We start from the raw sequence: 71,848 nt of genomic DNA on the forward strand, positions 1-71,848 counted from the left end.
TCCATCTTCGGTTTATTATCCTTTCGGAAATAAGAATGGTCTTAAGAGCATAGTCCCTTCAATTATTTATGTCTCTTTAGAATAAATAATATTTTAAGATCATGGTCCCTTTTTCGGTAAAATAAAGATGATCTTAAATATATATTCTTCTTCAATTCTTGGAGAAGTTAGATGTTAGAATGGTAGTAATACCATATTTGAGTGGTCATAGCACCATAGTTGGAGAAGTTAAAATTAGAATGGTAGTAACACCGTATTTGAGTGGTCATAGTACCATAGTTGGAGAAGTTAAAATTAGAATGGTGGTAACACCTTACTTGAGTGGTCTCAACACCATAATAGAATGGTAACAATACCATATTGGTTTCAGTATTAAAGAGTGGTCTTAGTACCATATTAGAGGGTGTTATTTCTTGAACGATTATTTACAGTGCAGTACTTAATCGAACTGGTGAACTGGGCTGTTTTATCATGGAGGCACACGGTTGTTAGCCTACCTTGCACAATTTCGGGTAGTGCCATGATTTGTCTTAAAGAAAGCGACCTGATCGTGACTCAACCCGGTAGGATTTCAAGAAGACTTAACATGGTAATATCTTCGGTGGTGATTTCGATTTTTATGAAAAAGGGTACGTTTCTGAACCCGAAATACAACATGTTCTATGGAGTAATTTGGCGCCTTTAGACAAAAAAACGAGGTAGATAATGTCGGCGGCGATACTAAGGAACACAATGAGGACAAAGATTAATATGATGAGCTAATGGAAGCAGCAAAAACAATGTCGGTTCTGGCAGTGTTTCTAGCGAGTGTATTGTTTGTAGTGGAGAGCATTCTCTAAAAGTTTCGACGAGCATTCTCAGATACCTGTAAGTTTTGTAACTTGCCCCCATCTTTTAGGGAAACTGGTGGCAAGTTACAAAATTTTAACGCGTCTGAGAATGCTCGTAGGAACCTTCTGATAATGCTCGCCGCTATAAACAATACAATCGCCTATTGGAATCAAAATTGCTGCTCCTTATGCTGGCTCATCGGATTAATCTTCGTCCTTATCACATTCCTTAGTTTTGCCGTAGACATTCCCTATATTGTTTTGCGACCTAAGGAGCCGAAATACTTTGTAGATGACATCAACATCAAAGGAATTATAAACATAACATTGTTGTCATTCAAGGTGGCGATCTCCCTGGAGTTCGACGTCTTTGTAAGGACCAATAACCCCAACGATGAGATCTGAATCTGTTATGAGAAAGATAGCTCCACTGAAATCTTCTATAACATGTGAAGGTGATTAAGACGGTGTTAAAAGGTAACTTAAGAGAGGATCGAAGAGCGTTGGCGAAGACACAGATTAAACGGAAAGTGTGTTGATCGTTAAGCTGAGTAAGCCTCTGAAAATAAAATTAGTGTCCGTTATAATGTGGAAGATTACCGTTAAGGTTGACTATGATTAGACTGTGGATAAACTAACGATGAAGGCTAATTGTTTCTAAAAAGTGTTATTTTAGAGTGGATCTTTGGTAATAATAGAAATGATTTTTTTTTAGAGTGCATTATATTTTCTATTGTGGTCACCTACAGATTCACATCCAGGATTTCTAAATTCTACTTCCACTAATAAAATTATGGGAAGATATTGCCAGTGAAAATTAAAATAAGGATGGTCATTCTCACTATTGCCAGTGTATGAAAATGCAGCAAAGTTGAAGTGCTGAGGAATTAAATTAAAGAAAACTCTACATGCTCAACAACTATGTTTTGAAGTCAAAGGGTTGCGGCAAAAATGAATCAAGGTAATGGGGTGTTGCTACATGGTTAATATGTTTCTCTTGTTAATTTGATGTATATTTGAATAGCCTTCTGTTATATAAGAAGTAATTGGTGATGAGAGTATGTGAAATACAACCAATGTAGCACAGACACCAGGTGTATGTATGTGTCATTGTATCCTGACAACACCGGCATATATTTTATATCAATTTTAAAAAAAAATATTGGTGTTAGATGTGTCAATGTCATGTACGAGGTTTCCGTGTTTGTGCTTCATGGACTAGAACTGAACTTTGAATTGCAACGTTGGGGGTTTTAAGAGCATGTTTGGCCCTGCTTATTTTCCACTTATCTTTTACTTCTAAGGAAAAGTGGGGCCAAACACAATTTTAATAAAGCTCTTAATAAAAGAAGTGACTTTTTTGCAAAGAAGGAAATGCAACAAAAGTGACTTTGAAAATAAGATAAAAAAATGAACTTTGGGAGCAACTTTTCGGAGGTATATCTGCTTTTCCTCCTTCGATTCCCGCACTGGCCACTATATTTTTATTTTATTATTATTTCTGGCAAATTGGCGCCACACTGTTTTTCATTTTTGAGGAAAGCGCCAAAACTGTCCAACCCTAATATATATACATTTTCGATTTCTACTTTCTTCTACACCTTTCCTTGTGGCCGCCGCTGACAGGTGCAGGCAGGTACATCATATTTCTTTATATTTTATTCTTTTGATTCCAATTAATCTTGCTTATTTTTTGTCCTTTTGTTATTTTCTTTATCCCTTTATATGATATGCACATCATTCATGTTTTATACTTTTGTTCAATGATCAGATTTTGACTTTTTATTCTTTAGTAACCAACTCATGTTTTATTCTTTATAGTAATAATCTATTACTCTTGTTACAAGCTTCTTCTATATTTCAGTTTTCCTTTTGTTCATTAATCCTGTCATTTAATTCTATATGATCATACGGATATATACCTTGTTTGCTTACCTATCGATCTCCTTCGATCTTTTATTGTTAGAATGATCAAAGAATATTGATAGAATGATAGTATAACTTTGAAGTGATTGAAAAGAGAAAAAAAACGTAAGAATAAAAAAACAAATGACATTTATGCAATATTTGAGCAACTTTAATTTATATTTATTTTCATTTGGTAATGTCGTTGTTTTGAAATTGTTTACAGATGTCATCTAATCATATCAATGAGCAGCATTCAAGAAAAGTTAAAAAAAGAAAATGCATGTTTTATAAAATATGTTATGGGGCAGCGATGATTGCATATGACTATCATATGAAATACTTAATGAAGCAAGGTAATAGATTTCTTTATTCTCATGGATGGAATTGGGTTCGAGAAACTCTTAACACCCCAGGTGAAAGTTATAATATGTTTAGAATGGAAACTCATGCTGTATTGAAACTTGAAAAGTTATTAGAAAGTAAGGGATGGTTACACCCATCAAATGAAATGACATCCTTGGAGGCCCTTGTTATGTTTCTTTGGAGTTGTGCGCATAGCGAGACTAATAGAAACATTCAAAATAAATTTGGAAAATCAGGAGAGACCGTTAGTAGGAAGTTTAGTGAAGTTTTAGAAAGTTTATGTTTGCTAGCAAAAGAAATTGTGAGGCCTCATGATTTTAACTTTACAGAAATTCCGTCCAAAATCAAGGATGATAAAAGGTACTGGCCTTATTTTGAAGGATGTATCGGTGCTATAGATGGAACACATATTCCTGCCATTGTTCCCACTAAAGATCAAATTCGTTATATTGGCAGAAAAGGATATCCAACACAAAATGTCATGTTAGTCTGTAATTTAGACATGTTATTCACTTTTATTGTTGTTGGTTGGCCTGGTACTGCACATGACACACGTATTCTTACATCAGTCCTTGAAGAAATGAAAAATGTGTTCCCTCATCCTCCTGAAGGTACGATTAATATTTTTTTTTATAAATAAAATTTGTGATTTATATAATTCTGACAATAACTTTTATGCATAAATTAACAATGATTTATTTATTTTTTAAATATTTCTAGGAAAGTATTACCTAGTTGATGCAGGATATCCAAACATGAAAGGATATTTATCACCATACAAAGGTGAAAGATATCACATTCCTGATTTTAGAGATGGCAGTCAAGCACAAGGTATTCATGAAGTATTCAATCATGCACATTCATCACTTAGAAATGTCATTGAAAGAACAATTGGTGTTTGGAAGAAAAGATGGCATATTTTATGTGATATGAGACCATTTCCACTAATCAAACAAGAAAAGATCATAGTTGCAACAACAGCACTTCATAACTTCATTCGATTATGTGGCGTTCAAGATGAGGAATTCAACAAATTGGATCAAATTCCTGGATATATGCCTGAACGTGAAGAAGAAAGAAACATTACTGAAGATTCCAGTTCATACAATTTAAGAGTGCAAGATGGGAGCTACATGGATAGAGCTAGAAATCAAATAGCCACTAAGTTGTTGGAAAACAAAAATCGTTCAAGTTTATGAAGTGTTATGTTTCTAATGTTGAATTAATTTCAAACTCTTTCAATTTAATTTACAATAATGTTTTATATAAGAATTTATAAATTTTCATCTGCTCTAAAAAAAAATCAGTACTTTACAAAATTTAAATGTTTATAAAAAAATGCCTTTTATTTTATTGACGATAATTTGTAATAAAATCTCAAAACTCTTTTAAAAATATTTTACCAAACATATTTTAACTTAAAAGTGCAAATTAAGTTGGAAAAAACAACAAATACCAAACAACTTCAACTTCAACTTCAAAGTTTTAATTTTCAACTTTATTCTAAAAGTAACTTTTATACCTCTAAAAAGTAGGGCCAAACGCACCCTAAGTTGTGGAACTTGAAGTCTCATCAACAACACCACAACGACATATTCGACTACATAATCACATTTTCCCATGATGTAAAAAAGTTCTCATCAGCGTTTATGCAAACCTCACAGCTCGGCGAATGACTAATAGAGGTGGAGGTATTGGTATTTACATTACAAATCACCCGTCACCACCCAAAGTTCTCACACTGACAACAAGATTTGAATCCATGATCATGCGGTGAGTCGACTTATAACCAATTACACATGATGTAAGTTCACTTTTTAATACATGTAATTAAACCGAATCAAATCGACTGGTTCTCGGTTTTTTATTTTGAGATTCAAAGTACCAATAAACTTAATTGATGCTAACCACCACCAACCCCCCCCCCCCCCCCCCCCCCCCCCCCCCCCCCCCCAATTTATTCATCTCAGTCCCTCTTCACACATATTTTGATGTTTTGAGTTTGTTTTAATTTCAAGATGTTTAAATTTCAGGATGTTTTTTTTTTTCGAATTTGTGTTTGATGAATGGTGGATGTATGAATGATTGAAATATTTAAAATTGATGAAGATGTGTTTGATGAAAAAACAACTCTATCAAGTTGCTTACAAAACCCTGTCTAAGGGTGCAATATTAATTACTCCTCTGGCTCAATGAAGCTCTTATATTGGAATATTACAAGCTTTAGAACCGGTGGTACAATTGTTTACATGTTGGAATTCACATTTTAACAGGAATGAAATGCTTGTGCTGATAAGCTGATTAGTAATGGTAATGTTATTACAAATGTTGTCGGGTGGTTTATTTGCCTATTTTTCGCAGGAAGGATTTTTACAAGGACAAACTTGGCCTTCCGGATTTTAGATTTCCTTAGTTCCCACTTTTGTTGTTATTTTTTAAGGTTTTTGCCTAATCCCCCACTCTTGTACAGTTTTCCCCTTTTTAATAAAATTTTAAAGCAGGTGGTAGAGGATGGGAGCATCTATAGGGTGACAACCTCGTCGGGATGTTTAGCTTCTCCTTGATGCCTTCTTTCCTAATCTTTGAGTACGGTTAATTATAAAAAGTTAAACAAAGAATATTTGTTTTCTCGAAAAAACTCACGGACTCGTAAAAACGTCATGAACTTGTAAGAATATACGATTCTATATGAGTCTATGTTGGAACACTAGTTAAAGTCTAGTGAAAAAAATTGGAAAGAAAGAAAACACTATGAGAAACTAGTGTGTGGGTATGTGACTTAAAAATGTCCCACATTGGAGAGTCACCCCAACTAGTAAGTGTTTATATAAAGGTGGGGTGACCTCCAAGGGTGTGCCCTTGGGGTACCCATTTTTGTGAACGGGTGAACGCTTACAAAATACATATATCACACGCGCGCCGCCGACCGGCCGGGCCGGGCTTGGGCTTGGGTCGTGGGTTGGAAAATTGATATATATATTTTTTGTCACTTGAAAATGTTAAATTAATTAATTAATTTTTCATTATACGAAAGTGTTCGCGTAACAAATTAATGTGTTACATTTCGATCCGATCCAAACCAGTATCCAGAAACTTCCGGATATTTCCAATTAAAGAAAATGTGTTTGCTTTGCTTAAGGATTAAGCAAGCTTAATCCCCAAGTCACGTGTAAAACGCGTTTGCTTAAGGATTAAGCAAACTTAATCCCCAAGTAATTCTCGCGAACTCTGCCTATAAAAGGAGAGCTCCCCCCACTCATTCTTCACACCAAAATCTCACAGTTGATGCTTCCTGTGCGATTTTCTCTCTTCTCCCTTCGATTTTAAATCGTTCTTCTTCTTCTACTCCTTTCTGTCCCATCGATTTCGAATAGAGCGGTTACGTACCGTATCGAGTGGCTTCGATCAAACGATTGAACCATACTTTGAGGTGTAATTCTCGAGCGACTATATACTGTGCATTATATACTCGTAACAGTGATCTGGGCTGTTTTATCCTGGAGACGGCGTGGTTGTTAGTCTACCTTGCACAAACTAGGGTAGTGCCGCGAAACGTCTTAAAGAAAGCGACCTGGTCGTGACTCACCCAGTAATTTCGTTCGGTATAATTTTTAAATCGAAAAACAACAATTTTAAGACGTTTCGTAAACATGAGTACCAACAACGAAATTACTGTATCTGGAACAGCTATCGATTTCAACAAACCGTTTAAGTTTCACGGTAGTAACTTCAAGCGTTGGCAAACAAAGATGATGTTTTTTCTAATTACTAAAAAGGTTGCCCACGTCTTGAAGAATAACGTACCTGTGATACCATCGATGTCGGTTCCTATGGAAACGACTAGTAACGGTAAGACAGCAGTGGCTACAGATGCTTCTGTATCTGCGACAAATGCTGAGTTGGAAAGGCTTACGGCCGAACATGCTGAAAAGGTGAAACAGACTGAAAAGGATATACTCCTCTGGCAAGATGATGATTGCATGTGCAAGAATTATATTTTGAACTGTCTTGCGGATCATCTATATGATCTGCATCTTATTCATAAGACAGCTAAGGATGTTTGGGATTCTCTTCAGAATAAGTATAACACTGAAGAGGCTGGATCAAAGAAATTTGTTGTGAGCCGGTACCTAAACTATAAGATGAACGACGAGAAATCTGTCGAAATACAATCTCAGGAGCTTCAGAATATAGCTCATGAGATTTTTGTTGAAGGGATTCAATTACCTGAGCAGTTTCAGATTGCTGTGATAATTGATAAACTGCCCCCTGCTTGGAAGGACTTCAAGAATGCCCTTAGGCATAAGACTAAGGAGTTGTCTCTTGAAAGTCTGTTTACTCGACTTCGTATTGAAGAAAAGGCAAGAAAACAAAAACTGAATGAAGAGGTGTTTGCTGTCTCGAACAACAACACTAAAAAGAAATCTGTGGGTGCTGTTCTGAAGCCTACTGGCAAACAATTTAAGAATCAGAACCGCCCTGCAAATAAGAATTCCAATCGGAATAAGAATGGGAACCCACCAAAGGTCCCAAGAGCTCAACCATCAAAGAATGACCCTGCTCAACCGGTTAATTGCTACAATTGCGGACAACCAGGTCATATGGCACGAAAGTGTAGAAACCCATCCACTAGACCGGCTCAAGCTCAGACTCACTTTACAACAAATGAGGAGCAGCCGTATACTGCAATGACAACTGAAGTCAACATGGTGGGTGGATCTGATGATTGGTGGATCAACATGGTGTGTGAATCTGATGGTTGGTTCTTATTTGGCATGCACGACTCTGTCACGTTAATAAACGAATCATTTCTAATATGAGCAATATCGGTTTAATTCCTAAGTTATCTTTGAATGAATGTTAGTTTTTCTTTGAATGAATTTGAAAAATGTCAGTTTTGTAGTCAAGCAAAAATAACAAAAGGATTTCATAAATTTGTAATAAGAGAAACCGAACCATTTGAATTAGTACATTCTAATATATGTGAACTTGATGGTAATCTGACTAAAAACGGGCAAAGATACTTTATAACTTTTATTTATGATTGCTCTGATTACACTTTTGTGTATTTAATGAAAAACAAAAGTGATGCGCTTGATATGTTTAATTTTTTGTAAAAGAAATTGAAAATCAATTCAATAATAGAATCAAGCGCTATCGTAGTGACAGAGGCACCAAATATTTATCACACACATCCAATGAGTATTATAAAGAGCACGGAATCATTCATGAAACAACTGCACCTTACTCTCCTGAGATGAACGGTAAAGCGGAAAAGAAAAAAATAGAACCTTTACCGAATTAGTAGTTGCTATCATGCTTAATTCTGGTGCAGCGCCTCATTGGTGGGAAGAAATTTTACTGACTGTTAGCTGCGTGCTAAATAGAGTACCTAAAACTAAGAACAAAATTTCTCCTTATGAAATTTTGAAGAAAAGACAACCAAATTTGTCTTACATTCGAACATGGGGCTGTCTAGCCTATGTAAGGATTCCTAATCCCAAGAGAGTAAAACTAGCCAGTAGAGCCTATGAATGTGTATTCATTGGGTATGCCTTAAACAGTAAAGCATATAGGTTTTATGACCTAAAGGCTAAAGTGATCATAGAATCAAATGACGCCGATTTCTATGAAACGAAATTTCCCTTTCTATCAAGAGATAGTGGGGGCAATAGTGGGGGCATAAATATGAACTATACACCTGATCACAATCCAGTGATTAGGGATAGTGATAAGAGCATCATAACTGATGTAACAGAACTTCGAAGAAGTAAGAGAGCAAGAACTGCTAAAGAGTATGGACCTAAATATGTGGTCTATACATTAGAAGAGGATCCATCAAATCTTAAAGAAGCTTTGTCTTCCTTGGATGCAGACTTATGGCAAGAAGCCATAAATGATGAAATGGATTCTCTACTGTCTAATGAAACATGGCACTTGGCTGAACTCCCTCCAGGCTGCAAACCAATAGGTTGTAAATGGATTTTGAAAAAGAAACTGAAACCTGATGGAACTGTTGAAAAATACAAGGCACGCCTTGTAGCCAAAGGTTTCAGACAAAGAGAAAATATAGATTCTTTCGATACCTACTCACCAGTTACTCGAATCACATCCATAAGGGTACTAATTTCCTTGGCTGCTGTTTATAACTTGATAGTACACCAAATGGATGTGAAAACTGCTTTTTTGAATGGTGAGTTGGAAGAAGAAATCTATATGGAACAACCTGAAGGTTTTGTAGTTCATGAACAGGAAAGCAAAGTCTGTAAGTTAGACAAATCTCTGTATGGTCTAAAACAAGCCCCTAAGCAATGGCATGAAAAGTTTGACGACTTAATGATTACGAATGAGTTCAAAGTGAATGAAAGTGACAAATGTATCTGCTACAAGTATGATAAAAACATTTGCACTATCATATGTCTATATGTAGACGACCTACTCATATTTGGGTCAAACATTCCTGCCATAAATTCTGTGAAATCACTGTTGAGTAACAACTTTGATATGAAAGACCTAGGAGAAGCTGACGTAATTCTTGGCATCAAGATTACTAGATCAGATAAAGGAATTTCCTTGGATCAGTCTCACTACGTTGAGAAGATATTAAGGAAATACAACTACTTTGATTGTAAACCTGCAAGCACACCCTATGATCCAAGTGTAAAACCTTTTAAGAACACTGAAGATGGTGTTAGACAAACTGAATATGCGAGCATCATTGGCAGTCTCAGATATGCCACTGATTGTACTAGACCCGACATTGCCTATGTCGTGGGACTCTTATGCAGATTTACAAGCAGGTCAAGCAAGGAGCATTGGCATGTTATGGAGAGAGTCATGAGATACCTGAAAGGGACTATGACATTAGGACTGCATTATCAAAAATATCCTGCTGTACTTGAAGGGTACAGTGATGCAGATTGGAACACCTTGTCGGATGATTCCAAAGCGACCAGCGGCTATATATTTAGCATAGCTGGAGGAGCTGTTTTCTTGGAAGACTAAGAAAGCAGACCATTCTGGCTTAGTCCACAATGGAATCTGAGATGATAGCACTAGCTACTGCTAGTGAAGAAGCAAGTTGGCTAAGATCCTTGCTAGCTGAAATCCCTTTATGGGATAAACCGTTGCCAGCTGTGTTAATTCATTGCGATAGTACCGCGGCTATTGCAAAGATTAAGAATCGTTATTACAATGGTAAGAGACGACAGATAAGGCGAAAACACAGCACGATTAGAGAATGTATCTCTAAATGGAGCGGTTAGAGTTGATTTTGTACGTACGAATGAAAACTTAGCTGATCCTTTGACGAAAGGACTTAATAGAGAGAAAGTCCAAGAAACATCCAGTAGGATGGGACTAATGCCTATAGCCCACGAATGATGGTAACCCGACCTATATGACTGGAGATCCCAAGACTTAGGTTCAATGGGTAAAAACAAGTCATGAAGTGGTAGAACATGCTATGAGAAAAAGAATTTAGAAAGCATGATCCTGCAGCGAAAGAAGGATGAGGTAATAGTAACTCTTAATGAGATCTATACTCTATGTTGAGTGGGGTACACAGCTACAGGAGTACCCTTGATAGACTCACCTATACGAATGTGGAACTTAGGCCGGTCCTATGGAATTTCGAGGCAGAATTCCTAGAGCATTCGTTAAAACCGGGATACACGTGCAGGGCCTTAAAACGCACGGGCTTTTAGAATACACCTATGAAAAGGTTTGTGTGTGGATTCTATGTCTGAGATAGAGTTCAATGCTGTAAGCAACTCTTGTTAAATCAGAATACCTTCCACTATGCAAAGGTTCAAGTTGTTAACAACACCTTTGTATATTAGCAAATCTTATGGAAACGTTTTACGTTATTTCTCGAAACCATTTTGAAGTCAAGTGGGGGATTGTTGGAACACTAGTTAAAGTCTAGTGAAAAAATTGGAAAGAAAGAAACCACTATGAGAAACTAGTGTGTGGGTATGTGACTTAAAAATGTCCCACATTGGAGAGTCACCCCAACTAGTAAGTGTTTATATAAGGGTGGGGTGACCTCCAAGGGTGTGCCCTTGGGGTACCCATTTTTGTGAACGGGTGAACGCTTACAAAATACATATATCACACGCGCGACGACGACGCCGCCGTCCGTCCGTCCGACCGGCCGGGCCGGGCTTGGGTCGTGGGTTGGAAAATTGATATATATATTTTTTGTCACTTGAAAATGTTAAATTAATTAATTAATTTTTCATTATACGAAAGTGTTCGCGTAACAAATTAATGTGTTACATTTCGATCCGATCCAAACCAGTATCCAGAAACTTCCGGATATTTCCAATTAAAGAAAACGCGTTTGCTTTGCTTAAGGATTAAGCAAACTTAATCCCCAAGTCACGTGTAAAACGCGTTTGCTTAAGGATTAAGCAAACTTAATCCCCAAGTAATTCTCGCGAACTCTGCCTATAAAAGGAGAGCTCCCCCCACTCATTCTTCACACCAAAATCTCACAGTTGATGCTTCCTGTGCGATTTTCTCTCTTCTCCCTTCGATTTTAAATCGTTCTTCTTCTTCTACTCCTTTCTGTCCCATCGGTTTCGAATAGAGCGGTTACGTACCGTATCGAGTGGCTTTGATCAAACGATTGAACCATACTTTGAGGTGTAATTCTCGAGCGACTATATACTGTGCAGTATATACTCGTAACAGTGATCTGGGCTGTTTTATCCTGGAGACGGCGTGGTTGTTAGTCTACCTTGCACAAACTAGGGTAGTGCCGCGAAACGTCTTAAAGAAAGCGACCTGGTCGTGACTCACCCAGTAATTTCGTTCGGTATAATTTTTAAATCGAAAAACAACAGTCTACCTTAAATAAGACAATGAAATACAAGGATAAATGCAACATTACATAAATCAGGATCAATTATATGTTGGTTGAAGATCCACAACTTATTCTTAGGTCCTCAACTGCAAAATATGCCTTCAAGCTCTATAATTTTGAACCATTTGCATAGAAACATGTCTGTCTTTTATATATCTGCTTTCAGTAACGAAAAAATTATGCCCTGATTTGTAGAAATTGTGGCCTAATTGCATATTTAAGTTCAAAACACAATGAGAGGCTACTAAAATCGTGGCCCGATTTGTAGAAATCGTGGCCCAATTTTTGTCAAGATGAAACTCTTAAAATTTCTTCAAAATCGTGCCCCGATATACAGAAATCGTGGCCCGATTTCTTGCCTTCACCGTCTTCTTGTTTGATGTCTTTCTCAGCTTCGGAAACACTAAAAATCTTCTAAAGTCTACTAAAAATGCATACAAACAACTAACAAAACGACATATGACAACATGTCGTCACAACCCCAAACTTACATCGTTCTTTGTCCTTAAGGAACAAAATCATTAATGAAATTCAACAGTAAAGTAACACTTACCAAAAAATGGTGTTTTCAAAAGTTCATCTTCTAACCATTAGCTGATGAACAGGTTTGCTCGACCAACTTCCCTTTCCACAACTTCTCACAACTGTTTAACAAAGGTTTCTCACAGTCGACATGCAGGTCCGCCATATTACCATAGGCTTGAAGAGTTTATAAACAGTCAATCAAAGTCAATGTAGAGTACACACTTTAAGGTTTTTACAGGTTATAACGGGGCTTAGGTGAAGGGTGGATAATTTTTGGGAAAATAGGTTATTCAAACAAATACAGTAGAGCGTATCCTACATTATTTGAAAGTGCAATAATTTTTAATCAAATTACCCCTAAAACTAATACAAGAGTACTAGAGACATGTTTTTGAAAATAAGACCTTTTTTAGATATGATTTGATTGCCTCAACTTCTTTTTCATTTTTTTTCATTTTCATATTTTTTAGAGAAATTTTTTAAAAATATCTAGAGTTCTCTTTTCATTAATTTTAGAGGAAGAAATTCAACTCATTTCATTAGATAGTAAGTTGTTAATACAAGGTGGTACATCAATAAACAATTGGGAGCTAACTTCTAACCGAGTTGCATGTATTAATAAACTATCCCATTTGTTTTCCCCATGATGAACTCTACCTTAGAGTTACTAAAAGGAGTGCTAAACAACTCTCTACAAGAATAATGCTACCAAAGTCGTTGATACTACTATTGTTTCCATTTAAAGTACCACCAACAATCTTCGAATCCAGAGAAAAATCCGTGTTATCAAAGCCTAACTCAGGCACCCACTGCAACAATTGACAAGTCCTAATGCCTAGCTAACTAATAATCACCGAGCATAATGGGGCAAAGCAAGTGTTTTTTTTTTTTTCCTAAATAAACATCCATCGGTATCTACCTGGGGCTGATTTCTGTCAGCGTATGCTGTTTGCATTGCTCGGATCTAATGTAATATTTGTAGCTGGTATAGCTGAGGTTCGTCTCATCTCTTGTGAAAGCTTCCAGTCTTGTAACTTAGACACGAAGACTTGTGATATTGTTTCATTCACCTGCTGCCATAACTTCAAAATATGCCGCTTCCAAATACTCCATAGAAATAGAATAGATGAAAATAAATGACATTGTGATGGTTGGAGTTGAGACAATAGCTGAAACACTATTGTGGTAGAGTTATCAAATCATTGATGACTTGCTCTACATCATCATATAGGTTCGATGCTTGCCATACTTGAATCAATCAGGGACATGTAAAAAGAGCGTGTAATGTATCTTCACTAGCATCACATAACATAACACACTTAGAAGGCTCAATATTTTCTAAGAACATATTTATTCAGGGCAAAAATTGGTTCAAGTCCAAGCTATGTGTGGTGAAGCATCTTCAGTGCCAAGGATGTCGTGAAAGGTGGCGCAAAGTCAAGTATTGATACAGGTACCCGGATACTACTGATGGACCAACCTTGCTTAGCGTCGGGTGACAACAATTTTTCCCACTCAAACATGTAATGTACAATTTCTCTCAATATGTGTCAGTGAACTGATTGGAGATAGAGTATATGCAGAATCTATTCTGAAATGGAAGAAAATAATCACCAAACAAATGCGTTGATTAGCAATTTGTCAAACCACGTATAAAAGCAACCAATGGAAATGAAGAAAAAAGAAAAATTACGTGTATTTTCCAAAGGAAGTCAACCACATAACAACCCAAATCTGGACAAACACATCTAACGATGGACGCTTTGACCGTAAATTGACAAATTTGAAGAGTATAGAGGCTCATTTTTATAGATTAAGGAACCATTTAAAAACCCATATATTTACAGAAAATATATTTTCATTTCACTGTCCATGATAGACTAGATTTTCTATTTCTCGTAAAGTTTGGATAATTGGTAATTTTTTTCAACTCTTCGAGTTTTCTCTCCGATGACGCTCATAAATATTGGTTTCGCCTTCATGCTAATAGGTCGGCTGGGTCTCTTTTTGTCATCACCTGGTTGGCTAAACATGGTGCTCAATTGGATGTCGGTTTAAAGTTGTGGGTCTCTTCCCCTCCGCAAATTGCTCATGTGCTTTTGACGGATGCCTCAGGTGTCGAGGCTGCGATCTACAGTAGTTAGTTTTGCTTGTTTCTGTTCTTTCCTTTCCTTGTAATAAAAAAAAAAAGACTGATTTTCTATTCATCAACAAAAAAACTAATTTTTCCTTGAAAAAAAACAAAAAAACTAATTTTCTTAATTTTTTGAAACATTCAGCATTCACGCTTTTTTTTAGAGGCATACACTGTTATTTATAATAAAAAATCAAAAAAAAATTAATACAAGATATTTATATTTTTTTTCGGAGACTCTCCCCCTCCAAATGTTTTTCTTTCTTTTTTAGCTAAATAAGTGATTTTCACATATTTTCAATCTTTCTTCTTTTGTTTTTTGTGATTTAGTCGTTTTTGCACAACTTTTTTTGTTATAGTTTCCCGACTTTGTGTTATGTGTTTTTGCCTTCTCGTCTTAGTGCAATGTTTATTTGATTCAGGTTGAAAGATTGATTATAGTTTCCCGACTTTGTGTTGTGTGTTTTTGCCTTCTCGTCTTAGTGCAGTGTTTATTTGATTCAGGTTGAAAGATTGGATTTGAGCAAAGTGCTGATCCAATCAATAACTTTGATATTCGTCAACGTTTCTAGATATAGAGAAATTAATATTCTGCAGACTTGAATATAGATTAGATGTTTTATATATAGATCTATATATTTCGTAGGCATAGGTACTCTGCCATTTTATACTATTAATATGGATGTTGTGAGTTTGTTCGTAAAATCTGTTCGGTTTTTAGTGACTTTGAATTTGTGTTATATTGATACATTAATGAATATCGTTTATTTTGTAAAAAAAAAAAAATATATATATATATTTATTTTCCTACAAAGTCATTAGTGAACTCGGATCTAGAATATTTAAGTCAAAGATATATCCTTTTAACATTTGAGTCAAACTTCCCTAAAAAAATAAAGAAATTGAGTCAAACTTGAATTTTTTTTTTTGGTGTTAAGTCAAACTTTGAATTGAAAATTGTAAAAAAAAAATTTATTACTGAAAATTTTAAATATCATTGCTATCATAATTTTGGTAAATAATCTTTTTTATTCCAATCTTTTAAATGATATTAAATAGCCTTTATTAAATAATAATTTGTTTAGCTAAATTGGAAACAAGTTGATTTTGCACATATACATATATCAGAGAAACAACCCTCCACCATTCGAAATCAACACAATTAGGACATTTATTTGTGAATATGATTGGATCAAACCCACAAGCACATTTGCTCTTTCTTCTTCTTCTATTGGTAGGATTGTTTTCATGTTCAGTTCAATCCATGAGGTTTGATTTGCAAACTGGAGTTACTAGATGCATTGCTGAAGACATAAAGAAAAATTGGATGACAGTTGGCAATTACTCAATCGTCAATCCAAATGAGGGTCAACCTTTGCCATCTGACCACACTATTACTGTTCAGGTATATTGATTTTTTTATTCATTATTTGAGAAAAAAGAAAATTCAATCTTTTTTGTGCCCGTTGTTCAAATTCTTGGCCATTTAACAAATGGCTCAGAGGATTATGATCCTTTCATGTTGATAAATATACGAGGAAATAATGTGGTGGAATATTTAGACCTTTAAACTACATAGAGGGAGAGAGTTTTGGAAAAGAAAGGTTGTAGCTAGGTCTTCAGATTTACAACTTGAGAAATCACGAGAGACAACAATTGAGGGATCTTTTACATTGGTTTGATATTTATTTTTTTTGGAAAGAAACATCTCCTATTCATATAATGCAACACTATTTGAGAGAAACATCTCCTAGTGTGTGTGTGTTTGAGTCTGCGTGCGTTGCCAAGCTTTTTATTTTGAGTGAAATGATTATCTATGTGTGAGTTGAACAACAAATCTTATTATTAAAATTAATTTTAGATTCAGAAGTTTCAATTTTTAGCTTAAACTAAAATCATTTTGAAAGATAAAAAAAATTCTACTCAAGAGCAATTAAACATATCAGAATCAATTACACACTTCTCGAATCAATTTTGGTTAGTGAACCAAACATATGCTTAAGGACACTCTAGTCTCTAGATACTAGTAGGAAATAGTCTTTCAAATTGTTTGAGATGAATACCAAATCAACAAAGAAATGTTATTTTATAAAATAATTGTTCCTCTTAGCTAGATATCTAAAATTACATTAAAACTTGATTAAACACAACTCCAAATCATTTTGATTTGGGCACACACGCACAAGTGATAAAAAATAAAAGAAAAAAATTATCATAATGTATATTTTAAAAGTAATTTTCTGATATGTATTTTTATATGCGCTCATCCAAATTATTTATATTTTATGAGTAATTCTTCTATAGATACAACCCCAAATAAAGATTATTTAGACACACCCACATCAAATGAAAAATATTAGAAGAGAATAAAATTAAATGTGGACTATCAACTTCACAATTCATCACTTTGTCTTGTCCCAAGACTTGTGCTTGAGGGGTTGTGGACCGTCTATTTACCTTTATGGGTACATCACCCTCCAGAAGGGCCTAAACGGCCCTAGACGCGTCCTTCTAAGGGTGCCACCTTAGAAGGCTTCTAGAAGCGAGTAGAACCCTCTAAATGTGACTTAGGCTCCAGGTAACTTGGGTCCTAAGTCACGGAAAATCAAGCCCACGATTGACTATAAATAGCCCCCTTAGAGCATTCTCAAGGCATGACCTAAACAGTTTTAAACCCTAATTTTAGATATAAGTACAAGATGATATTGACTTATATGGTTAAATTATTTTTGTTTTAATTCTTTTCATTTGATTTCAGTGTGTCCAAATATTTTTTATTTGGGATTGTAACCGTAGACAACTTGCACATATTTAAGTTCGTAAACAATCAAGTATTGCTTGTAAAATTGAATATTGATGGGTTATTAATCTGATTTAATTGTTGTTGATGATTAGGTATCTACACATGGAGGTTCAGCCAGCCATCATTTTGCACAGCATGTTCAGTCCGGACAGTTTGCATTTGTGGCACATCAAAGTGGTGATTACTTGGTGTGTTTCTTTGGGGATAAAACACATGATTCCCAAACAACACTCTCCATTGATTTTGTGTGGAAAACTGGTGTGGCAGCCAAGGATTGGTCCAAAATTGCAAAGAAAAGTCACATTGATGTAAGTTAAATAGTCCCTTTCAGTATTATATATATATATATATATATATATGTGTATATATATATATATATATATATATATATATATATATATATATATATATGTGTGTGTGTGTGTGTGTATATATATATATATATATATATATATATATATATATAGATATATAGACACAAGGGGAAGTCTTACGTTATTGCAATTATTTGGTCACAATTAATTGATACATGCTTTGTCTAAGGTGCACAAGAAATATTTTGTACCATGTACAAGTTTTATTTTTCACATTGGATCAATTGATCACATTATATCCTATCCTATTTGATCAAATGATAAATCTTATTGATCTAATGGTGGAACCAAGCTTATGTATGGTGCAAAACATATATAATTTGTGCACCGTAAAGTTCGTCCTTGTTACTACTCGCCTAATTGCAATGTTGTTACCAAAGTGGTCCTGTAAACACAATTCAGTGGGTAGCTGCAAGAACAATATTATGTAGGGGTTGGAGTTAGAACTCTGAACTCTTCACTTTTCCACATTTAAAATGTGTGAGCTCCGACTACTAGACAAGTTGACAAAAAATGAAAAATAAACTTTCAACAACATAAAAAAATATCTTTGCAAAAACATGATGTTTGTTAGAGGAAAAATATGTCATGGCATGATTTGATTCATTAATTAATATGTTATAGAGAATGCAACTAGAGGTACAGATTTTGCAAGAAACTGCATTGTCCATCAAGGAGGAGATAAATTATCTTCATGAACGGTAAGCATGCATATTTATTAGTTTATTCTTAATCCAATTTTCAGGTACATGATTCTAATTTAATTGACTATTTTTACTTTTCCAGAGGTGTAGAAATGCTAGATTTCAATTCAACAACCAACTCGAGAATGTTATGGTTGAGTTTTGTTTCATTTCTAATCTGCTTCTCAGTGGCTGGATTGCAACTATGGCACTTGAAGACATTTTTTAAGAAAAATAAAATCCTATAATTCTTTTGTTATGATTTAATTATAAAATTTTTCTTATGTGCTCTGTAAGTTATTGCTAATTTATACAGGATAAGAATAATGAGGTGTCTAAATTGAGTGGGATTATTCCTATTTTTATTTTTCTTTTTATTAATGGCAAACAGTTTCATTGTTGATTCTTTTGTTGATTCTTTGTTGATTCTCTGTAAGTTATTGCTAAAATAGTTTTAGTGTATCTTTTAGTCGCTCTTAATATAATTTCTCTTCAATTAATGAACAACTAAACTTTTGAGAAATGCTACAAATTTCTATACCATTCTAATTTTTAGATTATTCTACTAAAGCCTACATATAATAGACATTTTTAGAATAATGTAAAATACTTAGGTGTAGAAAATCATTCCAAGAACTCTCTAAAGAACATACAATCGACGTTTCAAGCCTATAAATAGGCTACTTATCCATTTTAGTGCAAGCAACAAGTTAGCTATCTTCCAACACTACAAAGTGCACTGCTCTTGTTCAAGTTGATATAATTCAGAGTTCTCCACAAATTCCATTTCCACTACTTCAACTATTTCGTTCTATTAGATATTGAATTCAATTAGTTAGAACCCTAGTTTGTTGTTAACTGTATAGTTAACTTGAGAGTCAAGTAAGCCGGTTTGTTTGTGGTTTAAGTAACCTCAGTTTGTTACAAAGTGTTTGTTACAGGTCTCTATGTATATATATATATATATATATTTTTTTGACAAGACTCTATGTATATATATACATACTCTTTGATACTTTGTAAATAATAACAAGAGATTCATTACTCTCATATTAGAATCTGTTTCAATTTTCTATTCCTTTTAATTCACTCTCAAACCCTCATTTTCATACACAAGTTTCTACACTTTCTTCTACTTTGTTTTATCACTTCCAAAATACTAACATAAACTTTATCAAAGTTGAAACCAAAATCAATGCGTCTAAGTAAATATATTTAATAAATAGTTTCTTCACATATTCATCATCTCTATCTCTCAAATCACGTACTCATGGTCATTCATCATCTCAAATCACGTATTCATCACTAAAAGGCACAACAAAAAGCGCAAACAAACTTCTCAAAGAGGGAGATTGTGTAATTGGTTTTGATTGGCTTACTTCTCTATTTCTGTTTGCATATTTCCTTCTAGGTTTAACCGACTGTCGGTGGATGACTACACGTCCCTTTGGTAGAAAAACAAATTGCACATGTAAACCAACATGATTGACTTCATAAAGTTAGACATTAATATCTGAAACTGCATGTTTCTAATCTGAAGGGTAACATTCTGGGTATATCAAGAAACAAAAAACTTCTCTGTACTCTATTCGAAAACTATGGATTAGTAGGATTGATTCGGACTAGTGCGGAGCTTTGTATTCTTTTACTGGAAAAAGAAGAAAAATAATTGTGTTTCAGTTTCACTCCATCGATAACTGCGTCAACATTTTCTTCTTCAATGTCCTTTTATCGGAAAAAGTAAAAAAAAAAAAAAAAAAACTAACAATTGATTGATTGAAATTCTAGTAAGTTGGTTTAAAAATGTTACAAGTTATCTAATTTTAGGTGGATTTTGAAATCAGTTTAGAAATCCTACGGATTTTCTTTAGGCTTTGTTTGCGAGTTTGGAGGGGAAGGGAGGGGAAGGCTTGGGAAAAAAAGGAATGAGCAAGTGGAAGAAATAGAGGAAAATGGGAGGGGAGGGCTTTGGGAGGTTAACTTTTCTTCATAATATTAAACCCTCTTCATTTGGGGGAACTAAATAATTGTATTGTAGGAGGGTTTTGGAGGGTTTATATGAAATCTTCATATTTAATCTATGTTGTTATATTATTTTTAAAATTAAAAATATAGTAATCATATACATTAATTTATCATTCTCTAAAAAACTACTCTTTTAAAAAATTTGAAAAATTTCTCCATTTTTCCTCATATTTTCCACCCCTCAAACCCTTCCCTTCCCCTCCCCTCCAAACTCGCAAACAAAGCCTTAACCTAGATAAATTGAATTTAGGTACAATCCTTAGCATAGGTAAATTGAGTTTACATGTAGGTGTACGTAAACTCAAATCACGTAAACCTCACAAACTTAAACAACTCATCTAACGGTTATCAAATGCAAACGACAAAACAAAAATAGAAGAAATAACATGAAAACTCATACAATCATTGTTGGAAAAGCGACTTACCTATGTAACAATTTTGTCGAAAGACGTATTCAATCTTTACTGTTTGGGTTGCACCCCCATTGGATGTTTTTTAAGAGAGGAGGGGAAGATTTACTGTGAGAGAGATGAAAAAGAGATTTCGACAAATTTCGATGCATAAGAGCAATTTTGATATTGTCAAATTTTTTTGATGAAATTTGAGTGTAACCAGATATTTAAGATTTACGTAGAAAAAATCCTAATTAAGTCGATGAATTTTATATACTTTACTAAAAATAATAGAGTAATATATACTTTTTCGGTGAATTCTATGGTGAGGGTTCAATTAAGTCCCTCACTGGTGGACCACTTTTTATTCATCGTCGGATTTGATGAAAGGTTTAAAAATAAAAATAGAACTTTGAAAGATTGCTACACACAATCATACCCCCTGTATCTTCCACAATACCCATAGGAGATCTGAATAATTCATACACGGTTGTCGCGTAAGTTAAACATATAGAGAAGATGTGGTTGCGGCCAGAAAATGAAATTGAACCTTCCCAAATTGAACTGTGTTCGTGTCCTTGATGCATTGGCATGTGGCAACAATGGGAAACATATACATAGATAATTTCTTTTAATTTCTTCAAAAAAAAAAAAAAAAAAAGATAATTTCTTTTAATAGTTTCAGTGAATCAGAAATAATACAAAGTGAGCAGCAAGCAATTATTGTCATTTCTTTTGATTTCATTTCATTGCAACATCTTTTTCAAAATTATTACTTTTTCCTTAAACAAAAAATTGAATGGAAGAATAAAGGTGTGTCGATGAATCAAGGACTTATTTCTGTACATTGGTCCAAATAACATTTCAAGATCTTTCATTTGGGGAAATACCTTGATTCTCCTTCTCCATGGCTGCCATCATAAGCACGCTAAGAAAATGTTAATGCAAGGGAAACAATGGTGGATATGGACGTTTGGTAGCAGAGGAGGGTGAGGAAAAAGATGTGTGATCTAACGCATACGGTGTATAATAGGATGTATAATATTGTAAGTGGTCCACTGGTGAGGGACTTAATTGAACCCTCACCCTAGAATTCACCATACTTTTTCTTTTCTTTTTTCAAAAGAGTAGCACTTAACTTTTTCCGTAAATTAATGGATTTTTCCTAATGTAAAGAAGGAAAAAGGTAATAGCCCGTTGAATGCAATAAATACAAAACAACCAATGTGATTGAAGGAAAAAAGAAAAAATTGCGTGCATTTTCCAATGAAATTTAACCACGTAACAAGCAAAGTTGGTAAAACACATCATCAAAAGATATTGTACTTGTAGTACTAATTGACCACCGTCCACTGTTTGCTACCTCCACTAATTTCTTCTTCTCATTTCACAAACTATTATGATCATGGTTGAATTAAAGCACCAACCCTATTTTCTGTTTCTTCTTGTTATAGCTGTGGGACTGTTTTCATGTTCAGTTCAATCCATGAGGTTTGATTTGCAACCTGGACATGCTAGATGCTTTGCTGAAAACATGAAGAACTATTTGATGACATTTGGCAACTATTCCATTGTCAATCCCAAAGAAAACCAGACCCTCACCGTTCGGGTATGTCCATTAATTTATACTAGTGTTGAAATGAAATATGAGCAAAACGTCAAATGTATTTTATAAAAGTTTCTTCTTTCTCATTGTCAAGTCCTAAACCGAGTTTCATGATTGAAGAATTTATCTTTCAACTAAGTGACCTTTCAGGGTTGAAGTTTCTCATTGTCAAATGTATTTGATATAAAATTTAGGGGAAATACTTTTGATTTTTGACTTGTTTTTGTTATATTATTTTATTTTAAAGTATTTATAAATAAATCAATCTTTTTGTACCAATCGTTCAAATTTTAGTAAAGAAAGTAGTTGATGAGAAAATTAACGTTGATTTTATATGCATAGCAATAAGTTTGATACAATGATATATGATCCTAACTTATACACTAGGCATGACAATCTGATGGTGATCCGTCTCTGTCCCTTGTCTTTACCCCATCTTCAATGGGGATGAGAAATTGAACTCCCGACGGAGTCAGATATCCCCACAATCGTCAAATTATTTTTTATAATAATTTTTTTCCAAACCCAAATGTGAACCACTCCAAACTTATAATTTTCCCCAAACCCGAATCTACAACGGAAAATTAATTTCCACCAGTTTTAACTTAAACTAATGCATTTTGGGTAGGAAACACATCCAAAACCACCTTGTGTATTTGTCAATTTTAAATCAAAGATGTTAACGTTATAACATGTTCACAGTGATTGAAAAAAATTCAAAAACATCTCAAAAGTAGAGATAATATTTAGAGACTTGCATGTTGCTTAACAACATACACTAAAATAAAGTAATTTCGTACATTTGGGTTCAAGGTGGGTATCTGTATACCTGTTACCCATCAGGTAGGTTTTGTTGCCACATCTAAATATACAACACTTGAGAGAGAAACTCCTCTTAAACACACTCTAGATACATTTGTTTACTATGATGTATAAACAACAAAAGGTTAATTATTTTATAAAATAATCGCTCAACTTAGCTAGATATGTACAGCTGAATGTTGGTTGTTGATGATTAGGTATCTTCGCAAGGAGGTACGATCTCACATCATTTGGCAGAGCATGTTCAGTCGGGGCAGTTTTCATTTGTGGCACATGAAAGTGGTGACTTCTTAGCATGTATCTGGGGGGATGAAACACATGATCCTCAAGTTCTCTCTATTGATTTTGTGTGGAAAACTGGTGTAAATGCCAGGGATTGGCCCAAAATTGCAAAGAAAAGTAATATTGATGTAAGTGAAGTTGCCCTTTTGAGTGTTGTATAAAATGTTGAGTTTAAAGTACAAAATTTGTTAGAAGGAAAATATTTTATGGCATGATTTGTTTTCTCGAACATGTTACAGAGAATGGCATATGAGGTACAAATTTTGCATGAAACTGCCTTGTCCATTAAGGATGAGATGTCTTATCTTCTTCACCGGTAAGAATGTACATTTCTTTGTCTATTCATAATCCAATTTTCAGGTGCATATGGTTCTTTTTTTAATCTACCTTTTTCCTTTTTCCAGAAATACAGAAATGCTAGAGGTCAATTGGAGAACCGACAGTGGAATGTTATTGTTTATTTTCGTCTCATTTTTCGTCAGCTTCATAGTAGCAGGATTACAACTATGGCATTTGAAGACCTTTTTTAAGAAAAATAAAATCCTATAAGTTTTTTGTTAGATTTTACTTATATAATTCTTCTTATGTGTTATGTAAAATATACTTGCATCATTTTACAAAGTACAATGGTGTGTGTCTGAATTGAATCGGGTTATTCCCTATATTATCAATGGAAAACAGTTTCATTACAAATAATATTCTAAGCAATTGCTGATTCTCTGTTAGTTGAAATCAAAATCGACGTGTTTAAGTAGTCGGGTTTATGAAGTGGTATAATGACGACATCTGCTGGTTTAGCAGTAGATGGTATAAGGGATAAATGGATGAGGAATTTGTTCCATCTTTTCTTGAATGATATGACAGTCGATTTTGATATGTTTGGCGTGTTCGTGGAATATGGAGTTGTAAGCTAAGTACAATGGTTGTCGCTAAATAACATATGTAACTTTGTTAAACGGAATGTGTAGGTCTTCAAAGAGAAATTTTAACCATTGACGCACCATGTAAGACAGGCCAAAGCTTTGTATTCAGCTTTAGAGCTTGATCTGAAAACGGTGGATTGTTTCTTCGACTTCCAAGAAATGAGAGACGATCATAAGAAAATTGCATATCATGTGGCTAAGTAAGAAATAATTTCAATGTCGGCTTTAGAGTGGACATGAAGTAGCTTGGAAACATTTTGGTTTATCTGTTTAACGTTAAAGGAAATACCCGGTCGTGCCGTTTGTTATGTATAAATGGTTGCCTATGAGTCTCATAAATTGAGTTTGGTCCTCGTAAGGGGCATAATCTGAACTATGAAGTTTTAAGGAAGTTTCACAAGTTATTGGGGATGGTTCATTGGCAAGGTTATCAAAGTCTTTAAAGAATTTAAGGGTGTATTTTCTTTGGTTTAAAACTGTTTCTTTCTCTGATCCAGCAATTTCAAGGCCTAAACAATATCTTAATTTTTCCAAGACCTTTGATCTTGAATTTGCTGTCCAAAAAAGTTATAACATGGTTAATTTCATCTATGTCATTTTCTTTGAGAACAATTCATCAACACATATAAAAGAGGACATCAAATTTAGTATAATTGTGTTTAGTCGCTGTCACAGAAGAAATAAGAGAATATGAAATTTTAGAGTAGCATTGTTTACTTGCTTATTTTATAGGCCATTGATAATTTTTGGTGTTTAAAACCACGATGACAATTTGTCTCATTATGACATGTAGAGATACTTGTTGTGAATTCAGATCAAAACTCACACCAATAAATTTTGATGCGCGAAGCAAGGGTCAATGACAACCAATAATCAATACAATTGCAAGCGATAACAACAAATCTAACCACAATCTAAACCAAAATCAGAATTGAATCGGAAAACGACAAGATAAAAGAATAGTATAGAAGGCGATCAACAAACAATATTGTTTATCCATTTGGTCCAATAATAACCTACTGTGAGGAGAGTGATCTCTCCAATTCAATATCAAAGAGTTCTTAGCAAATAGATACAAAAGGTTAGAAGAAATTAACCTTCGACTAGCTCTCTAACAACAAACATTAATTTCTACCATTTTCCCGAATCTTCTCCCGTAGCCAAGAGACTCAATGATTTCTCTACACTAATTATGTTTATCTAATATACCTTGTATCGATAAATGAGATTTGGAATCGATTTTATATATGGTCAAGAGACCACCTTTGAATCGATTTTATGGTCTAGAATATTATTTGCTAAGGTAATTAGCCTAGATATAGGAAAATTAATTAGCATGACACAATTTAATGGTCTTGAATACTTTCACAGTATGAGTTTCACAGTCAAAATTGTGTCTTATCATGTGTAAAATGGTTGACTGCGATATATATTTTGAAATAAATAGAGAATTAATAATGACAACGAAGGTCACCCATTTGCGCCTTAATAACCTTTGACACTGGTTCAGAGGTCAATATAAAATACATCCAATACTAATGAGTTATTACCATTTATTAATGTATACCTTATAGGCCCACATTGACTTTGCTCATATACTTTATAAATCCTCAATAGATTAATTTCCATAGTACTCACCACCCTCCTTCCACTGTTTGGAAACAAGAATTACACACAAAAGTACGTGTGTTTTGATTCCTCCACTTTCTTCTTCTCATTTCACTACTACCTATCATGAATATGTTGGGATTAAACACACAACAACCCTATTTGCTTTTTCTTCTTGTTGTTGCTATGGGACTGTTTTCATATTCAGTTCAATCCATGAGGTTTGATTTGTCATATGGTAAAGCTGCCAGATGCTTCTCCGAAGACGTAAAGAAGGATTCTGTGGTATTTGGCAATTACTCCATCGTCAATACCAACGAGGCTAACCCTTTGCCCCCTCACCACACTATCTCTGTTCAGGTATTGATTCATAGGCTAATTTTACTTGCACACGTAAGAAAATATTGTAGTATACATGAATTGTTTTCTACCATTAAATCAATAAATCATATCATATTTTCTTGGATCTAATAGTAGAACTTATTGCTCCTATAGTGAAAAAAAATTCATGCATAGTATAACCCCTACCTCATATGTGCACCCAATTTATGTAATTGCACATTTTATTTCAAATAAAATGTACTAACTTTATTTATATTCATATTTGAAAAAGAAAAATCATTATATCTGTTTGGACTATGTTAGAAAAAATTTGTCTAAAAAAATTTGGGACCATATATACAATTTGCAACCATAAATTTTAGATCAGGTTTTATTCATTTGAAATATGTGCTAAAATAACGGATGGATCGAAAGTTCTTGTTCAATTGGTAATGGCGATAAATGCGAATATGCGACCTCACATTTTTGTGTTTGAGTTTCAGATGATTTAGTACTCACTTGAAGTTGATTGTCGAGTTTAATTAAGGTGTATTATTTAATATTTAATTGTTGATGTTGATTAGGTGTCTGTGCATGGAGGTAAGGACTCAGTTCATGTTGCGGAACGTATTCAATCGGGGCAATTTTCATTTACGACATATCAAAGTAAAGAGTATATAATATGTTTTATGGATACATCTGACGATCACCAAGTAATACTTTCTATTGATTTTGATTGGAGAGTCGGAGTGACGACTTTGGGTCGACCCAATATTGCAAAGAGAAGTCACATTGATGTAAGTTTCTCAAAATTTTAGTATAAATTTGACATAAAAAACTATCACGGTCGTCACCTCTCAAATAAGTTTTGTAGGGTTCTATTTTCCTATATATCCATATCTTAGGGTTTCTTTTTATTTTCTTTTCGGGTTTTAACAATTGACACCTTCGCCAAAAATTTGTGTCGGTAGAACAAGATTTTATGTACCGATTTATTTTCTTTAACATGTGACAGAGAATGGCATTTGAGGTACAAATTTTGCATGATACTGCTTTGTACATTAAAGAGGAGATGTCTTATCTTCTTCGACGGTAAGTAAGCATGCACATTTGTTTACCTATTCTTAATTATTTTTGGTGTAAAATTCCTATTATAACATACCAATTAATTATTTTTATTTTTTCAGAAATGAAGAAATGCTTCAGCTCAATTGGATAACCGACAATAGAATGTTCTTGTGGATTTTCGTTTCATTTTTTGTCACCTTCTCAGTAGCAGGGTTACAACTATGGCATTTGAAGACATTTTTTCAGAAAAAGAAACTCATATAATTTTTTATTATTGCTTAACTTTAAACCTTAATTTTCTTATGTGCTCTATGAAAATTTAAATGGAAAAGTAGAATAGAGATCGATATGTGTGGCAAATGCTATATTGTCATTGATGTATTTTACATTAAATAGATGAAGCATTTGTACAAGAATAATGCTTAAGTGTATTCTTTCTTTATTGCCAATTTCCTATTCTCTTTCATTAACTTTCTTGAATTAAAGATAAACAAATTAAATTGCTTCAAAACAAAACCTTGCAGATTATGAAAGCATAGGAAAAATTTGTTTCACAATAAAATTTTACAAAACCGCCTTTGTCATAACTGTTGTTTCCATCACTGCGTTGTTTGTAAAAGCACATGAAATACCAGATTTTTTACAGTAAAATACTATAAATCATGATGATAGCCGATCACAATAATCCAGAAAGAGAGGCTAAGAGTCCATTGTTTCAAAATCCATAAATAATTGAAAGTCTCCTAATGAAATTAATGTGCGTGGTAAATGTTATATGGTGCATGTCGTGTGACAAATGTGTCGTACCATATAACACTACTCATTAAAAATGTGGAGGGCAGGCGGGGGTTTTAAGAGGTGCTTCAAACTGGTAGAAGGATGTCTCTTTATTGAGAACATGCCAGCCTGTGTCTACCGATTGGTTCTCCGAAAGTATCTTCAGAAAGGTTAAAGATGATCTACATATTTTTGGAAAGACCCCTGATAAGGAGCTATTCCTTTGAGTATTCGTTTCCCTAGGTTGTTTCAAGTTTCTATTCAAAAAGAAGCTAAAGTGTTCAATATGACCATTAGAGAGGAATCTGAATGGGTATGGGATCTTAAGTGGAGGAGTGATCTTTTTGAGTGGGAACTTTTGATTTTGGGAGAGCTGCTCTAGATAGAGTCTGACCCTCTATGAAGGTGCATACTTTTCGGTCAGGGACAATGATTCTTCGAACATTTATTCAGTGGGATCAACTTATAAATTTCTTCGTATGAGAGCTAGTGTGGTGAATGAGACGTCAGAAGATATTGTGTAACTTATTGCAAAGGTGTGGGAGTCTTGGTCTCCTCTGAAGGTAAATATTTTCTCTTGGCAGCTGCTTCAGGATAGGATTTTGATTCGTCAAAATCTCTATTCAAGGAGAATTATAGTTAATCCTGATGGCATTTCTTGTGTTTTTTGTAATGAGAATGTAGAGTCGGCTTGTCACCTTTTTTGTTAGATGTCATTTTCTAGGCCAAGTGTGTATCATGTATTTAGATGATTGGGGTGAGAGTTGGTTTTACCTACAGATCTAGCGACTCTTCTTAGTTTTATGTTCGACTTAGGTGGAGGGAAAAATGAGAGTTTATGTTTCTTATTAATCTGTCAATTTGTTGTCTGGTTTTTGTAGAGATCCCGAAATGCTCTTATATTTTTGGGGAAAGAGACGTTTGTGCTCCAGTTGGTGGATTTGGTTAAATTCATCTCTTGGAAGTGGTTTTCAGGAAAAGATTCTAGTCACACATGTTCCTTCTATGAGTGAGATCATCGAACTCATTATGTGTTGGCATCGCCGGTGCATTGCGGCAGATTTGTCTAGGGGTTGGTGACTGAGGGGCTCTGCTCATAGTCTTCATCTTGTTCGGCCGACATTGGCGTTTATGTTAGGAGTTTTGTGTTTCTGTTGTGGTTTTAGTTTTTACTCTTGTTTTTTCGAAGGAGGGATTCTTGGATTTTGGTATCGCTTGACCTTAGTACTTCTTGTACTCGAATTTGTATATATGTTTAGACTCTTGTAGGTGATTTCTCCTTTTTATATTTAATATATAATATATATTTGTCTTTTAAAATAAAAAAAAAAAGTGCTCATTAAAAATGATCTGGTAAATTTTAAGCAAATAAATGAGAGCCTATAAAAACTAATAACTATAATTCATATGATACTCCAAGCAACACATTTTAGGATCTTATCCTAATTTGTCAATAGTGTAAAAATGATAAATATAATTGATACGATAGGATATGAAAGATTTAATTGCAGGTTTGGTCATTCTAGTTTTTTTATTTGTTCGATTTTGATCTTTTAATTTTTTTTAGCAATTTTGGTCTTCACAAGTACCCCATTTCTTAGTCCCTCGAAAACTTTCCTCCACAGATAACATATCTCGTGTTAAAAAGGTTAATTACATGGTCAATGCATATTAATTTAATTCAAAGATAAAATTCAACAATGAATAAAATAATGTTAAATGGTCAATGGATGTTATTTTGGAAAACAGTTAATAAAATTTAAAACTAGATAAAAACTTTAAAAGAAATAATAAATTTTTCCTGACATAAATATTATTTTTCAAATGAAATAAATTCAAATAAATTTTTTCTTTATTTAGATAGTTTACATTTTGAGTAAAAAAAAAATCAATTTACGCATAAGAATTATATTAATAGAAACAATAAGATAAAAATATATTTTTTTCAAAAAAAAAAATTAAAAGAAATTTTAATAACTAAGGAGAGGATATAAAACCAAACATAAAAATTACATTATGTTAATTTTCTATATATTTTTAAAAATATTTAATATTCACTACATGTATCGAAAAAAGTTTAATATTCACTACAACTACGACATCATTTAACCTAATCATCTTTTGACCCTTCTTTAGAGGTAAGTATTAGTTACATCCACATTGATTTTGCACATATACCTTATAATCCTCTATTGATTAATTGTAATAGTACTCACCAATCAAGCACATACTTGGGGTGTGTGTTTTGATTCTTTTTCCACTCTCTTTTTCTCATTTCACTATCAATCATGAATATGTTTGGTAGTACGTATTTTATTTTTCTTCTTGTTGTAGCTGTGGAACTCATGTTTTCATATTCAGTTCATTCCATAAGGTTTGATTTGTCATATAAAGGTGCAAAATGCTTCTCCGAAGACGTAATCAAGAATTCGATGATAGTTGGCCACTACTCCATTCTTAATCTCAATGAGGGTCACCCTTTGCCTTCTAAACACACTATCACCGTTCAGGTATTTCCTTTAATTTTTGCTTTATGTTACTTGTCATATTCAAGGTAAATATTCATTGATTTTTTTCATGTATACATAACCTTAAAACATAGGAAAGTATATTGATTTATAATCATTGTCTGGTATTGATTTATACCACAATTTGGTATCCAATCTTTCTTAGTACCCATCATTGAAATTATCAATGAAATATCAGCTCAATGATAAGAGATTAACTTTTTAACTTCAAAAGACTGTTCAATTTTTATACAGACAGTTATAAAATAACCATTAATAAGAACATCTATATTGATTTTTTTTCTTCTTAAGCGAATACATCGTCTCATTCTCACTATCATATGTACTTCTCCAATCTACCCAACATCGTTTAGATGAAATGACATAGGTCTGTTCAAGCTTAACCGACAAATTCAGCCTTGGACGTGCAGCAGTTTTAAAACTCTTAGGAAGAGTCTGCCGCTCATTTGGGCTCATAAGCTAAAGGGATTAATCTTGGCAGTTGCGCGCACTGAAGATACCTTGTTTACACAAAAAGAAATACTTCTCCAACCATCCCTTGTTTTGCCACTCCACTTAGCGAGCTTTATAAGATTTCCCCTTCCAAATATTTCTGACTCCACATGCATCATGATTCAGGTTAGACATCCAATTCTTAATCTCCATAGGTTGACCTCCTTCCTTATATGTTGGTACTCCACACTATCATTTTATCATGTAATTTCATTATGATATTTTGTGGTGTTTTCCTATATATCCATATCTTGATTCAAGGACCCAATTGTTTTTTGGATTTTAATAAGTGTGACCTAAGTGGTATCTTTGCCAAAAATTAGTGTCAAAAGAAAAATATTACATGGACTGATTTGATTTCACTAACATGCGACAGAAAATGGCATTTGAGGTACAAATTATGCATGAAAAAGCCTTGTCGATCAAGGAAGAGATGTCTTATCTTCTTCAACGGTAAGCATGCACACTTGTTTGTCTATTCCTAATTCAATTTTTAGGTCAAGGATGCTGTTGATATTGACTTCAAATTTCTGATTCTGTAAAGGCCAAAATCGTGGATCGATTTTGGGAGCCGTGACGCGATTTTTTCTTGGCAGAATGGATGGTTTCTGCTGAAGGCAAATCGCGACACGATTTAGTACTGGCATGGCACGATTTGTGGATAAGGATGTCGTACCTTGGGTCGTACGCTTCAACCGTGGCGCGATTTTCACAAGCGCGGCGCGATTTCGTCTGTCACTGTGTATTATATAAGTGTTTCTTTGCAGATTTTTTAGGAGAGAGAACTTCAAGAGAGGAAAACTTGGGAAGTCAAAGGAGGTAACTTTAGGGTTGAGGGTCTTTGATTAGAGTTCTCTTGGGTTGGGAAAACATTGTAAACACCTTGGGCGAGTGAAAATCATTGAGTAGAAATTAGGGTTGTTCTTTGTGAGCTTGTTTAAGCTAATTTCTTGTAACCCATTTGTATCCCTTTGTAAGAACTCATTGATAGTGGATTGGAGAGATCAATCTCTCCCCCAGAGTAGGTCAAGTTGGACCGAACGGGGTGAACATTTCTTGGTGTGTTTTGTTTCTCTTCTCCCTTTATCTTTTGCTTGTGGTTTTGTGCTTTTCACTTTGATTCCTAGATTAGATCTAGGTGTTGTTATTGTTGTTATTGCTTGTGTTTACTTTGATATTGGTTACTACTTTCCTTTGCTCCATACATCATAGTTTGTATTGGTGTGATTTTGTGTCCGAATTCACAACAGATGTCTATCTTAAACTACTAATACTTTTTTTTATTTTAAAATTTTTCAGAAATGTAGAAATGTTAGAGCTCAACTGGATAACCGACAATAGAATGTTCTTGTGGATTTTTGTTTCAATTTTTGTCACCTTCTCAGTAGCAGGATTACAACTATGGCACTTGAAGATTTTTTTTCAGAAAAAGAAACTAATATGATTTTTTTTTTTTTGTTATTGGATGACTATACACCTTAATTTACCTCTAAAAAGAACTATACACCTTAATTTCCAAATATACATTAATGGAGTCAATTTATAGGAAAATCATAATGAAATATCTAAATTAATTGTATCAAATTATTCCTTTTATAATGGAAAAATATTTTTATGGAAAATAATATGATGGGTATTGTTGATCATCCTTGTATTGAGATTCTAAAGTTGAAAATTATGTTCTTTTGCTTTCTTATCTCAAATCAGAGCACTTCATGTTGCTGCAATAGTTGACTCTCATTATGTGCTTCCACATAAATTGCCACAGCATAATTAATCACCTGGGATTACTAGCATGAACCCACACATTCTCAACTATATTGACATCCCAAACATTGCTAATCATTTGGAGCACCACATTCAATTCATTAAGTGACATCAAAAACAAGGCCAAAAACCCAAGAAGTATATTTGCAAAATGTAGAGATTGAAAGGGACATCAAAGACACCGAAGAGGCCAAATTAAGAACAACATCCTACCAATATGAACCATGATTTTTCGATATGCCAACTTGTCTGTACAGGTGTTTCCTTTACGATATATTTGAGTTACTCAAGTTTAGTTTCGAGCAATAAAATAGACAACTAAACCATATATATCTCAGGCTCAAAGGGATTTCAAATTTTAGCACCCGACAATCGACATGAGAGTGATTCTTTCAAGATTTATTAAAGCAGTGATGGCTCTACTTAAAATGTTCTCAAGAATGCAAAAAAGAGGAGGAGAAAGATGGTAAAACCCATTTTACAATTAATTTACCCCACTCAGTTACCGATAATTAGAATAGAGGACTTAGCAAAGTCGACGATGGTGAAAACCCATTAGCAAAATATGTGGCTGAAGCCAAAACTAGAGAGACAACTAAGCAATAACCCCTTGATATTTAATTTCAAGGACAAATTACACCCTAGGTTTTATGATCAATAAAATTGATAACTTCAGAAGTAGTGCAGATACAGTCATTTATGTGCCTATTTTGTTAGAACCGAACCTTGAGGAGATAAAATTTTATGAGTCATCATGGACAACTTGGGGATAATTTTAAACTAAAAGTTGGGTATGCAGCTGTAATGGAGCATTTGTCGCGAGCCAAAGTTCAATGCCAAATAATATCTGCAATCTTTTGCTGCGGGCAACGATTTAATGGCCAGAACATTTGTGCGGGCTTGAGGTGTTTTATCTTGGTTTTCGGGGTGTCAAACATTGATTACGTTTGAACCTTTTTAACCGGTGATATCTTATTTTTTCTTGGGAAGGGAAAAAGTAAGCAAAACCCTTGAGAATCGAGGTCCGGGAGTTGTTTTCGCTACGGGAAGGTGTTAGGCACCCATAACGACTATAGTAACCTATAGGAACCGTCTTTACTTTCTACGCGCGCGCTTTATTTTTAAATGCTATTTTGAAAATGATATTTGCACCTAAGGTTTGCTAAGTGAAGAATTGGAGGGAGAAGAATGTGTTTGAATTTTTGTTTTATTTGAATTGAAGGAATTTTGTTCCTTGCCTACGTACCCGTTTAAGGGATCAAATCCACCGTAGTTCTCTTCCAAAAATGTTTTTGTTTTTGTTGGTTGATTTTAAGTTTGAAAATTGGAGTTTGAAGAATGGAGATTGAGAGGCCTTAAAGGCATGAGGATTTAAGAAAAGGTGAGGTTTGAATTAGTTATTTTGCAAAAAGGTCAAGTACGATTAAAGTTCATTGAAATTTTGATTAAGAAAATGAAAAGGAAAATACAATGGGATTTTGGATCCCAAGGTTTATTATGAAAAAGATTTGAGTGATGTTATTCAAGTTTTTTGGAAAATTGATTTTTCTAAGTGTAAAGCCTAAGCATTCATCTAAGCATACAATCCTAAACATACATCTAAACATGCATATCCTAGCCATACATCTAAAGTGAGGTGTGTGCAAGTGTCGGTGCTTGTGTCGGTGTACATCATTAGAGTCCATTGTCCTTTACATCATACCCTAGATACATTCTATGGCCTCTTTGCCAAGAAATTAAAAGCATGAAAGTAAAATTTTACAAGAATTCCTAAATCTTTACATTCTAACTTTGCATGAATTTGAAACTTAAAGTGCAAGAAATGAAACTATAATGGAAGAATGAAGTATGCTTGTGAAGATGTATGAAACATGAAACAAAGAGATTAGCAATACAAGATATAGTATGGAAAATAAAGCAAGTAGAAATTCCACAACAAAATGGGCAAAATTTAACCAAAAAGTAACAAAAACTTAGTCAAAGAATGAAAAAAATGGACTTGAAGAATTACCATAACATCAAGGCAAATTTAAGACTTAAAATTCTCATATCAATGGTAATTTTCACATGGTTCATTTCAGCCACATTATGAGAGTTATAGGGACAAATATGAGCCAAGACCTATAGTGCATTTTCAAGTCCACTTTACACATTATTTCTCATGGTAACAATACACATTACTTACAAAACAAGAAATTCACAACTTGCACTTTCAAAATAGCCAAACAAACACAATTTTCAGAAGTAAGTACATTACACATTTGCATATGAAGTATCAACACAAGGTGGCAACATATTAGAATCAAAAGCACACAAAAATAAACTTCATAAAAATTGACAAGAAGTACCACAAGATCACAAGGAAATTTTACATACATTCTTATCAAAAAAAATTTCACATGCAAGAAAAGAGGAACACAAGAATTAAGCCTCATGTATTAATATTAACCACAAGAAAGTGCTCACAATTTGGAAATTTTTTCAAGACTTTTATCAAGGTTAAAACACTAGACTAGACTAACAATGCATATATATTTTTTAAGCCATTTTAACATGTAAAACACATCAAGATTTATCGAAAATAACAAGCAAACAATGAACAAATTTTTAGGAATTTTATTAAGAATTTTTTAGGCGAAACAGGGGTATACCTGGCAAGAAGCAAGGTGCAAATAGCGAAAACACATCAAGAATGTAGAAAGGGGCAAGGACCAGGCCCAGGCCCACGCAGCTCTTCTTCTCTTCTGGCCCTTTTGCTTTTGATTCCAAAGTTGAGCATGCGCTTCTTCAAACCATTTCTGCAGCACATTCTTCCTTTGTTCCACGAATTCTTAACTTCAAAACTCGTCCAGGATAAATCATCTGCCTGTGAATCAATTCAGCACGCAAGGAGTAAATGAGCAAGTAGCCAGAGGAGGTACCAGCGACGATGTCGCGAATATCGTCAAAGACCAACCATTCGACGGCGGAGATGAATTCGCTAATCCTTTATTTCCCGCCGCTAATTCTTTCACTCCATTCCAATCCTTCAATCGCCGTCGTTCTGTTCTGGTTTGTATTACTGAGAGTTGCGTTCCGAGAAAAAAAACCATCGCAGAGGAACCGCAAGGTTCTAGCGTTTTCGCAGCTGGTTCAATCGAACTGGATGAGTTCACAGCGAAATTGAACGCAGAACTCAGTGAATTGGAATTTGAATCAGGTTTCCAACGAGGACCAGTGCACCGTAAATTAGGATCGGAGGATGATGTAGTGACGGTTAGCGATTGACCGGTAAGCATCGTCGGAAGCTTGGTGCCGGCGGGAAGACGGCATGAGCTTCGCTGCGAAAGCGGTGACGTGACGCAGTGGAAACGAAGAGGATCAGGTGGAGGTTGACCGGATTTTTTGAACATGGAATCGGAGACGAAGTCTGAATCAAGGTGAATGTCTGCGGCATTGAAAATGGTTTCGCGAGGAAGAGCGACGGCGGAGAAAGAAAAGAAGAAGATAATGATAGACGAAACAAGAAAGAGTGAGGACGCCATTGTTGGAGCTTGAAATTTTGCGGGAAACGAAAGATTCAAACGTGGCGTTCTCTTATCGGAATTGATTATGAAGTTTATGATGGAGGTTTGCGGTGGTGGAAGATGAAGTTTGATGGTGGTTCAAGGTTGTTAGAGATGGTGGTTGGAATTTAAATGATGAAGATTGGGTGGTTTTTGGGTTGGTTAGGGTGGAGGAGTGGTTAGTTATGGTGGTTTTGTGTTGGTTAGGGTGGAGAAAGTGGTGGTTAAAGAGTTAGTTATGGTGGAGAGAGAATGGGAGGAAAAAATTGAGAGAAAGAGTTTTTGTGATTTTTTTTGTGAAAAATGATTGAAATAATTAGTTGTAAAAAATGATTAGTTGAATGAACCTTGACCATCTTTGACCTATTTATAGGTGATGTGGGAATGTATGGACCAATGAAACAACGCCACATGGCGCTGGACTTGTAACAAACCTTGACTTTGACTTAAAAAGGGATTAAAATGCAAATAACAAAAGTACGAGGACTAAAAATGAAAATTAAACTAAAATTGAATTGAAAAAGTAAATTGAAAAATTAACGTAAAACGAGACGATTAAAAACAACAAAGCAGACTAAAACGAATCAGCAATATTATGTGAAATGACCAAAACGCCCCTAGGGACTAAAATGACTAAAAACGACTCAAATGCAACTTAAAAAATGATTTTTTAACAAGGGATTAAAGCAAGAGTTTATACAAGCGAACTAAAAGACTCAGAGACAATTTTTAGAATTTAAACAGGGTTTTGACACATGAAAAGACCAAAATGCCCCTAGGGGCAAAACTGACTCAAAATGACTTCAAATGCGAATTTTGAAATGGATTTTGACATAGAATTGAAATGAAGACTTATTCAAACTTTTTGAAAAGACTCAAACAAAATTTTAAAAGACTGAAAGAACTTTTGACATAGGAAATGACTAAAATGCCCTTTTTCATGAATTTTGCAAATAACATTGAAATAAAATGCAGAGAAAGATGCAATTAATCAGAGACATATCAAATGACTTATAATGCAAGAAAAGAAGAATTGAACAAGTATTTTTAGGTCCAAAATTAGGGTATAACAGCTGCCCCTATTTAAGTTTCTTTGTCCGGAGGGTCAAGAGACGAAGTCTTTGAGTTGACGGGACGAAGATACTTAAATATTAACATTTGCACTGCTTTTGGACATAAAAATACGTTTTCAGATTTTCAAAAAAAACATGAATGCCATGCAACATTTCATTTATGAATGCAAGACAATCGAACCGGAATCTACGGGCTGTGTCACACCACCAAGGGATTTATAGACATCAAGGTAGAAAGAACGGGCAACAAATAGACAGGTACAAGCTGTTCTTTGGATCGAACTTGCCACTTGACCGAGAGATACAAACAAGAGACGGGTACAAGCTGTTCTTTGGATCGAACTTGCCACTTGACCGAGAGATATAAACAAGAGACGGGTACAAGCTGTTCTTTGGATCGAACTTGCCACTTGACCGAGGAAATACAAACAAGAAACAGGTACAAGTTGTTCTTTGGATCGAACTTGCCACTTGACCGGAAACATAGACAAAAGGTAGATACAAGCTGTTCTTTGGATCGAACTTGCCGTTTGACCGATAACAAAACATAAGCAAAGGGTACAAACTGTTCTTTGGATCGAACTTGCCGTTTGACCGGAAACATAGACATATGAGCAGGTACAAGTGGTTCTTTTTGGATTGAACCTTGCACTTGACCAGTAACAAGATACAAATTGAAAGTCTGGTTTAAGAAGATACCAATTGAGGGTAAATTGTCATTGACTTGATTTGAAAGTAGACATGACCATTTTTGTTGGCCCAAGAGTAAATTGACATTGATTTGAATTGAGTTGAAAGTTGAATTTGACATTGACATTGACATTGGCATTGACATTGACATTGACATTGACATTGACATTGGCATTGACATTGACATTGGCATTGACATTGACATTGACATTGACATTGGCATTGACATTGACATTGGCATTGACATTGACATTGACATTTGACATTAACATTGACATTGACATTGACATTTGACATTAACATTGACATTGACATTGGCATTTGACATTGACATTGACATTTGACATTAACATTGACATTGACATTGACATTGGCATTTGACATTAACATTGACATTAGCATTTGACATTAACATTGACATTGGCATTGACATTGGCATTTGACATTAACATTGACATTGACATTGACATTTGACATTAACATTGACATTGACATTGACATTGGCATTTGACATTAACATTGACATTGGCATTTGACATTAACATTGACATTGGCATTTGACATTAACATTGACATTGACATTGACATTGGCATTTGACATTAACATTAACGTTGATATTGACATTGGCATTGACATTGGGTATTGACATTAACATTGACATCGGATATTGACATTGGAATTGGAATTGGAATTGGAGATTGGAAATTTGGCATTGTCATTGGATACTGACATTGGAATTGGAATTGGAATTGCTTCGAATTTGACAGTTGAAATTGAATTGAATTTGGAATCGGAATTGAAGTTGAAATTGAAATTGAATTTGACAGTTGGAATTTGGATTGAATTTGACAGTTGACAGTTGAAAGTTGGATATGCAACATGTATGTATGGTATAGCGAGATTATTGGATGTATGAGCACATAGAATGTATGATTATGCATGTATGAATGCTTGAAATGCATGATTGGCTGGCAGTTGGACAGAGAAAGTTTCACAGAGATGGACAAGACATTGGAAGATTGGGCACGTAGTGGCCCGTGCTGCAACATATTCACAGGGGAAAACCTCTTTGGAGAGACCGTCGTTGGGAGACGTATCAAAACCATGGCTGAGGGCAATAAAACTTGTAAAGGATAGACCCTTGGAAGGTTCTTGGATACAGGTCGCCGTTGTTAGGCGTGTCAGTGCTGGGTAAACATTGGATGTTCGCATCTGTGGTCAATGCTTTTTCAATATTCTTTTCATTTTTTATTTTCAAACCCCATTTTTGCCTGAACCGCCCTTTCGGGTTTTCGATTCACCGGGGAATAAATATTCTTTTCATTGCCCCATTTTTGCCTGAATTGCCTTCATAGGTTGTCAATCAGTGGGGTGCTCATTTTTGCCTAAGTCACCCTTTCGGGTTTTCAACTTAGCGAGCTTTTCATTTGTATTTTTTTCATTTTTTCATTTTCATTTTCATTCTGTTTTTTCATTCTTGCCATTGACCACAGATCATCCTGGGGAGTAACCTGCTTGTAACATGTATTGAAATAGACATTGATATTCATCTATTCATGCATGTTTCATTGAAATGTACCCTGTTGCTCAGGTTTGCTTTCAAAATAGATAGAAAAAGATTTTTCAATTTTCAAAGATGTTTGTTTCAGATATTGACATTATCAAATAGAAAGAAAATATTTTGTATGTACAGCATTGAAAGTAGAAAGAAAATAGAAATTTAAACAATAGAAAGGCTCAAATTGATGTAGAAGAGTGAAAGTCAGCCAAAGGCATGACTTCACGGATTTATAAAGCTTGGAAAATGGTAATTTTATTGGTTGGTGATACATTGAACACGATGACCGCTACATTTCATAGAAATTTTGAATTCACAAGTACAGAAGCTTCTGATGAAGACGATCATTGACAGTTGCAGATTCCCCAAGGGGTGATGGTGATTTGCCAGATATAGTTACTTGTCTTTTATCAACCTCATTTTTGCATGAACCGCCCTTTCGGGTTTTCGGCTCATCGAGGCGCTCATTCTTGCCTGAGTTGCGTACAATCTCAACGAGCTCTTTCATATTCATTTTTTTTTGTCCCTAACTTTTGCCTGGATCGCCCTTTCGGGTTTTCGATCCACCGGGAAGCGCATTTTTGCCTAGGCCGCCCTTTCGGGTTTTCGACCTACCACGCTGTTCTTTTCTTTCTAGACAAAGTATTTCTTGACTATATCGGCATTAACAGGATTTGGAAGCTCAACACCATCCATGTGTGTAAGAATCAAAGCACCACCAGAGAAAGCCTTCTTGACAACATAAGGACCTTCATAGTTAGGTGTCCACTTGCCCCTTGGGTCGGGTTGCTGACTTATCTTTCTTTTCAATACAAGTTCGCCTTCCTTGAATTCTCGAGGTCAGACTTTCTTGTCAAAAGCATTCTTCATTCGCACTTGATACAACTGTCCATGAGTCATAGCATCCATACGTTTCTCTTCAATCAGATTCAATTGATCATACCGACTTTGACACCATTCAGCCTCAATTAGCTTTGCTTCCATGATTACTCGAAGAGATGGAATCTCCACTTCCAGAGGGAGAACTGCTTCCATACCATACACCAAAGAGAAAGGGGTTGCCCCGGTTGAGCTGCGTACCGTAGTACGGTAACCATGCAAGGCAAAAGGTAACATTTCATGCCAGTCTTTGTAAGTAGTGACCATCTTCTGAACAATCTTCTTGATGTTCTTGTTAGCGGCCTCAACTGCACCATTCATCTGAGGTCTATAAGGAGAAGAGTTGTGATGTTCAATCTTGAATTCTTCACATAAATCTTGCATCATGCTATTGTTCAGATTAGAACCATTGTCAGTGATAATTTTGTTGGGAACACCATATCGACAGATGATGTTATTCTTGATAAACTTGACAACCACTTGCTTGGTCACATTTGCATAGGAAGCAGCTTCAACCCACTTGGTGAAATAGTCAATTGCCACTAGAATGAAACGATGTCCGTTGGAAGCCTTTGGTTCAATCCTTCCGATCATATCAATGCCCCACATAGAGAAAGGCCATGGGGAAGAGATAACCTTGAGAGCGTGTGGAGGCACATGAATCTTGTCAGCATAAATTTGACATTTGTGACATCTCTTAGCATGTTTATGACAGTCACGCTCCATAGTTATCCAGTAATAGCCGGCTCTTAACAATTTCCTCGACATAGTGTGGCCCGAAGCATGGGTCCCAAAGGTACCATCATGTACATCATGCATCAACTTCTCAGCTTCTTGTTTGTCAACACATCTCAGCAAGACCATGTCATAGTTCCTCTTGTATAGGATTTCTCCGTCCAGAAAGAATCTACTGGCCCATCGTCTCAAAGTCTTTTTATCCCTGTTGGAAGCACCAGGTGGATATTCACGATTCTGCAAGAACTGTTTGATGTTGTAATACCAAGGCTTTTTATCATTCACATCTCTATCAGCTTGATCTGGCATATTTTCAATAGTAAACACATGAGCGGGTCTATCAAGACGTTGCACTTTGATTACAGGCACATCATTCCAGTGATTCACACGAAACATGGAAGATAAAGTGGCAAGAGCGTCAGCCATCTGATTTTCATCCCGAGGGATATGGTGCAGTTCAACCTTTGTAAAGTATGTCAATAGACGTCTTTCATAGTCACGGTAATGGATCAACTTCTCATGATGAGTCTCCCATTCACCCTTTATCTGATTGATAACAAGTGCAGAATCTCCATAGATGTCAAGGTGCTTAATTCTCAGATCGAGAGCTTCTTCAATGCCCAAGATGCATGCTTCATATTCAGCTATGTTGTTTGTGCAGTCAAAGGTTATTCGAGCGGTGAAAGGAATGTGGTGCCCCTGCGGAGTTACAATGATGGCCCCAATTCCTTTACCATAAACATTAACAGCACCATCAAACACCAATCCCCATTTGCTATTGGGATCTGGACCTTCATTAATCAGTGGCTCTTCACAGTCTTTTGCTTTCAGATACATAACTTCTTCATCAGGGAAATCAAACTTAATCGGCTGGTAATCATCAAGAGGTTGACAAGCAAGATGCTCAGCAAGGATACTTCCTTTGATTGCTTTCTGAGCTTTGTACACAATATCATATTCAGACAACAACATTTGCCAACGCGCAATCTTTCCAGTAACAGCAGGCTTTTCAAAGATGTACTTGATTGGATCCATTCGGGATATTAACCAAGTTGTATGATTCACCAAGTAATGACGCAGGCGTTTGGCAGCCCAAGCTAAAGCACAACAAGTCTTTTCAAGCATTGTATACCGAGTCTCACAGTCGGTGAATTTCTTGCTCAGATAGTAGATAGCATGCTCTTTCTTACCAGTCTCATCTTGTTGACCGAGAACACAGCCCACTGAATCATCTAACACTGACAGATACATAATCAAAGGCCTTCCTTCCACTGACGGGACAAGGATAGGTGGTTCCAACAGGTATTCTTTAATGCTATCAAAAGCTTCCTGACATTCATCATTCCATACAACAGGCTGATTCTTTCTGAGTAATTTGAAAATGGGACCACAAGTAGTAGTCATGTGAGATATGAATCTTGAAATATAATTCAGACGTCCGAGGAAACCTCTGACTTGCTTCTCAGTTTGAGGGGCCGGCATCTCTCTGATGGCTCGGACTTTGTCAGGATCAACTTCAATGCCTCTCTGGCTGACAATGAAGCCTAGCAACTTTCCGGATCTTACACCAAATGTGCACTTGTTAGGATTCAGACGCAGCTTTTACTTTCTCAGTCTTTCAAACATCTTTTTCAAATACACAACATGCTGCTCTTCATCACTTGACTTCACAATCATATCATCAACATATACTTCAATCTCTTTGTGAATCATATCATGAAACAGAGTGGTCATACCCCTTTGATAGGTAGCACCAGCATTTATCAAGCCGAATGGCATCACTTTGTAACAGAACGTTCCCCACGGAGTGATGAAGGACGTCTTTTCTCTATCTTCAGGAGACATTCGTATTTGATTATAACCAGAGAAACCATCCATAAAGGAGAACACTTTGGATTGAGCAGTACTGTCAACAAGCACATCAATATGAGGCAATGTGAAGTTATCTTTTGGACTGGCTTTATTCAAATCTCTGTAATCAACACACATTCGAACTTTCCCATCTTTCTTTGGTACTGGTACGATGTTGGCAATCCACTCAGGGTATTCAGCTGTCATGAGGAAACCCGCATCAATTTGCTTTTGTACTTCAGCCTTGATCTTAAGAGCCATGTCTGGGCGAGACCTTCTCAATTTCTGTTTAACAGGAGGACATTCAGGTCTTGTCGGTATCCGATGTTCCACAATCTTGGGATCTAGACCCGGCATATCTTCATAGGACCATGCAAAGACATCTGGATAATCATTGAGAAGCTGAGTGATCTTCTTTTTCGCTTCTGGCTCAAGTGTTGCACCAATCTTGATCTCTCGCTTGTTCTCTTCAGTACCCAGGTTGATAAGCTCAATTTCTTCCTGGTGAGGCTGAATGGCTCTTCTTTCTTGCTCAAGCAGTCGAGTGATCTCATACGGTATCTCTTCATCATCTTCCTCATCTTCAGCTTCATATACCGGGAATTCAAAATTTGGATGAACCATAGGGTCACTGTGTTCAACGGGTTTATTATGATTCAATCTGCATAATATGATTGGGATGATTTTAGAAAAAAGTTTTTCATGTAGATTTTTGAAATTAATAAGAAAATACAGATGTTTTGGTTTTTTCTGGCATCACCATTATTTCCAAGAAAAAGGCACTAAAAAGTAAAAAAAAAAACAAAGAGTCGTGAGAAAGACGACAACTTTTATTGATAACGGCAATGCCGAAACAAACACGCCCTTACAATGATATCACTTTCGCCTTGGGCAGAGCGAAAGGATTGTTATTTTGAAAACAAAAGACATGAGCAACAAAACACATTACATGGAAGCATGCATGACTAAGGGAACATCAATGGCCTCCCAATTCCTCACAGTACCTCCTGGTATAACAAATGTAGGCACATGGCTTCTTTCAGCAGCATCTTCGACAATAGCATTGATGAACCCAGCACTGTAGAAAGCTCCAGTTGAAACACCAGAGGTTGGAGAGAATCCAAGGCCCTCTTTACGCTTGTTTTCCAGAATCTGAATCACTTTGCCCCAGCCAGCAGCTTGCCCTTCTTGAACAGCCTTCTGGGCGTCTTTCAGTGAAGCCATAGCAGTACCAGCTCTTCGAGGCTCCGCACCTTCAATAGTCAAGCCTTGAAATGACGTCCCTTCCGCTGACCCTGCTTCAACACAAGAGAAAGATGACGTTTGGCTAACCAGATATGCTTCCTCACCCTGTACAGTGACAATCTTACCGTTCCTCACAAACTTGAGCTTCTGATGCAAAGTAGAAGTGACTGCTCCCGCGTCATGAATCCATGGTCTTCCGAGGAGACAACTGTAAGAAGCATTGATGTCCATGACTTGGAAAGTGATCTGAAATATCTCAGGACCAATGGTGATTGGCGAGTCTACTTCCCCAAGTACATCTTTGCGAGATCCGTCGAAAGCTTTAACCAAATAGCTGCTACTCCTCAGAGGAATTCCATGATGACTCAACTGCCTTAGTGTGGATTCAGGCATTACATTCAAGGATGATCCAGTGTCCACCAACACATTGGATATCATGTCAGACTTGCAGTGCACTGAGATATGTAGAGCCAAGTTGTGGTGTTTCCCTGCTTCGGGGAGTTCATCGTCACCAAACCCCAAGTTATTGCAAGCAGTGATGTTACCCACTATTCCATCGAACTGATCCACAGAGATTTTATGATCAACATAAGCTTGTTCCAGTACCTTCATCAACACTTTCCTGTGGGCTTCTGAGCTCATAAGCAGAGACAAGATGGATATTTTTGACGGAGTTTGCAGCAGCTGCTCAACAATCTTATAGTCGCTCTTTTTAATAAGCCTCAGAATCTCGTCCAGATTAGACTCTTTAATGGGCTGGCCCGAGGGGCTGGCATTCTCTTCCTCAAGGTTAGCCATGTTTCTTCTCTTGTACAATCTTGTCTGATAAACTCTAACTGGTTGGTAAACCTTACGAGCACGAGCCACCTTTCAGACTGCGGCGGAAAAACCAGGAGACAAAGAGTACGGGAAGCCATTTGTGACCGATGAATGATGCATATGATGCATGATATGCAAATGCGAAAGGACTCTTTTTTGTCAGAGGACTTTGTCAAAGTGGTTGTGAACATCACGGAGAAAACACGGTTTTATTTGAAGATCTTGAGCAAAACTAGAAGTTTAGTTGAGATGGTATCACTTGGTGTTCACATCCGTGATGTTCAAAAGATGACTTGTCTAAGTCCTCTGATAAATGCATGGGAAAAGTTTATGCATGTATGCATGTATGCATGAATGCATGATTATGTTCAAGTTCGGAGAAAACATGGTGGGTTGAAGTTCAAAGTCGAGGAGTCATGGGTGGACATGGTGTCCGGTGAATCTAGGGCTTTAGGAAATAGTAACCGGGTTCTAAAAAGGTTCCCAAGTTGCAACCTCTCCGACGTATCTCATGGTGTCACGAGACAACACTCGCTCCATGATTATACGTGGAAGGTCTAACTTGAGTGTAGTATCGCGTGACGACTAAAACTCGAGACAACACTCGGTTTAGCCTCCGCACTACGTCCTAAAAAATGGCCATGGATGGGTTTGGTTATCTACGGTTCATAGCGTCATAGAACAATTAGAAGTAAAGTGCCTAAACGCGACAACACGCGCCGACAACATCACCTCCAAAATGCCTCAGCTATGTGGGATTGATCGCATAATCCAAAACACGAGGCAACCCCCGGAATGAATTGTCGATTATATCCCTCCTAAATCCTAAGTTCACTCAGCCCGGGTGCAGGACTTTTGATATTCTCACCCCACACGTTTGCAAGAAATTAAACATTTATTCACATATGAAAGCAAGTAAAAGAAACAAGTAAAAAGAGCGCAAGCGTGGAAATAAAGACTAGGCGTAACTCTCGAATCTCCCCAGTGAAGTCGCCAGCTGTTTTATCTTGGTTTTCGGGGTGTCAAACATTGATTACGTTTGAACCTTTTTAACCGGTGATATCTTATTTTTTCTTGGGAAGGGAAAAAGTAAGCAAAACCCTTGAGAATCGAGGTCCGGGAGTTGTTTTCGCTACGGGAAGGTGTTAGGCACCCATAACGACTATAGTAACCTATAGGAACCGTCTTTACTTTCTACGCGCGCGCTTTATTTTTAAATGCTATTTTGAAAATGATATTTGCACCTAAGGTTTGCTAAGTGAAGAATTGGAGGGAGAAGAATGTGTTTGAATTTTTGTTTTATTTGAATTGAAGGAATTTTGTTCCTTGCCTACGTACCCGTTTAAGGGATCAAATCCACCGTAGTTCTCTTCCAAAAATGTTTTTGTTTTTGTTGGTTGATTTTAAGTTTGAAAATTGGAGTTTGAAGAATGGAGATTGAGAGGCCTTAAAGGCATGAGGATTTAAGAAAAGGTGAGGTTTGAATTAGTTATTTTGCAAAAAGGTCAAGTACGATTAAAGTTCATTGAAATTTTGATTAAGAAAATGAAAAGGAAAATACAATGGGATTTTGGATCCCAAGGTTTATTATGAAAAAGATTTGAGTGATGTTATTCAAGTTTTTTGGAAAATTGATTTTTCTAAGTGTAAAGCCTAAGCATTCATCTAAGCATACAATCCTAAACATACATCTAAACATGCATATCCTAGCCATACATCTAAAGTGAGGTGTGTGCAAGTGTCGGTGCTTGTGTCGGTGTACATCATTAGATAAGATAAAAAAAAAATCAATTTACGCATAAGAATTATATTAATAGAAACAATAAGATAAAAATATATTTTTTTCAAAAAAAAAAATTAAAAGAAATTTTAATAACTAAGGAGAGGATATAAAACCAAACATAAAAATTACATTATGTTAATTTTCTATATATTTTTAAAAATATTTAATATTCACTACATGTATCGAAAAAAGTTTAATATTCACTACAACTACGACATCATTTAACCTAATCATCTTTTGACCCTTCTTTAGAGGTAAGTATTAGTTACATCCACATTGATTTTGCACATATACCTTATAATCCTCTATTGATTAATTGTAATAGTACTCACCAATCAAGCACATACTTGGGGTGTGTGTTTTGATTCTTTTTCCACTCTCTTTTTCTCATTTCACTATCAATCATGAATATGTTTGGTAGTACGTATTTTATTTTTCTTCTTGTTGTAGCTGTGGAACTCATGTTTTCATATTCAGTTCATTCCATAAGGTTTGATTTGTCATATAAAGGTGCAAAATGCTTCTCCGAAGACGTAATCAAGAATTCGATGATAGTTGGCCACTACTCCATTCTTAATCTCAATGAGGGTCACCCTTTGCCTTCTAAACACACTATCACCGTTCAGGTATTTCCTTTAATTTTTGCTTTATGTTACTTGTCATATTCAAGGTAAATATTCATTGATTTTTTTCATGTATACATAACCTTAAAACATAGGAAAGTATATTGATTTATAATCATTGTCTGGTATTGATTTATACCACAATTTGGTATCCAATCTTTCTTAGTACCCATCATTGAAATTATCAATGAAATATCAGCTCAATGATAAGAGATTAACTTTTTAACTTCAAAAGACTGTTCAATTTTTATACAGACAGTTATAAAATAACCATTAATAAGAACATCTATATTGATTTTTTTTCTTCTTAAGCGAATACATCGTCTCATTCTCACTATCATATGTACTTCTCCAATCTACCCAACATCGTTTAGATGAAATGACATAGGTCTGTTCAAGCTTAACCGACAAATTCAGCCTTGGACGTGCAGCAGTTTTAAAACTCTTAGGAAGAGTCTGCCGCTCATTTGGGCTCATAAGCTAAAGGGATTAATCTTGGCAGTTGCGCGCACTGAAGATACCTTGTTTACACAAAAAGAAATACTTCTCCAACCATCCCTTGTTTTGCCACTCCACTTAGCGAGCTTTATAAGATTTCCCCTTCCAAATATTTCTGACTCCACATGCATCATGATTCAGGTTAGACATCCAATTCTTAATCTCCATAGGTTGACCTCCTTCCTTATATGTTGGTACTCCACACTATCATTTTATCATGTAATTTCATTATGATATTTTGTGGTGTTTTCCTATATATCCATATCTTGATTCAAGGACCCAATTGTTTTTTGGATTTTAATAAGTGTGACCTAAGTGGTATCTTTGCCAAAAATTAGTGTCAAAAGAAAAATATTACATGGACTGATTTGATTTCACTAACATGCGACAGAAAATGGCATTTGAGGTACAAATTATGCATGAAAAAGCCTTGTCGATCAAGGAAGAGATGTCTTATCTTCTTCAACGGTAAGCATGCACACTTGTTTGTCTATTCCTAATTCAATTTTTAGGTCAAGGATGCTGTTGATATTGACTTCAAATTTCTGATTCTGTAAAGGCCAAAATCGTGGATCGATTTTGGGAGCCGTGACGCGATTTTTTCTTGGCAGAATGGATGGTTTCTGCTGAAGGCAAATCGCGACACGATTTAGTACTGGCATGGCACGATTTGTGGATAAGGATGTCGTACCTTGGGTCGTACGCTTCAACCGTGGCGCGATTTTCACAAGCGCGGCGCGATTTCGTCTGTCACTGTGTATTATATAAGTGTTTCTTTGCAGATTTTTTAGGAGAGAGAACTTCAAGAGAGGAAAACTTGGGAAGTCAAAGGAGGTAACTTTAGGGTTGAGGGTCTTTGATTAGAGTTCTCTTGGGTTGGGAAAACATTGTAAACACCTTGGGCGAGTGAAAATCATTGAGTAGAAATTAGGGTTGTTCTTTGTGAGCTTGTTTAAGCTAATTTCTTGTAACCCATTTGTATCCCTTTGTAAGAACTCATTGATAGTGGATTGGAGAGATCAATCTCTCCCCCAGAGTAGGTCAAGTTGGACCGAACGGGGTGAACATTTCTTGGTGTGTTTTGTTTCTCTTCTCCCTTTATCTTTTGCTTGTGGTTTTGTGCTTTTCACTTTGATTCCTAGATTAGATCTAGGTGTTGTTATTGTTGTTATTGCTTGTGTTTACTTTGATATTGGTTACTACTTTCCTTTGCTCCATACATCATAGTTTGTATTGGTGTGATTTTGTGTCCGAATTCACAACAGATGTCTATCTTAAACTACTAATACTTTTTTTTATTTTAAAATTTTTCAGAAATGTAGAAATGTTAGAGCTCAACTGGATAACCGACAATAGAATGTTCTTGTGGATTTTTGTTTCAATTTTTGTCACCTTCTCAGTAGCAGGATTACAACTATGGCACTTGAAGATTTTTTTTCAGAAAAAGAAACTAATATGATTTTTTTTTTTTTGTTATTGGATGACTATACACCTTAATTTACCTCTAAAAAGAACTATACACCTTAATTTCCAAATATACATTAATGGAGTCAATTTATAGGAAAATCATAATGAAATATCTAAATTAATTGTATCAAATTATTCCTTTTATAATGGAAAAATATTTTTATGGAAAATAATATGATGGGTATTGTTGATCATCCTTGTATTGAGATTCTAAAGTTGAAAATTATGTTCTTTTGCTTTCTTATCTCAAATCAGAGCACTTCATGTTGCTGCAATAGTTGACTCTCATTATGTGCTTCCACATAAATTGCCACAGCATAATTAATCACCTGGGATTACTAGCATGAACCCACACATTCTCAACTATATTGACATCCCAAACATTGCTAATCATTTGGAGCACCACATTCAATTCATTAAGTGACATCAAAAACAAGGCCAAAAACCCAAGAAGTATATTTGCAAAATGTAGAGATTGAAAGGGACATCAAAGACACCGAAGAGGCCAAATTAAGAACAACATCCTACCAATATGAACCATGATTTTTCGATATGCCAACTTGTCTGTACAGGTGTTTCCTTTACGATATATTTGAGTTACTCAAGTTTAGTTTCGAGCAATAAAATAGACAACTAAACCATATATATCTCAGGCTCAAAGGGATTTCAAATTTTAGCACCCGACAATCGACATGAGAGTGATTCTTTCAAGATTTATTAAAGCAGTGATGGCTCTACTTAAAATGTTCTCAAGAATGCAAAAAAGAGGAGGAGAAAGATGGTAAAACCCATTTTACAATTAATTTACCCCACTCAGTTACCGATAATTAGAATAGAGGACTTAGCAAAGTCGACGATGGTGAAAACCCATTAGCAAAATATGTGGCTGAAGCCAAAACTAGAGAGACAACTAAGCAATAACCCCTTGATATTTAATTTCAAGGACAAATTACACCCTAGGTTTTATGATCAATAAAATTGATAACTTCAGAAGTAGTGCAGATACAGTCATTTATGTGCCTATTTTGTTAGAACCGAACCTTGAGGAGATAAAATTTTATGAGTCATCATGGACAACTTGGGGATAATTTTAAACTAAAAGTTGGGTATGCAGCTGTAATGGAGCATTTGTCGCGAGCCAAAGTTCAATGCCAAATAATATCTGCAATCTTTTGCTGCGGGCAACGATTTAATGGCCAGAACATTTGTGCGGGCTTGAGGTGTTTTATCTTGGTTTTCGGGGTGTCAAACATTGATTACGTTTGAACCTTTTTAACCGGTGATATCTTATTTTTTCTTGGGAAGGGAAAAAGTAAGCAAAACCCTTGAGAATCGAGGTCCGGGAGTTGTTTTCGCTACGGGAAGGTGTTAGGCACCCATAACGACTATAGTAACCTATAGGAACCGTCTTTACTTTCTACGCGCGCGCTTTATTTTTAAATGCTATTTTGAAAATGATATTTGCACCTAAGGTTTGCTAAGTGAAGAATTGGAGGGAGAAGAATGTGTTTGAATTTTTGTTTTATTTGAATTGAAGGAATTTTGTTCCTTGCCTACGTACCCGTTTAAGGGATCAAATCCACCGTAGTTCTCTTCCAAAAATGTTTTTGTTTTTGTTGGTTGATTTTAAGTTTGAAAATTGGAGTTTGAAGAATGGAGATTGAGAGGCCTTATAGGCATGAGGATTTAAGAAAAGGTGAGGTTTGAATTAGTTATTTTGCAAAAAGGTCAAGTACGATTAAAGTTCATTGAAATTTTGATTAAGAAAATGAAAAGGAAAATACAATGGGATTTTGGATCCCAAGGTTTATTATGAAAAAGATTTGAGTGATGTTATTCAAGTTTTTTGGAAAATTGATTTTTCTAAGTGTAAAGCCTAAGCATTCATCTAAGCATACAATCCTAAACATACATCTAAACATGCATATCCTAGCCATACATCTAAAGTGAGGTGTGTGCAAGTGTCGGTGCTTGTGTCGGTGTACATCATTAGAGTCCATTGTCCTTTACATCATACCCTAGATACATTCTATGGCCTCTTTGCCAAGAAATTAAAAGCATGAAAGTAAAATTTTACAAGAATTCCTAAATCTTTACATTCTAACTTTGCATGAATTTGAAACTTAAAGTGCAAGAAATGAAACTATAATGGAAGAATGAAGTATGCTTGTGAAGATGTATGAAACATGAAACAAAGAGATTAGCAATACAAGATATAGTATGGAAAATAAAGCAAGTAGAAATTCCACAACAAAATGGGCAAAATTTAACCAAAAAGTAACAAAAACTTAGTCAAAGAATGAAAAAAATGGACTTGAAGAATTACCATAACATCAAGGCAAATTTAAGACTTAAAATTCTCATATCAATGGTAATTTTCACATGGTTCATTTCAGCCACATTATGAGAGTTATAGGGACAAATATGAGCCAAGACCTATAGTGCATTTTCAAGTCCACTTTACACATTATTTCTCATGGTAACAATACACATTACTTACAAAACAAGAAATTCACAACTTGCACTTTCAAAATAGCCAAACAAACACAATTTTCAGAAGTAAGTACATTACACATTTGCATATGAAGTATCAACACAAGGTGGCAACATATTAGAATCAAAAGCACACAAAAATAAACTTCATAAAAATTGACAAGAAGTACCACAAGATCACAAGGAAATTTTACATACATTCTTATCAAAAAAAATTTCACATGCAAGAAAAGAGGAACACAAGAATTAAGCCTCATGTATTAATATTAACCACAAGAAAGTGCTCACAATTTGGAAATTTTTTCAAGACTTTTATCAAGGTTAAAACACTAGACTAGACTAACAATGCATATATATTTTTTAAGCCATTTTAACATGTAAAACACATCAAGATTTATCGAAAATAACAAGCAAACAATGAACAAATTTTTAGGAATTTTATTAAGAATTTTTTAGGCGAAACAGGGGTATACCTGGCAAGAAGCAAGTGCAAATAGCGAAAACACATCAAGAATGTAGAAAGGGGCAAGGACCAGGCCCAGGCCCACGCAGCTCTTCTTCTCTTCTGGCCCTTTTGCTTTTGATTCCAAAGTTGAGCATGCGCTTCTTCAAACCATTTCTGCAGCACATTCTTCCTTTGTTCCACGAATTCTTAACTTCAAAACTCGTCCAGGATAAATCATCTGCCTGTGAATCAATTCAGCACGCAAGGAGTAAATGAGCAAGTAGCCAGAGGAGGTACCAGCGACGATGACGCGAATATCGTCAAAGACCAACCATTCGACGGCGGAGATGAATTCGCTAATCCTTTATTTCCCGCCGCTAATTCTTTCACTCCATTCCAATCCTTCAATCGCCGTCGTTCTGTTCTGGTTTGTATTACTGAGAGTTGCGTTCCGAGAAAAAAAACCATCGCAGAGGAACCGCAAGGTTCTAGCGTTTTCGCAGCTGGTTCAATCGAACTGGATGAGTTCACAGCGAAATTGAACGCAGAACTCAGTGAATTGGAATTTGAATCAGGTTTCCAACGAGGACCAGTGCACCGTAAATTAGGATCGGAGGATGATGTAGTGACGGTTAGCGATTGACCGGTAAGCATCGTCGGAAGCTTGGTGCCGGCGGGAAGACGGCATGAGCTTCGCTGCGAAAGCGGTGACGTGACGCAGTGGAAACGAAGAGGATCAGGTGGAGGTTGACCGGATTTTTTGAACATGGAATCGGAGACGAAGTCTGAATCAAGGTGAATGTCTGCGGCATTGAAAATGGTTTCGCGAGGAAGAGCGACGGCGGAGAAAGAAAAGAAGAAGATAATGATAGACGAAACAAGAAAGAGTGAGGACGCCATTGTTGGAGCTTGAAATTTTGCGGGAAACGAAAGATTCAAACGTGGCGTTCTCTTATCGGAATTGATTATGAAGTTTATGATGGAGGTTTGCGGTGGTGGAAGATGAAGTTTGATGGTGGTTCAAGGTTGTTAGAGATGGTGGTTGGAATTTAAATGATGAAGATTGGGTGGTTTTTGGGTTGGTTAGGGTGGAGGAGTGGTTAGTTATGGTGGTTTTGTGTTGGTTAGGGTGGAGAAAGTGGTGGTTAAAGAGTTAGTTATGGTGGAGAGAGAATGGGAGGAAAAAATTGAGAGAAAGAGTTTTTGTGATTTTTTTTGTGAAAAATGATTGAAATAATTAGTTGTAAAAAATGATTAGTTGAATGAACCTTGACCATCTTTGACCTATTTATAGGTGATGTGGGAATGTATGGACCAATGAAACAACGCCACATGGCGCTGGACTTGTAACAAACCTTGACTTTGACTTAAAAAGGGATTAAAATGCAAATAACAAAAGTACGAGGACTAAAAATGAAAATTAAACTAAAATTGAATTGAAAAAGTAAATTGAAAAATTAACGTAAAACGAGACGATTAAAAACAACAAAGCAGACTAAAACGAATCAGCAATATTATGTGAAATGACCAAAACGCCCCTAGGGACTAAAATGACTAAAAACGACTCAAATGCAACTTAAAAAATGATTTTTTAACAAGGGATTAAAGCAAGAGTTTATACAAGCGAACTAAAAGACTCAGAGACAATTTTTAGAATTTAAACAGGGTTTTGACACATGAAAAGACCAAAATGCCCCTAGGGGCAAAACTGACTCAAAATGACTTCAAATGCGAATTTTGAAATGGATTTTGACATAGAATTGAAATGAAGACTTATTCAAACTTTTTGAAAAGACTCAAACAAAATTTTAAAAGACTGAAAGAACTTTTGACATAGGAAATGACTAAAATGCCCTTTTTCATGAATTTTGCAAATAACATTGAAATAAAATGCAGAGAAAGATGCAATTAATCAGAGACATATCAAATGACTTATAATGCAAGAAAAGAAGAATTGAACAAGTATTTTTAGGTCCAAAATTAGGGTATAACATGAGGCAACCACAAAAGGCACAGAAATAAAAAAAAAAAAACAAGTATCAATATTTAGTGGTGATCACAAGCCGGCTCAATGCACCATTTTTTTAAGAAAAAAATACAACAGCTGGAATGCATTTTTTTTTTTTTTAAAAAAAGAGCATTATTGGCGGTAGAGAAATGTTAAGATCACACCTTTTAACACACTTCTATAACACACTCCAATGATAACTTGCCACTTCATCCAATTCTTTTATTCTTTTACCTAGTAACCTATTGTCCCGGTTGAGTAACTACGTCGTCTTTCAAAATTTCTACGGTATTAAAAATCAAAAAAACCGCAACTTTTTTCATTCTCCAATTCATAAACTCCATGGCTCAGCTCTTCCAATCTGTCTCACACACCGATGCCACCGTCACCATTGTTTCTGGCAAGATCTTATGTTGATTCCAAATAACCCATTTACAGTCCATCAAATTGGAAACACATATTCAAATTAACCTTCCCTTTTTTAACCAAAATACTTGTCAAATTTTGTTCTCAGGTGTATCGATCATGTGCTGAATTCCTCCAACAGTTCTTCCTACTCATGCATATGTGCTTAAATCTTTCATTGCTATATTGCATTTTTATTGTGCCTTAAACTCTGGATACATAGCTTTTTAAATTAACTTTACCCAAACCCATATGTAAACAAGGGTATTCAGATCAAAACTTTTTAATAGGAACCTTCTAATGGAGTTAAATGAAAAAGATTAAAATTTTGATGTTTGAATTTAAAAAAAATGTGAAGAAAGATTGTGAGTATGAACCTAAAAAACGGGGTAGTTAATGTTATCCAAAGTAAAAAGAATCTTGTCCTTGACAATATTTTCATTTTAAGGTAATTTTTTTGGACATCCATTTTTAATCTTCAACTTGAACATACGGTGGTGGTGTGGGTGGTTGAAGAAGTGCATAGGAGGAGAAGATGAAAAGATTATTATGACTGAAACGTAGCAAGTGGATGAAAAGGTTGAAATCGGTAGCAGGTTATGGGAGAAAAATAGTGGATGACATGGCAAATTATGATTGGAGAGTGTTAGAGTGTGTTAGAAAGTGTGACCCTAACATTTCTTTTGGCGGTAACAAACTACAACAAATTATTAACAATTTCTTTTCAAAAATATTATAAATAATTTAAAAATATATACAAATAAAAATAATAAAAAGTTTTGTAAAACAAATAATTTAAAAAAATGGAAAAACCAATTAATTAAAAAATTTAATTTTGAAAATGATAAAAAAAAATTTAAAAGTACTAAAATAATAGTAAAAAATAAATATTTCTAGTGACTCAAAATTACATATAAATATTCAAACTTAAAAAAAAAAAAAAAAAAAAAAAAAAAAGTAGTACAATTATAAATGGAATGGATGTTCTTTCTTGGATATATGGGAGTGCATTTTGCTGATGTACCAAGATCTAGGTTTGATAATGACTCTTTAAGGGGCAAACAACAACAATTTTTGCTTTAGACAACAACTAAAAAGCGTGGGTAGAAACGCAAAAACCGTTGCCTAAACGTTTATGGCTCGCTTTAGCAGACGTGGCTTATGCTGTCGTTGCCTATTCAAATGTGCCACAATTTTTGTGCTTTAAGCCACAGTTCATTCAAACCGTTGCATAATTCATTAAAAGACCATGATTGAAAAGCTTGTTTTAGGCCACGGTTTTGACTTAACAACGCAGAATAATCGTAGCAAATACATGAAAACACCACAATTAATTACAAGAAATACTTTTTAACCATTGCTTAAAACATACAAACATGTCACAATTTTGAATAATCAACACATATATAATGTTGCATGTTGTTTAAATTATTGTTGCCTATGGTATAAGATACTTCAAGCTATTGTTTTAATCAACTCTTGTATATACAACTGCAATCATGCATCTTTATACTTTTTCCCATTTATAAAGTTATGTGATATCACATTTTATGCAATATTATCAATTAAATAAATATCAAATTGTTCTATATACCTTCAAGTACTTGACAATGATATCTTAATACATTATTTATAAATTCAAAAGATTATAATATAAATTATTCATAACATCAAGTGTATCAAATGTTAATGTAGCCTTTCAAAATATATCCAAGTGTTATAACTAGTAGTTAACTTTATCTCATTACAAAAACCAAAACATAATCTCGGTAGGTCTTCATCGAATTCTTCAAGTTGAATATCATGAAGTCATAAACTCGGGGCTCATTTTGAGGATCATCATCATATTTGTTTCTAATCTAAAAAAAGATCATCTAGTTTCCTATTTTAATATAAAAGATCATCTAGGTTCATATTTATATCACTTTGATCGTTAATTACAACTGATAAAATCTAACACATCTAATTTAAATATAGTTGAATTCCTAACACCACATTCATGATATAAATATATCATCCTTTAAATATAACCTAAAAATTTGAAACAACAAAAGCACAATGTTGATTAGTTTATACCTTTTGATGAGTAGGAGCATAGGTTGATGTCGGATGAATGTGGCGTTGGACTATCACCATTGTGTAAAACATGTCTCAACATATCATAACTACCCAACTTATACATCTTAAGGCAAAACATAATCTAATTATATTGAAATTTTGTAAACTACCCTACAGTCAAAAGAAACTAATGTAATGTATTCCCTAGTCAATTAGATGAAACACTTATAACAATCACAAATCATAACCCAAACTCTAAAATAACAACAAGCAAACTTTAACTTACAATTGCAACTTGTGTTTTGCCATCCAATTCTTTTCCATTTTGGCTTTTTCGAGTTTCAATAAACATCGCAACTTTGGCCACTTCTTCTCCATCCTTCTTTTCCCGCTACATTATTAATCATGTATATTGAATAGAAAAATACTAGTTAATAAGAGATTAAAAAAATATTATTATATTTAGAGAGTTATAGGAAATTACTAAAGTCCATTAATCAAACTAAATTTCAAAAACAAAAACACACATAATAATAATACCATACCAATTTTGCAAGAATTCTAGCAAAATTTGTTCATCTCAAACGATGCATAAACTTTTGCTTTCTCCTGTTAGTTGCATTTTTTTCGCTAATGGTTTGCAATATGAGAAATGATATCATTCTCCAATATATCAACCGTTTCTTGAAATTATTAAGCTAAACACTAGCTTACTTGGACATTATTATGATTCCATTATATCAACAGTTTATTGAAATGACATTCAGATATTCTAACGGTTTCTTAATCTTTCCTTTATATCAGTGTACTTCAGAAAATGATCTCTCATGATATATAACTTGTGTCGTTTCCAAGCATCATTAATTCGGGAAAACACCGCTTTTTTTCCTTCATCAGGAATATTGAACCTCCTTTACAAAATATATATATATATATATATATATATATATATATATATATATTGTCATCAAACGTTGATAAATATTTGATCATTGAAGTGTAAAATTTTACTTCCCATACATTAATATATCTCCATATATATACGACCCATATGATCCTTTTCTTCTTTGAGAAAATATTTGATGTTCTTATAGATCAAGGGACAAAGATTTGAATTCCTTGCTATAGTTCCAAGGAAATTGCTCAGATCTAAAACAGTTTTGCCATCGGTCCAATTATCTCTCCTTCAATGTCTAGAGTAACATATTGACTATATTCTCTTGCATATATTTGTAAACATTGTGTTGCTCCTCGTGTTTTTGTTCGTACTTGTCCCTGTTTTGGCATCAAACAATATAATGTAAGATAAAACATCACACATTACATTACAAACACATATGATTAACAAAATTAACATTAAATCATTTCCTTGATCTTAAATAAAACAAAACATCACCATTTGTTTCAAAAGTTTCCTCATAGTCCGCACTTTCTTTTTGTTATTCAACAACGATGCCTCATTCATCTTCAACTAAATTTTGCAGCTCTTTTTCAACATCTTTCCCTTTTTCTTTAAGAAAGCCATAAATTGACATTGATGGACACAAGAGTTATTTTTGTCTACCTGCTGCCACTTTCATGCCTTACCATTCACTCATATTGAGTCACCACTCTTTTCCTAGGCTGCTCTCTTGCCCTTGATGTTTCATTTTCAGATATTTTCTTGTTTTGTAGTTGTTACTTTGCCTTTGAACTATCATTTCCAACAACATTGGTTTTCATAGTTTGTTGTCTTTATATTGATACACCTGCACCCATTTTTTTTTCTTTGAATTCCTCTTTGGATCTTGAATCTGCATAGCTACAGGTCCTCTACCTTAAGTTGAAGATTAGCCTTTTGGATTTTGGATTATAGGAACTAAAGATTGGCCTTTGCGATATTGAATCTTTAATCCTTCGTGGTCTTTGAGGTTGTTGCAAACGTCGACAACTTGAATTGATTAGTATTTGATTGTTGATCTTACTTGATATTGGGACCCTTGACTTCTGTTATATGTGCATTAGTTTGACCAAGTTCGGCCATTCCCTCCTCACACTTGATTTTGTAACTTTGCATCAACTGAGCACTTGACTTGGTCACTGGAAGCACCCCTTTAACCCATCACATGAGAACTCATGTTTTTCTTGTTGTGTGTTCCCTATTTCATTTTTCCTAAAATTAAAAATATTTAAACACCAAAATAATTAGAGATGGCAAGAGCTCAGAAAGAAGGGTCAATCAGAACTTATTTTCAATGTGTATGTGGCCAATGGACAATAGTTTCCTACACTCTTCAACACATTGTGGTTGAATCATTTAAAAAAAATTATTTTAAATATATACTGTGTCGACATTTTTTAATAATTAGCCGATCATAAAACAGAGAATTCCTAAAAGATTAAGTCTTTACCAAAATATCTCAAATAAAACTAAATAAAGGCCACTTCACAAGTATTATTATTTTTTTGTCGAAAGAAACGAGATTCCATTAAATAAAGACAGTACAACCTACGTATAGCCTAAAACCACAAATCAAGTACAAACAGAGCTCAAAGGACCCATGTTTATGCCTTCAATACAAATAAACACTAAACAGAGAGGCAATGGGGACTATAAAAGATATAATAATCCCTCCTACTCAGTTTTTTTTTTAACAAAGGCAAAACTAATTCATTTCATTCATGACCAAAGAGTACAAATAAAAAATTGACACACTGAGTCTCTAAAGCACATACCATAACCCATGAGTGAATTGTTCTTAAACAAGGCACAATCAACATTACATTTAATAATACCATGTTGGGGTTTGGTTCCAGCGCAAGGTTGAGATGTACCGGAGTGTTTAAGTTTTGCTCTCTGCATACAACTACACTCGTTTAGAGTATCCTTTGCTCGTGTAACATTTATGGCTGAAGAGGTGTCATTGCCTTCCCACAGTTTGACATTTCTACTCTTCCATATGCTCCAAAAAACCATTGTTGCCAATGATTGTTGAGTCAGCGACAATCTGCACAAAAGATCAAAGAACAAACTGGTAAAATCATGTGCAGATGCGAGGAGCTCGCTGATGGTGAAGCCAAGGCCAATTTTCTCCTAGCAAGTTGATAGCTAAGGAAGGAAACAACTATAAAAAAGCTAAGAAAACAAACAGCCTAGAACAAAAGTATTCCTACCGAAATCAATTTTGGTCCACTAGATAAAACCAAAATAAAGAACCTAATTTTATGGTCCGTTTTCACAAAGTAAACATTTTTCTTCCCATGAAACTCTTTTCTTCCCCTTACACTAGTTTTGCGTTTTGTGAATTGGTTTAAAACTGAATCGTGTTTATGTATGTAAACGTGTTTGACTCTCAAATTAATTTAAAACCTGTATTGTATTTTTTCTAAGAGTTTGTTTGGATGAGGTAATTGGAAGATTTTAAAGAATTTAGAATTCTAGGCAATTTAAATGATTCAATTAAATTACTTTGATTTCTCAATACTTTTGTTTGGATGGAATAGTAAAAAAATTCATTGTCATCATTTTTGGACAACTTTTATAAATTTAATTTTTTGAAGCCAAATTTGAAAATTGTAATTAGGGGTCAATTTGTAAATTTCAAAAATTTTGAGGGTCAAATTATAATTTTTGAAAAATTTGAGGGGTCAATTTACAATTTTTTTAAAAATTTATTGAGTTCAAATTGAAAAATTTGGAAAATTTGAGGACCAAAATTCAAAATTTGAAAGTTTATAACAATGAAGAATTTTGAAATTTTAACTTTTAGGTGTCATTTGAAATTCTCTAAATTTAATTTGAACAAAATACTTCATAAAATTCCATCGTTTTAAAAGCTCTTCAAAGTATTACCTAACAATGGAATTTACCTCAAAGTATTTGAATTCCCTCAAAATATTCTCTCATCCAAACACACTCCAAAGGTTTTACACTGAATTCCCATAACATTTCAAAATACATGCTAGCAAATTTTTGCAATACAATAACACATCCAAAATCATGGTTATGCTTTCAATAAGTCATTATACTATATCAATTATTTAAAAAGATTGCTATTAAGCTTTCCAAGCGTAAAATAAAAAATTAAATTTCAGAGAACCGAATTTTGTAAAATAAAATAAATTATATTGCACCTAAAAGTGACAACTAATGAATTTTTTTTCAAACAGTAAGTTAATAACAATAGTTGATATTCATTTTAAATCCCCTTTTTTTATATAAAGGCAAGAGAAAGGAATAAACGTCAAACACAAATTCACAAGAGACCAACAAAGAGAAGGTAAACCTAAGCTATCTCTCGAAGTCCAACCCGAGAACAAAGCAGCGCAGGGGGCGAAGAATTCACACCCACCAGTAAGGCCCGGAGAATGCCCAACGGAGCAGATGATACTCGACATCCAACCAGGACTCGTGGGAAGAATTGAGGAAGCAAGCTCGATCATGGGAAGTTTCCCAAGAAACGGGGTTGAAACGGCAAACTCTATCAAAAGAGCGCTAAAGAAGATGATGGATTTAGGTCCAATAGTACTTCTTCACATTCTTAAAAAATAAATATATTTACCATTTATTTCGGAGTAGGATTGAGATATTTGAATTTATATTATATGAAGAATCTTCAAACAAGGGTTAAAATGTAGATTCTTATATGTATTCATAGTAAATTTTAATAAATTATATTTTATCCTTTTTAAATGTAAAAATCCATTATTTATTTTCTAACGGAATTCCATTATTTTACTTAAAATTGTAATTCTTCCCATTGAACCGTTTTATTAATTAACTGTTTATGTCTTGGTCAACCCATAATTCATATGAATGGTTTATTTTTATTGGACCATATGTAAAGGTTTATAGAACGCTTCAACACTGTCAAAAAGTGAGCAATCCTTTAAATATGTTTTTTTTTTTTTTTGAGGAAAAGCAATCCTTTAAATATGTTGCCTCTTATTTATAATAAAGGTTTATCGTTTAAAGAGTGAACAGTCATTCGACACATATGCATTAAGGGGAATATGGTTACAATATTTGAAGAGGCAGCATTGTAAAAAAATAAAACTAAAAAATAATGAAGAGGCAACATGATGATAGAAGGTACCATGTGTAAATTACTAAATTGATCTATCCTTTAACCCCTCAAAAAAAAAATGAACATCCTTTAAAATATTTCAATAATAAAACATATAATCCAAAATAAGAACCAATGAAAGTCAACCACATAACTAACAACAGTCCTCGTGAGCTTAACTCAGTTGGTTGGACAATGCATAAAAATATGCAAGGTCCGGGGTTCAAACCCCGGCCACTACCAAAAAAACATAACTAACAACAAAATTTTGGACAAACACATTATAATATATAGATTAATGGTAATTGCATTCATCACCATCCTCCACAAAAGTACGTGTGTTTTGATTTCTCAACTTTATTCTTTTCATTTCACTACTACCTATCCTGAAAATGTTTGGATTAAACACACAACAACCCTATATGCTTTTTCTTCTTCTTGTAGCTGTTGGACTGTTTTCATATTCAGTTCAATCCATGAGGTTTGATTTGCCAAATGGTAAAGGTAAAGCAAGATGTTTCTCTGAAGACATAAAAAAGGATACAATGGTAGTTGGCAACTACTCCATTGTCAATCCCAACAAGGGTCACCCTTTGCCCGATAACCACACTATCACCGTTCAGGTATATTGATAAATAGAAATGATATTTAAACAACCATTTTGTCATAATTTCCAGTGCATAATTTCGATCTTTGATGTTTAATATGTGCCCTTAGCATTTCCCTTTAAATACACTATATATATGCAATTACATAAAAAAAAAATTGATAAACCAGACTATTTATTTGATTTTAGACAAGCTAGATAAATGAAGATGGTGGTTGAATTAATTGTTGATGTTGATTAGGTGGCTACACATGGAAGTATGGCTAAATATCATCTTGCAGAGCGTGTTCAAGCAGGACAATTTGCATTTACAGCATATCAAAGTGGTGACTACGTAATATGTTTTGTGGATAAAACTGAAGATCCTCAAGTAGCACTCTCTATTGATTTTGAGTGGAGAACTGGAATGGCAGCCATTGATCGGCACGGTATTGCAAAGAAAATCTACGTTGATGTAAGTTTCTCAATTTATTAGTATAAAATCTATGAAGCACTGTTACTCTTTGGATTAGAGGTGTTCCGGTGACACAGACACCGACACCTATGATTACACTAAATTATGTTATTTTCTCAAATTATTATCCGTGTCGGTGTCTATGTGGTGCCTGTGTCTGTGCTTCATAGTATAAAATTAACATGCAAAAATATATCTTATAATTATACAAATGTATAGTTTAAAGTACATGTATTGTCGTTGTCATTGCCATTGTAGGACAATTTTTTTTTTCTTCAGAAATACAGAATTTTAATTCTACGACCCAATTTTTTTTTTTTGGATTTTAACTACCAGAGTGGTAATCTTTGCCAAAAAATCGTGTTAGAAGAAAATTTTTCCATAGACTAATTTGATTTCTCTAACATGTAATAGAATATGACACAAGAGGTAAAAATCTTGCTTGAAACTGCCTTGTCCATTAAGGAAGAGATGTCTTATCTTCTTGAACGGTAAGCATGCACGTTTGTTTATCCATATTTAATTCTATTTTTAAGTATATGGTTCTTATTTTTAATTTACTTTCATTTTTATTTTTTCTACAGAAATACAGAATTGGTAGAGCTCAGTTGGATAACCGAGAATAGAATGCTCTTGATGATTTTCGTTTCATTTTTTGTCTGTTTCTCAGTAGCAGGGTTACAAATATGGCACTTGAAGACCTTTTTTCAGAAAAATAAACTCATATAATAATTTGGAAATATATTGCTTAATTATAGACCTTAATTTTCTTGCGTGACATGTAAACTAAACATGTGTCAATTTAAAGGATACACATAATGGAATAACTTGTATCAAATGGAGGGATAGAATAAGTGTAACCTTTTGCGATGTGTCGAGGATGATCGTGAATGTGATATTTGGTTTGTTGTTGGTCTTGATCTAATTTCTTTTTATGAGGCAAAAGAAAAATATATATTAACAAATGTCCCTTAGAAGTATAAGGTGTCCTTAAAAAGGATTAAAAAGTGGTCGTACATGATTAGAAGGTGATTGTCGGTGTTCCTTTAGTTGGTTGACGAGCACATACGGAGGTTTAGCGAGCACAAATCATGTGCACAACACCGTTAACCTTGATGTCGACATAGTCACTGATATGATAAGTCTTGAGGTACGTTCGACTCCTCGGTCCAACCAGCTCGTTCTTGGTAAAACTTGTGAGGCATTCCCTTGAGAACATATCCAGTTCCATTGAGGACATGTCATAAGATAATCACACCAAACGAGCATACATAATACCTTGACGGGAATATTCTTGTAAACGGCACCGTTAATCCTAACATCAACAAAATCGCTGATGTGATTGGTTCTGAGATATTTCCATATTTTTTCACCTATCTAGTCCGCTCATAGTAGAACTTACAAGGTATCCCGTGGCGAACAAACACCGTTCCATCACCGGCATACCGGGGAAGCTTCAACACTATAGCACGAGCACATCCTTCGCATTATCCACTTCAACAGGATATGTGGCAAAATCTTCACAAGGCCTCCGATCAGTTCCCTCGCTCAGTCTTAAATCATCACTCTTTGCCAAGAGTCACGACATGGGGGCTGCTGTTCTGGACCGATCAGAGACCTAGGCCCAATTGCTTAGGACCAGTAACAAATCAAGCTCAAATGCCACATTTGTAAAATTTACTCGCAACACACCCCTTCCCCGCGAAGGGGGTGCATGGAGCAACTGAGACCAGTTCAAACGAACTATATCGTCTCTTTACCCACGTTCCCACGAATCTCTCTCTGGCGGTTACACTTCCCACAATTTCGTTACCACCGGACACACGTATGTCATTACAACGGCTCTTTATTCACCCACCTCTATATAAAGGGGACTCCTCGCAGTCCCCAAGGTAGAATCTCTCCCACTTCTAAACCCCCATTTCTGACCTCTACTGACTTGAGCGTCAGAGTGTCTGCAGGCACAACCCCCCTGCCGTTCCAGTACTCAAACTAACGCATTTCCACCACCAGCAACCACCGCATTAAAGGAGCACCGACAGTCACCTTCTGATCAGGTACAATCAGCAGCGCCGTCTGTGGGAAAATAGAAGTCATGCCCGTTTTTTACATATAAAAAACCAAAGCTTTCATACTAAAAACAATGACTGCCAACTGTACCAGTATGCGCCTCCAGAGCCAAATCCAACGCCCCAACCGCAATGGACAAACGACCTCTCCATCTCCTGCAGCTAGCCCACGTAGAGGAACCACACCAACGAGTTCCAATCCAGCGGCTCAGTTGCAGGAGCACCCCTCTTGGGTCCTCAACTTCATAACATCATATATTTTATCAAACTTTAAAAATAGAAACCCTAACTGTTCAAACCCTAACTCACGAAGCAACTTTTAGAAGATGAGTAAAAACCTGATGTCGCAAGTTTTGTAGTCGTAAAAGCAGTCAAAGCAAATCAACTATAAAAATAGAAAACCTAACTATTCAGACCCTAACTCACGAAGCAATTTTTAGAAGAAGACGAAGAACAAACCTGATGTCGCAAGTTTCACAGTCGCAAGTTTCGCAGTTTACAGCTTCGCAAGTTTGGAGTCTCAATCACAGTTATCAGTTTCGCATTCAACAATTCATCTTCTTCCTTCAACTGTTCGCATTTGTTTTCTAGAGAGAAAGAAGAGAAATATTGTTTCTCTCCCTACAAATCTCTCTAAAAGATAGTGTTATGCCACCTCACACCCTTATCTCCAACCCATATACGCCACATCTGCGTCCAAGTAGGAGACTTGACGTTTTTTTATTAAATTGTGACGGAATGAATTTAAGTGGCGGACGGAGGTAACTTAAAGGACCAAAATGGGGCAAAAATTAATAAGCGGACCATATTGAAACCTCATAATTATTTAAGGGACCATTTATGTAATTAATCCAACAAGTTTAGAACATTATGAAAATTTCATCTCTAAAAAATGAGTTCAAAATTTGATTTCTAGGTCAACATTTTCATTACTTTAATCTTGAAGTTTTGGAATTGACAAAAAAATGTGTATTTAATTCAGTCCATGTCATGATTTTGTAAATAAAATTTTTATAATGTTATAAGCATGCGGGCAAAAAACATTAAAAAATAAAATTTTAGAAATAATTAAATAAATCTTTTTTTGAAAAATCAAAAATGAAATATATTAACTGTAATATCCCGCTTGTCAGCTAAAGGGAAATTTCATCTGTTAAATGTATCAGAGGACTAAGATTCATGGAAAGTGATTTTGGTGAAGAATGTTAAGTACCACGAAAGATATTAATGAGTAATATCAGTCAAGCATGGGCTTATGTGTTAGTGTCAGGTAAACACGACTAAGGCGAAGGGCAAAGTGGTAAAACGTCGCAAGTGACTATATAAGGCCACAAGGGCCATTTTTCCTCATTTCCCACTTCACTTTCTCTCTCTAGGTTTTGGCAAAACATTTCTCTCCTCCTTCTCTCTAGACTTGCGCCCCCCCTCTCCATCATAATCATCCAATCTTCTTCCAAATCATGATCAAGCAAGGATTAAGGCAGCTTAGCAAGCAAGAAACAAGTGGAGGAAGAGATTAAAGCATGGTTTGGAGGAAAGGGCTAAAGATCAAGGATGAATGGAAGCTAGGGTTTGATGCTTGAAGCTTGAAGATCAAGTGCTAATCATTAGGTGAGTTCTTAGATAGAACCCACCAATGGGATTATGTGTTTAATTGCAAGCAAATCATGATTTTAGTCAAGATTAGAGAAATATGATTTTTAGTACCCCTAGCCTTGATCTTGCTTTGTACATGTTAATATTGCTATGAAAGTTGTTTTATAAAGTATATATATGTTGCTGGATGTTCTGGTGCATTGCAGGAACCATTAGATTGAGTTTTGGGTCAAAAATTGGAAATTTGGTACCACAGACCCGAAGAACTACGCTATTAGCGAAATCTACGCTAATAGCGAAATTTTCCAGATATGCCACGCTCCAGGGGCGCTATTAGCGCAGCCTTCTGGACCAGCCAACATGCTTTTTGGCTGTTGGCTCAGTGTGGGGTCCGTGGTGCGTTGCGATGTTTTTCTTTCAACGTTTTACAACTTTATAGCCCTAAAACAACATCTAGGCAATGCACATAACATCAAATGATTCCTGAAAAGAAAATCATGGCAATCTTAACATGAATGGCAAGTGTGATTCAAGAGAGTTTAGCCGAATTACTCGGGTAGCAAAGAACTAGGCATGGGATGAAAATAGAGCCTTGACATAGCTTGTAAAGAACTAGAATAGTTAGTAAAGAATAGAATGTTAGGCATGAGTAGTATGCTTGATTAGATGCGAAGTGATATAGAGTATTCTCTCCGCATAAAAACTAGAGAGCCATACAAGTATGGCAAGACGTGAATTGATTAGACATCTCTTCACATAGCAAGTTAAGCAAGCATATAGTTTACCTCCAGTTGGATCGTATAGGCATCCGAGGTAAAAGAGATAGCTAGCATAGATTTAATACTCATGTATATATATAGACCAAGACTTTAAAGTTAAGGTGCCATGTCTCTTGTGTCCACACTAGGTTGGCTCAAGGGGTTTCCATTAGGTGAAACGGGGTTAGCCGTAAGGAACCCGCATGTCACTTAGTAAGAAAGATGTAGTGGTCGTGTCTTTTGTGTCCACACTAGGTTGGTGCAAGGGGTTTCCATTAGGTGAAACGGGGTTAGCCGTAAGGATCCCGCACGTCACTGCAGGAGTGTCGTTGGTTATACCTTAGATAGGTTTCCATCGGATAGATAGGGATTGCGCTCGGGGTTACTCCACTCGGGGCTTTCCGTAAAATGAACTCAGATAATGTTTGATTGTTAAACGCTAACTTCATGAATGAATCTGACTGTGCATATTATTAGATATATATTATGTTATGTCATAGAGCCTTGACGTATATCGTCAAGAATTAGTAGAGCCTTGACATAGATCGTCAAGAATAGTAGAACATAGACGTAGACCGTCGAAACTAGTATGATAGCCAGATAAAATACGTTGATAGAAACATCATATTATGCATTAGAGAAAATAGAGAAAGATATACCGATGACAATCTTAGGTTTTCCCTAATCGTCCGGTTTAGAATCGTGTCATGATTATAGTATGTTTAGGCCTTGATACGTATAGCGTATTCTTGGCATTGCGGTTTTAGATTCCCCTCGACCGCCATGACACGTATAGAAGTGAAGCCTATAACAAGTGAGATAAGACTATGACGGCTCTAGTATGCACGACCGTCTACGTATGCAAGTCCCCACACACGTATAATCAACCGTCAGGTTGTATTTTAGACACGTGGTGACCGTAGGTTTCCCCTGAGGTTACCTATAGCCTAGGATTTAGGGGAACTCACTGAGACCTTATGTCTCATCCCAATCCTTATTTGTTTCAGATAAACAGGTTGGTTTAGCAAGCTAGTAGCCGAATGGATGATGCGATAAGTGTTCGTTCGTACCTGCTGCAGGATGGTGTGGATAATAAAGGATGCATTTATAATATTCTTAGAGAAGTTGAGTTGTATTATTATGTACGAACGTATTTGGTTGTATACATATTCATCCGTAGTTGTTTTGTTGTAAATTTTTAATGTACCCAATACTAAACTTAACGCACGTGCTAGACATTCTAGATACGTCTAGTATGGGTGTTACATTTGGTATCAGAGCAGGTCGATTCAGATCGTGCCTTGGGTCATTAAGTTACAACAAAGGTAGTGGGACCATTGGGTTCCGGGTGATTGTTCTAGTTGTTGTTGTTAGTTGAGCCTGATCAACTCAATTTAGCATTCGACGATTAGAATGGATGCCTGAGAGCTTAATAGGACCCTGGAGGAACGAAGTATGTGAAGAAGATGCACTGGAAAGTGTGAACTCAGAAGTAAGAACTCGGAACGAGTATTAGTAAGAAGTTGATCGTGCCAGTAGGCAGTCGGTGAACTAAGTAAGTAGAAGTATGAATCCTCCGGGAATGTAAGACATGATGAGAAGGGTCGTTCCGATAGTGTTGGGTAAGTTGTTAATGATACTTCGTATACCCGTAAGTGAAGAATATGGAAATATTTTAGCAGGACCTGAAGCTTCAGTAAGGGTCATAGTTAGAACGGAATTGTATTCCGGAAAGTTAGCGCAAGGCTACAAGATAGAGAGCAGTCGACGTATGTTGGCAGAATTAGTAGACTCTCAGGATTAGTGTTATGTTATTGAAGTTACGGACTTGAATGTTCAAAGTGAACAAGGTTCTAGTGTTCGGGAAGCTACGTTAAGCGGCAACACAGAGAAGTAAGCTACTCGTAGTAGAAAAGGATTCAGTGAAAGTTTTATGTTATCAGGAATGAAGCATCAGTTTCTAAAGTGCCAAGAATTGTATAGAATTAGGTTGATGCTTGCCCTGCATATGTAGTAGAATATATTTTAGATGTTGGGAATGACTGATGTGCATTGATTTACTTGAGAAATAAAATATATGCAAAGTATGTTTTGAAAAATTGAGCTGAAGGAACTCATCAATAGGGAACCTGGAGCAAAATTTTCGGTTTTCCCAAAACTTTTAGTTCGTCTCCAGGGAATTCAGTGACTATTGGAGAGTTGTCTTCACCATCTTTTATGCAACGAAAAATTGTTTTGATATCGAGTGACGAATGCATATCACATCCTAAAGTTTTCAAAAAAAAAAAAAATATATATATATATATATGGACCGTTAATGTACAATTAAGAGCTCAAACGCCCTCCAAAAGGGCCAAAAACGGCCTTAGGCAAGACCCCTTAAGGGTGCCACCTTTAAAGGCTTCTAGAAACATCTAGAATGCTCTAAAAGCATCCTATGCGACCGACGTTATAGATTCATCACTTCGTCTTGTTCCAAAACTCGTGCTTGGGGGGCTGTGAACCGTCATAATATTCCTAAAGGGCTTAGACGCCCTCTAGAAGGGCTCAGACGCCCTCCAGAAAGGCTGCCAAGGCCCAGGCGCGTCTTCCTAAGGATGCCGCCCTCCTTAGCTTCCAGAAGCTTCCAGAAACCGCCCAAAATACACAAATACCCCCGTTGCTTGGGAGCCAAGCAACCGAAACCCAAGCCCATAGCAGGCTATAAATACTACTCTTGAGATCATTCTCAAGGCATCTAATCATCAGTCTAAACCCTAGAATCCTAGTATTCCTTACCGTACTTTTCTGCAAGTACAATATATATATAGGCATGGGCAACCATCAACGAAAATTGATTCGGTTTAACGTGACTTTGGAAGTTAATGTGTCAAGAGATAAGAATGAGTTAGGCCAAGAGTTTAGAGGCACCAGCATCTAGAATGGAAGTCACAGATGTAAAGGCATGAAGAAAGAGTTAAAGTGGTGCAGAGTCTTATGACATCGCAAGGTTCTTGGATTTTGCAGAGTTATGAGTACCCCTCGAATCTATGTTTTGCTTGATTGACTTGCTAAGGCTCGTTAGGATGCTAAATCGTAAAGTTTACAAGATTTTAGAAAGACATACGCATATGGGTGATTGAAGTTGACAATTTTGAAATTCAAAATGAAATTTTGTAGGTACCGGTTTGTTACGACTCGTATAGTTGAGCTAAACTCACTAGGACTAAGATTTGATTACACATACGTGTTATCAACTCGTTCTGTGAATTTAGAGTAATGACTGGGACCTAGATTCAGTATATGTTTTTATATAGTTGAAAATCATCAACGTCAATGACCCGTGTGACAATTTACGAAATTTTCTTAGAAAGAAAAAAATTAACGAGCAAGCATAGGAAGGATTAAGCAAAACATAGTATGCGAGATACGAAGCTACAATATGCAGAAGGGAGTATGTCCGAATGCAAGATGAGTCTACCATGGGATGTTGTAAGAGCGTTTCATGGAATAGTAGTTATGTAATAGCAAAGATATGCTCCTTGAGTTAAGTTGCTCGGGAATAAGAGTAGGTATGACATTGATATGTCCAGAGGTAAGTTTCCTTGAGATTCAATCTTACCAGCAAAGAGTAGAGAGAGGTTGCAGAGTAGCATGCAACATAGAAGTATCGAGTAGAGTTCAAGCAGATATTGATGTAATAGTAGAAGAAGAATAAAGTTCACTCGTCTCAACGGATCAGAGTATTGGTTGAAGCCAACCGGTGGGAATCAGAGTAGCGCAACTGAAGTTAATTGATTAAGTTGCGAACAGTAGCCATGGAACATGGAATTTTGTAGTAAGAATCTTCGTGAAAATGTTCGAGATAGAAATACCATTTCAGTGAGAAGTATTATGTGGAAGGCGAGGAGTTCTCGTTATGTAAGTAAGTATAGATGCTTACGCAGCCAAAAATGATTAAAGTAAAAGTTCAAAGAAGGCATCTTCACTCAGGTAAGATGAGAAAGACTAGAGTTAACACAGATGGATTAATCGAGTTGCCTTTTGGTGATGTCGAATGCGTA

General features: G+C 35.3%; 5 protein-coding genes, 1 long non-coding RNA gene and 1 pseudogene across 6 annotated transcripts; 6 read left to right on the top strand and 1 right to left on the bottom strand.

The window, feature by feature from the left end:
- The first annotated feature begins 779 nt into the window (after nt 1–779).
- LOC146921595 (NDR1/HIN1-like protein 13) lies at nt 780–1,522 on the top strand (annotated as a pseudogene).
- Nucleotides 1,523–15,772: 14,250 nt separating this feature from the next.
- Nucleotides 15,773–18,836, top strand: LOC146921596 (transmembrane emp24 domain-containing protein p24delta9-like). Its single transcript, XM_085710781.1, has 4 exons — nt 15,773–16,034; nt 17,525–17,740; nt 18,431–18,507; nt 18,593–18,836. The coding sequence occupies exons 1-4, from the start codon at nt 15,813–15,815 to the stop codon at nt 18,735–18,737; spliced, it is 660 nt and encodes a 219-aa protein (XP_085566907.1). The 5' UTR covers nt 15,773–15,812; the 3' UTR covers nt 18,738–18,836.
- Nucleotides 18,837–22,257: 3,421 nt separating this feature from the next.
- Nucleotides 22,258–24,309, top strand: LOC146921597 (transmembrane emp24 domain-containing protein p24delta7-like). The gene is made up of 4 exons (XM_085710782.1): nt 22,258–22,515; nt 23,532–23,744; nt 23,856–23,932; nt 24,021–24,309. The coding sequence occupies exons 1-4, from the start codon at nt 22,306–22,308 to the stop codon at nt 24,163–24,165; spliced, it is 645 nt and encodes a 214-aa protein (XP_085566908.1). The 5' UTR covers nt 22,258–22,305; the 3' UTR covers nt 24,166–24,309.
- A 1,914-nt stretch (nt 24,310–26,223) lies between these two features.
- On the top strand, nt 26,224–27,834 carry LOC146921598 (transmembrane emp24 domain-containing protein p24delta9-like). The gene is made up of 4 exons (XM_085714955.1): nt 26,224–26,507; nt 27,053–27,265; nt 27,484–27,560; nt 27,656–27,834. The coding sequence occupies exons 1-4, from the start codon at nt 26,274–26,276 to the stop codon at nt 27,798–27,800; spliced, it is 669 nt and encodes a 222-aa protein (XP_085571081.1). The 5' UTR covers nt 26,224–26,273; the 3' UTR covers nt 27,801–27,834.
- Nucleotides 27,835–30,601: 2,767 nt separating this feature from the next.
- Nucleotides 30,602–32,777, top strand: LOC146921599 (transmembrane emp24 domain-containing protein p24delta7-like). The gene is made up of 4 exons (XM_085711340.1): nt 30,602–30,848; nt 31,323–31,459; nt 31,710–31,786; nt 32,633–32,777. The coding sequence occupies exons 1-4, from the start codon at nt 30,602–30,604 to the stop codon at nt 32,775–32,777; spliced, it is 606 nt and encodes a 201-aa protein (XP_085567466.1).
- A 24,007-nt stretch (nt 32,778–56,784) lies between these two features.
- Nucleotides 56,785–58,178, bottom strand: LOC146921600 (uncharacterized). Its single transcript, XR_015012188.1, has 2 exons — nt 57,822–58,178; nt 56,785–57,667 (listed from the first exon to the last, which is right to left on the bottom strand). It is a non-coding gene; the product is annotated as an uncharacterized LOC146921600 (long non-coding RNA).
- A 4,235-nt stretch (nt 58,179–62,413) lies between these two features.
- On the top strand, nt 62,414–64,302 carry LOC146921601 (transmembrane emp24 domain-containing protein p24delta9-like). Its single transcript, XM_085714956.1, has 4 exons — nt 62,414–62,944; nt 63,170–63,382; nt 63,797–63,873; nt 63,967–64,302. The coding sequence occupies exons 1-4, from the start codon at nt 62,714–62,716 to the stop codon at nt 64,109–64,111; spliced, it is 666 nt and encodes a 221-aa protein (XP_085571082.1). The 5' UTR covers nt 62,414–62,713; the 3' UTR covers nt 64,112–64,302.
- The last annotated feature ends 7,546 nt before the right edge of the window (nt 64,303–71,848 follow it).

Source organism: Medicago sativa, chromosome 5 (genome assembly GCF_051527215.1).
Source record: "Medicago sativa cultivar Bolivia chromosome 5, Bolivia_mono, whole genome shotgun sequence".
NCBI classification, from domain to species: Eukaryota; Viridiplantae; Streptophyta; class Magnoliopsida; order Fabales; family Fabaceae; genus Medicago; species Medicago sativa.

What these genes read in the sequence shown, in the direction of transcription:
- LOC146921599 (XM_085711340.1), top strand. Translation starts at nt 30,602, where the DNA reads ATGAATATGTTTGGTAGTACGTATTTTATTTTTCTTCTTGTTGTAGCT. An exon ending in TCCTTTAATTTTTGCTTTAT is followed by an intron (nt 30,849 to 31,322) that starts GTTACTTGTCAT and finishes TAATCTTGGCAG; the next exon opens with TTGCGCGCACTGAAGATACC. An exon ending in ATGTCTTATCTTCTTCAACG is followed by an intron (nt 31,787 to 32,632) that starts GTAAGCATGCAC and finishes AAAATTTTTCAG; the next exon opens with AAATGTAGAAATGTTAGAGC.
- LOC146921598 (XM_085714955.1), top strand. Translation starts at nt 26,274, where the DNA reads ATGAATATGTTGGGATTAAACACACAACAACCCTATTTGCTTTTTCTT. An exon ending in ACCACACTATCTCTGTTCAG is followed by an intron (nt 26,508 to 27,052) that starts GTATTGATTCAT and finishes GATGTTGATTAG; the next exon opens with GTGTCTGTGCATGGAGGTAA. An exon ending in CAAAGAGAAGTCACATTGAT is followed by an intron (nt 27,266 to 27,483) that starts GTAAGTTTCTCA and finishes AACATGTGACAG; the next exon opens with AGAATGGCATTTGAGGTACA.
- LOC146921596 (XM_085710781.1), top strand. Translation starts at nt 15,813, where the DNA reads ATGATTGGATCAAACCCACAAGCACATTTGCTCTTTCTTCTTCTTCTA. An exon ending in ACCACACTATTACTGTTCAG is followed by an intron (nt 16,035 to 17,524) that starts GTATATTGATTT and finishes GTTGATGATTAG; the next exon opens with GTATCTACACATGGAGGTTC. An exon ending in CAAAGAAAAGTCACATTGAT is followed by an intron (nt 17,741 to 18,430) that starts GTAAGTTAAATA and finishes AATATGTTATAG; the next exon opens with AGAATGCAACTAGAGGTACA.
- LOC146921597 (XM_085710782.1), top strand. Translation starts at nt 22,306, where the DNA reads ATGATCATGGTTGAATTAAAGCACCAACCCTATTTTCTGTTTCTTCTT. An exon ending in CAAAGAAAAGTAATATTGAT is followed by an intron (nt 23,745 to 23,855) that starts GTAAGTGAAGTT and finishes AACATGTTACAG; the next exon opens with AGAATGGCATATGAGGTACA. An exon ending in ATGTCTTATCTTCTTCACCG is followed by an intron (nt 23,933 to 24,020) that starts GTAAGAATGTAC and finishes TCCTTTTTCCAG; the next exon opens with AAATACAGAAATGCTAGAGG.
- LOC146921601 (XM_085714956.1), top strand. Translation starts at nt 62,714, where the DNA reads ATGTTTGGATTAAACACACAACAACCCTATATGCTTTTTCTTCTTCTT. An exon ending in ACCACACTATCACCGTTCAG is followed by an intron (nt 62,945 to 63,169) that starts GTATATTGATAA and finishes GATGTTGATTAG; the next exon opens with GTGGCTACACATGGAAGTAT. An exon ending in ATGTCTTATCTTCTTGAACG is followed by an intron (nt 63,874 to 63,966) that starts GTAAGCATGCAC and finishes TTTTTTCTACAG; the next exon opens with AAATACAGAATTGGTAGAGC.